The sequence below is a fragment of the Biomphalaria glabrata genome, chromosome 4 (assembly GCF_947242115.1).
Source record: "Biomphalaria glabrata chromosome 4, xgBioGlab47.1, whole genome shotgun sequence".
In the NCBI taxonomy this organism is placed as follows: domain Eukaryota; kingdom Metazoa; phylum Mollusca; class Gastropoda; family Planorbidae; genus Biomphalaria; species Biomphalaria glabrata.
The window spans coordinates 20,759,016-20,831,104 of NC_074714.1; the positions used below are offsets into that span (position 1 = coordinate 20,759,016).

The 72,089-nt window shown below is 36.4% G+C and overlaps 4 protein-coding genes across 13 annotated transcripts; 2 read left to right on the forward strand and 2 right to left on the reverse strand.

Annotated features, from left to right (window-relative positions):
- Positions 1–13,733: 13,733 nt before the first annotated feature.
- On the reverse strand, positions 13,734–18,380 carry LOC129925923 (uncharacterized). The gene is made up of 3 exons (XM_056027512.1): positions 17,553–18,380; positions 14,262–17,357; positions 13,734–13,784 (listed from the first exon to the last, which is right to left on the reverse strand). Exons 1-3 carry the CDS (start codon positions 18,378–18,380, stop codon positions 13,734–13,736), a joined length of 3,975 nt encoding a protein of 1,324 aa, XP_055883487.1.
- Positions 18,381–20,447: 2,067 nt separating this feature from the next.
- On the forward strand, positions 20,448–39,867 carry LOC106075699 (twinfilin-2-like). Of its 2 annotated transcripts, none has more exons than XM_056026088.1 (10): positions 20,448–20,602; positions 22,117–22,194; positions 22,301–22,351; positions 22,632–22,759; positions 23,454–23,549; positions 24,311–24,415; positions 27,690–27,815; positions 28,851–29,001; positions 33,324–33,442; positions 37,435–39,867. In XM_056026088.1, the coding sequence occupies exons 1-10, from the start codon at positions 20,578–20,580 to the stop codon at positions 37,579–37,581; spliced, it is 1,026 nt and encodes a 341-aa protein (XP_055882063.1). In that variant the 5' UTR covers positions 20,448–20,577; the 3' UTR covers positions 37,582–39,867. The 2 variants fall into 2 exon arrangements, with proteins under 2 accessions (XP_055882063.1, XP_055882062.1); XM_056026087.1 differs by lacking the exon at positions 20,448–20,602 and adding an exon at positions 21,814–22,003.
- A 6,505-nt stretch (positions 39,868–46,372) lies between these two features.
- Positions 46,373–61,328, forward strand: LOC106061288 (uncharacterized). 5 transcript variants are annotated; one of them, XM_013219360.2, is made up of 9 exons: positions 46,373–46,511; positions 47,449–47,607; positions 53,803–53,953; positions 55,047–55,182; positions 56,911–57,016; positions 58,263–58,381; positions 59,463–59,632; positions 59,843–59,990; positions 60,888–61,328. In XM_013219360.2, exons 2-8 carry the CDS (start codon positions 47,511–47,513, stop codon positions 59,976–59,978), a joined length of 915 nt encoding a protein of 304 aa, XP_013074814.2. In that variant the 5' UTR covers positions 46,373–46,511; positions 47,449–47,510; the 3' UTR covers positions 59,979–59,990; positions 60,888–61,328. The 5 variants fall into 5 exon arrangements, with proteins under 5 accessions (XP_013074814.2, XP_013074813.2, XP_013074817.2 ...); XM_013219359.2 differs by having other exon boundaries at positions 46,374–46,511; positions 47,444–47,607; XM_013219363.2 differs by having other exon boundaries at positions 46,383–46,511; positions 47,464–47,607.
- Positions 61,329–64,858: 3,530 nt separating this feature from the next.
- On the reverse strand, positions 64,859–70,658 carry LOC129925896 (kunitz-type serine protease inhibitor 2-like). Of its 5 annotated transcripts, XR_008777668.1 has the most exons (4): positions 70,247–70,658; positions 69,829–69,887; positions 67,602–67,691; positions 64,859–65,103 (listed from the first exon to the last, which is right to left on the reverse strand). XR_008777668.1 is itself a non-coding variant. In XM_056027373.1 (3 exons), exons 1-3 carry the CDS (start codon positions 70,281–70,283, stop codon positions 64,937–64,939), a joined length of 294 nt encoding a protein of 97 aa, XP_055883348.1. In that variant the 5' UTR covers positions 70,284–70,438; the 3' UTR covers positions 64,859–64,936. The 5 variants fall into 5 exon arrangements, 2 of the variants coding, with proteins under 2 accessions (XP_055883348.1, XP_055883349.1); XR_008777667.1 differs by lacking the exon at positions 69,829–69,887 and having other exon boundaries at positions 67,602–67,711; positions 70,247–70,577; XR_008777669.1 differs by lacking the exons at positions 69,829–69,887; positions 70,247–70,658 and adding an exon at positions 69,405–69,429.
- Between the last annotated feature and the right edge of the window lie 1,431 nt (positions 70,659–72,089).

Genomic DNA, 72,089 nt, shown 5'->3' on the forward strand with positions numbered 1-72,089 from the left:
TTCCAGACAGACAGAGTGAATTGATAGAACCTTTGTACCAGACAGACAGAGTGAATTGATAGAACCTTTGTACCAGACAGACAAAGTGAGTTAATAGAAGCTTTGTACCAGACAGACACAGAGAGTTGATAGAAGCTTTGTACCAGACAGACATAGTGAGTTGATAGAAGCTCTGTACCAGACAGACACAGTGAGTTGATATAAGCTTTGTACCAGACAGACAAAGTGAGTTGATAGAAGCTTTGTACCAGACAGACAGAGTGAGTTGATAGAAGCTTTGTACCAGACAGACAGAATGAGTTGATAGAAGCTTTGTACCAGACAGACAGAGTGAGTTGATAGAAGCTTAGTACCAGACAGACAGAGTGAGTTGATAGAAGCTTTGTACCAGACATACAGAGTGAGTTGATAGAAGCTTTGTACCAGACGGACAGAGTGAGTTGATAGAAGCTTTGTACCAGACAGAGTGAGTTGATAGAAGCTTCGTACCAGACAGACAGAGAGTTGATATAAGCTTTGTACCAGACAGACACAGTGAGTTGATAGGAGCTTTGTACCAGACGGACAGAGTGAGTTGATAGAAGCTTTGTACCAGACAGAGTGAGTTGATAGAAGCTTTGTACCAGTGAGACAGAGAGTTGATAGAAGCTTTGTACCAGACAGAGTGAGTTGATAGAAGCGTTGTACCAGACAGACAGAGTGAGTTGATAGAACCTTTGTACCAGACAGACAGAGTGAGTTGATAGAAGCTTTGTACAAGACAGACAGAGTGAGTTGATAGAAGCTATGTCAGAATGAGAGACTGAGAAAGGCTCACGAATGGCAGAAAGCAAGAGAGAAAGGAGACCGTTAGAGAGAAAGAAAAAGGAAGAAAGAGAAAGAATTATAGATAATGAGTGAGAAGAGAGTGAAGCTGTAAAAAAAAAGTTTTTTGACCTTTTCTACGCCCCTTCCCCAAGACCTGACTTTTGTTGGAGGCAGTCCGTTATCCCTCTACTGATTAGAACAGAAAATATCTGAAATAATGTTTTAGGTGTTGCGATAATACACTGAAGATCACCTGACCGTATCTGAAACCCCTATTTTGAAAAGAGTGTCGTGCTGAGATGTATTCCATGAAGATATAGGGCAGTGCGTTGAATGTCTCCTTGTTCCAGTGCCAGGTATAGCCCGTACCCGAACACGCACCAGCTCTTCCTCTCTCTACTTCTTGTCCTGTAGCGTGCAATAATTGACATTCTGACAAAATGTCGATCATTGGCGTATTTAGATTTATATGATGCCCAGAGCCGGTCAGTGGCGTAGCTAGGTTATGTGATGCCCAGTGCCGGCCAGTGCGGCAACTTATCGTGATGTCCCCACGCGAACAAACAAACCAAAAGAAAGAAAACAGCAAAAGGAAGTTTTTCTTTCCAAACTAATTCATTGTTAAAGTAGTGCTAGTTCGTAAAATTCAATAAAAAGACACTAAAAATAAGTCTTACTTGCTTTTTTGCAGTCTAACTAAGTCTAATTGTATCGAAATCTTTGTTTTTCATCAGCTCGTGTTGAATGGACTAAGTAGCCAAATTAGTGAATCTCACATTTTTCATCGTGGATTGCAATTAATATTTGATCAACTTACGCCTTACGCATATAGCCACACTTACCGCAACTGTCAGAAATATGTAAATAGTGACAATATGTTTTGAAAAACAACAAGTACCACGTTTCTCAGAAAGGAGTGGACGTTGCCTTAAGAGATTCAAAGAAAGCTAGTAAATGTGACTCAGCTTACATTTATTTTAACAAAGAATATATGAGATTAAGAAAGTTAAAAAAAAAATTAACATTTCACTTTACATTTACATTGGTTTTTATTTGTTCATGTGTGTACAATGTGTCGTTTTTAATGAAATAGTTTGTCCTCAGTTTGATGCCCCTCACCACTTATTCCCCCTTGTGGCCCGCACCACCCGAGCATTGCTAGCTAAGCCTCTGATGTGAATCAATTGTTTCTTCTTCCTGTGTTTCGTAGTTGTCCCTGAATCGCCTAAAGTATTCGCCAATCGGGCAATGATCGATTCAGAACTGGGCTAGGACCAGGGGCGGACTGGGTATCTAAATCGGCCCGGGCATTACCATATAAACCGGCCCACAAATGGCATGTCATATATATTCGGTGTGGGGGGGGGGTTCACCCTACTTCACAATTTATATATATATATATATATATATATATTAGTGTGTGTGTAGGTTCTATATGTAATTAATCTTCATTACATTCTGATCTTTCATTCTTTCAAAGGTTTTTCTACCCTAGAATACTCTCTTCCTATAATTAGTAAAAAGGCAGTACACACCGTCAAAGGGCAGCTAGCTAGTCCGGGGGGGGGGGCGCTGTGAGCTCACCCCAGTGGGGTCCGGGGCTTCGCCCCGGAACCAAGCATTATTTCCGTTGTTTTAAGCTTTAAAAAATGGATATTCTGAGGTATCTACAGTGCAATTAGCCTGCTACTCTTCCGCTAAAAAAAAATCAAAAACCAAATCTGCTATTTAATGGAGTCCATCGACTGGTAGAAAATGGTAAAAATGCTTTAGTTTTTGTATTGGAGGGGGAAGGGAAACCAGAAAACCCCTTTTGGCTAAGCTCATAAAATTTGGAAACTGTAGTTTTCTTACGTTGGCTGCACTGGGGCAGTAAGTAAAGTTTCCTTTTCAGACAATGAGGTCTGAGGCAAGTGATGGTTTGAAGACCCTCCCCTCCCGGCTACGCCCATGTGTTATATTATAGGTGTAAGCCTAATTCTCTACAAAATAACGCATCAAAAACTGAATGTATACATTCGTAGGATTACATTATGTATTCTATTTATACATGTATGTAGTCTGAAAACTATAAACAATACAATAGCCGCCTAACGAGTTTGAAGCTTTTTGGTATTACATATAGATTACAGACGTTTCTTCAAAAAATAACATTGTTACGTCTTACGCATTTCATGTGTCAATCTAGTCATGCATGTTGATCTGTGATTTAAAATATGCTAAATCATTGGTTTTCCTGGCTGACTCAGGCAACCCATTACATTAAAAGATAAGAGAAAGAAGAACGGTTAGAGAGACACTTACTTAATGTGAAAAGCTCTTGCTTCCTCCTAGTACATTCTCAAAAACGCGATTTGTATAGGAATATACCATGACCCATTATTTAAAATATAAATCTCCTTTCATTAAATATCGGATGTGACAGCGCTATAAGTCCAAGATTACTCAAATAGAGGAACTAGCAAAGGAGGGAGACATGAGAGGAATGTATATGAAAATTAAAGATGAAAAGAACGGATTTCAAGCTAGATCACACATGTGTGAGAACAAAGATGGTCAGCTTATTACAGAAAACAGCAGGGTCATTGAGAGATGGGCTGAATACTTTGAAGAGATCCTAAATACCACTGAAGATGGAGACAATGGAGAATATGAACTGCCACATGGGGGACCAGATCCCTTAGTGAACCCTCCAACACTCATTGAAACATCAGAAATAATTAGGACCATGAAGAATCACAAAGCACCAGGAGAGGACAAAATCACAGCAGAACTAATTAAATATGGAGGGAAAGACTTACATTCCCAAATACACAGACTAATATCAAGAATTTGGGAAGAAGAAGTAATACCAACAGAATGGGAAATGGCTCTTATAACCCCAATACACAAAAAAGGATCCAAGTTAAAGTGCTGTAATTACAGAGGAATCTCTCTACTAAGTGTGACTTATAAGATACTGTCTAGGCTTATAACTAAGAGACTTGGAAAATATTCAGAAGAAATCTTAGGTGACTACCAATGTGGTTTCAGACCCAACAAATCCACAACTAACCACATCTTCACACTAAGATGTATACTAGAAAAATGCCATGAATACAACATACCAATCCACCAACTCTTTATAGACTATAAAATGGCTTATGACAGTATCAGAAGGAAATACCTATATGACACTCTACAGGATTTTGGAATACCCAACAAGCTGACAAGACTTATACATATGACATTAAACAACTCAAAAAAGCAAAGTCATAATACAAGAACACTCACGGGAATTTAGGATTAAACGAGGATTAAGACAAGGAGACGCACTTTTCTGCATGCTTTTCAATTTAATACTGGAGAGAGTTATAAGAAATATACACATAAACACAAGGGGAACTATTACTAACTACTTCAGGAGAGAAAACACGGGTCCACAACCAACAGGGACGATATACAGCCAACCTCTACAATACCTTGCTTATGCCGATGACATTGCCTTATTGGGTAAAGAAACCTCTGACATCGCTAGAGCCTTCATACAACTAGAAGAAGCATCTCGACCAGCAGGACTTGAGGTCAATGACAGTAAAACCAAGTACATCACAATGACAAGAGACAATCAAACTGAGGGACAAAATATCAAAATCTAAGACCACGCATTTGAAAACGTCCAAACTTTCAAATATCTAGGAAGTACTATTAATTTCAAAAATGGCCTACTAACAGAAATAAAGGAAAGAATAGCAGCAGGCAACAGGGCATTTTATAGCACCCACCATTTTCTTAAGAGCAAAACGATTTCAAGGAAAACCAAGAAAATAATATACAAAACCATAATAAGACCAGCAGCAATGTATGGAAGTGAGACCTGGACACTGACAAAGACATCTGAAAATTTACTTAACACTTGGGAAAGAAAAATTCTTAGGAAAATCTATGGTGCCATACAGGATGAAACAGGGTGGAGGACACGCACTAACCATGAGTTATATCAATTATATGAAGACCCACCAATAGTGAACGAAATAAAAAAGAACAGACTACGTTGGGCAGGTCACCTTGAAAGAATGTCAGATAACAGAGGGGCGAAAATCGTATACAGGCAAAAACCAAAAGGCAGGCGACCCAAAGGCAGACCCCGAATGCGATGGATAGATGACGTGGAAGCAGATCTGAAGCAGCCTGGGGTTAGGGCGTGGAGACGAAAGGCCCAGGAGAGATCTGAATGGAAGGATGTGTTAAAGCAGGCCAGAGCCCTCCATGGGCTGTAGCGCCACTGGGATGGATGGATGGACAGCGCTATATAAATTATATAAATCATACTAAGCATAAGTTTGCCATTAATTATAATACAATAAAAATTGATTGAGATCTAGATTTATTTTTTAATTAAATTTCTTTTTTTGTAAGCCTTAAGTGTAGTATTTTTAGATCTACGTTATTAAAAATAAACAAAAAGAAACTTACTATTTCTTTTAAAATCGCCAAAAAGTAAAGCTTTATACCCATATTGAGCTGGGAATATATTGGGTGGTAACCCGGTGGTTTGCAATTTCGTGTATGAGTTAAAGTTAATTTCTAATAAGTATTGTTAAAGAGCTAATTGTCGCGCCTATCTTTTTTTTTTCTGCGTTATATCAATGTTTTCTAACTTAACCTCTCTCAATCACTGGCGGATCCAGGGGGGGGGGCGGTAGGGGCGATCGCCCCCCCCCCCCACTCGGCCGACCCCACCCCCCAAAGGGGGGGGGGCGGACGAATTTTAGTATAGAATTCACACAATTTGTATACGAATTTATTACTTATGTTAATAATATATACTAATTATTTATATTTCAACCTATTTATAGATTATTTCGCCCCCCCCTTTCTAGTATTTTGGCCGATTTGGTAGGGTCGGAAGGGGGCGATGGCATCAATACGCCCCCCTCCCCACCATAAACTTTCGAGTGGGGGGGGGCGGTCCAATTTATTTGTAGAAATGACTATATGATTAAAACTTGTTATTGGTATTTTAACCGGTCTTTATATTATGTCGTTCACCTGTTGGCCGATTGGAAGGGGAGGAGCGAATACCTCTACAGCCCTTCCCATCTAAACCCTTTGTGTGTGGGGGCGGCGGTCCTACTTTTATGGAGAAATCATAGTATGTGAACAAAATTAGTCGAATATCTATATAATATAAACAGGTGGAAGTGCGATACATGCAATCACCTTCCCCTTATCGGACAAACCAATACTTTTTCTTTTTGTATTATAGTAAGAAATTACAAAATTAAAAAAATCTGTCACTAATATAATTTATATATGCTATAAAGTAAATTCTTACATCGAGTCGCCCAACCCCTATTCTTTAATGCAAAATGCAATCATTAGCAGGAATTATAAAAAGGATCGAGTATTAATCGTTTTCATTTTACAGCCCTTCCCCTTTCCAGACAGAAAGACTGCTTTGGAAAAGTTATATTTCAAACGAAATTTTTCAATATAACAGTCACGGTTGAGATGAGTTCAAAAGCCAGATGATCTTTTCCTAGTCGACTTTTTCCAACCTTTACTCTATCTCATATTTTTCTAGTTAAATAAATTTAGGACTATAACTCACAATTTATTCTTAAATTTTATTGAATATTATTAATCGAATTTTTTTTCGGCGGCGATCCTTAAAGCCTTAATCTAAATATGTGGGGTATCTTATCTTTTCAAAGAACAAATCGGTTGTATTTGCAATGTATTAGAATATTTTTCCACATTATTCAAAAGGTCCTTTATAATAGAATGAATAATGAGCTGTAGGTCAGGAGAATGCGTTACTGCAGTGAAGAATGCCAGAAAACGCTTTTAGCGTCCAGACTTCGCCCCTAACCTCACTGATGAATAATAAGCTGTAGATGTCAGGAGAATGCGTTTCTGCAGTGAAAAATGCAAGAAAACGCTTTTGGCGTCGGGGCTTCGCCCGAACCCCACTGATAAATAAATGAGCTGTAGATGTCAGGAGAATGCTTTTCTGCAGTGAAAAATGCAAGAAAACGCTTTTGGCGTCGGGGCTTCGCCCCGAACCCCACTAATAAGTAATGAGCTGTAGATGTCACGAGAATGCGTTTCAGCCGTGAAAAGTGCAAGAAAACGCTTTTAGCCTCGAGGCTTCGCCCCTAACCTCACTGATGAATAATAAGCTGTAGATGTCAGGAGAATGCGTTTCTGCAGTGAAAAATGCTAGAAAACGCTTTTGGCGTAGGGGCTTCGCCCCGAACCCCACTAATAAGTAATGAGCTGTAGATGTCAGGAGAATGCTTTTCAGCCGTGAAAATTGCAAGAAAACGCTTTTGGCGTCGGGGCTTCGCACGAACCCCACTGATAAATAAATGAGCTGTAGGGCTCTCCCAGTCCCCCAAGCTTGCAAGAGAAAGGCTTCAACATGACTTTTTTTTTTTCTATTTTTTTTTTCGCCGAAGATTGAGAAACAGTCTTATTTTATTTTTATATATCGAATATATATATATATATATATATATATATATATATATATATATATATATATATATATATATATATATATATATATATATATATGCTGTATGCACGTTTATGCATAGGGTTAGGGTTTACTGGGCGTTAGGGTTAGGGTTTGGAAAAAAATCGCCCCCCCCCCACTCCAAAGTTCTGGATCCGCCAGTGCTCTCAATCCCTCTTTTTGGTGAAATTTCATTGGAACCATTAAAAGACGGGGGAGTGCCATCAAAGGCCCATGCCGACCAGCAAAATTATTAGGCCAAAGACAGCCTCGAAGACATCAAAGCAGTCCATGCAGCTCGTGAATAGCAGAAAGTACGGTCCAACGTTTTGCAAATGATAATACGTACAGTGTACAGTGTATAGTGTATTTTTTTTTATATTCTTGTTGAATTTCCAACAAAATTAATTGTAATAAGAATTTAAAAAAACAACAACAAGAAAACGTTTTCGGGCATTTGTGTCTTGCTGCTGTCAATTTTTTTTTTAAAGTTGTCTACATTGATTTTTTTTTTCTTTGGTCGCGACCAGACCGGCCCATTTGGTACCGGCCCACCTGGCATTTGTCCGTTTGCCCATATAGCCAGTCCGCCCCTGGCTAGGACACCACGTGTCTTTACGGTCTGATCTCTTCATCTGCCTCCATAACACTCTGCCCTAATCTTACTAGTCCCAGCTATCTAACCAAAGTGGCTCGAACAATTTCATAGGAGAGCGATACATCACATATAGGTGCCAGAAGGCAAGCGGGGGAGGAGGGGGAGAATAAGAAAATCCCCCCCGGGCCCCCACTTGCAGGGGCCCGGAAATGAGTGTTTTTTACATTAAAAATTAAATATTACGCAAAATGCAGGGGCCTCCAAAGAGGTCAAGCCCCCCGGGCCCCCAAACAATTGAAAATTCCTAGCTATGCCCCTGGCAAGCGGCTTTAGCTAAAATTTCGGCTCACTTGTTTCCAACCAGACCGCGATGGGCGGTCACACAATGCATAAAAACATTAATACTATTTCTACTTAGGCGCTCCACGCACCACAGGAACATCTTCAGACTTCTGATCTCTGCATCTTGTCTTTAAAAGGCCTCTTGAGATTAAGTCCATAACCTTTGACAAAGTCTAGTAGGGAATCGACGCCATTGACCGTTGGAAAGGATTTCACGTAAAGTCCTTGGCCAGAAAGATGCGCCACTTGATGAGCAATACATACAGATAGAGTAGCAAAGTTATTTCATAAAGCAAGCATGAACACGGCTAGAATGTGGTCAGGTACCATCATGACCCGGGTACGCTATTCTGCCTCAACATGGCACTTGGGTGTAAACGATCACTTGAGGAAATGATTAGGCTAAATGAATAGTAAAACAAAACTCCTGTGGGAGTGTCTAAGGGAATGCGAGAGTTTCCCATTGCACAGTGCGGAGTTGAAAGAGAGCTTCCACGTCCCAGTCGATAATCCATGCGCCGTTCCTCAAGGGACCGTTACACTAATGGCGAGTCCTGCAAAAGTAGCTTGGTAAAACATAGGAAAATGGCGGGGGTTCCCGGTGTGCTCGGCCTCGGCAATGTATTCTATTCCATGCGCCAGGAGTACTAGATTCATTGGAAATAGCAATGTCTTACATAGGCATTGACTTGGACCTCTTCCAGACAGAACGGTTTGTTCAAGCAGGCGTACACGCCTAGAGTTCGAACTTCGAAGAGCCTTCGGCTCAACTCTTTTGACAATCACACGGTACCATCATGATGAAATACACCAAGATGAGGTACTATCATAATGAGCTAAGGCAATGATGATGTAACACCGTTATAATGAGGTACCACTATTATGATGATCTACTATTATTATGGTTAAGTGGCACCACTATAATGAAGTACCATCACTATAATGAAGTACCACCACTATAATGAAGTACCACCATTATGATGATGTACCAACGTTATGGTGAAGTACCACCTTTTTATTAAATTGTCCTACTGCAAGCTATTTGCTGTCATTATTTCATTATTTTAACATCAACAATAACAAAAGTTTCATTAGAAGCAATGTTATCATTCTTAAATTATAACACACGTGAATAGAACACTAATTGTACATTGATAAAACGTAATATGTTTTATGCCCATACATTTCTTCACTCTATCTGCCCATCAAATTAAAGAGTACAGCTTGTTGATAACTGAAGAAAAACGAAACTTTCTTGTACTTAACTATTTTTTTGTACGAAGTCACGGGTGCAAAGCATTCATCATTCATCCCATCGTTCATCATTAAAGCAGGCAAAATTATACAAGCTTCCAGATGCATGATATAAAAAATGTTCAATAAATATATCAGAAGGAAATTAAGCAGTTTAGAGAATATGAATGTACCCACTGACCTCAAATAAATTTATTAGACATGACGTAAGGCTCGGTAAATGATTTATGAAAATGGACAGTAATTAACAATCATAGAAACTCGCTACTGAACAAACAAATTAAAATATTTTGAAAAAACTATTTTAAAAAACTCCTTGTTGTTACCGGTTGTTGACTTGTTGCACCAAACTGCTGTTATATAACAAAGCCGATGTAGGTGTAAAATATTTTAACTAATAAACTTGAAAAACTTGAATAACTTCCTTGTGAACAATACCAAATAAAACGTCGTTTTTTTTTATAATATAGACAGAATCAAGTTAATATGAGATGAAATATAAATGTAGCAGACTTTAGTAATAATGTACCTTACTACAATAGCACAAAATAGAAAACACCAAACTGTGGGAGATGAGTGGACAGAAAAATTTAGAGGTGCGGATCTTAGAGAGGAAGTGGAGATGGATTGGACACACCCTTAGAAAAGATACCAACAACAAAGCTAGGCAGACCTTAGTGTGAGCTTGCGCTCCCAGAGCTAGTTTTATATGTATTTTTGTTGTATAGGTTAGATCTATTTTATTTTTATAGTGTTAGTGTCAGATTTTATAATTGTACTTCCGCATATTTATATAGGTTAGTGCGGGATAGCATAAAAAGGGATGTACTACATGCTGTCTTAAAACAGTTGAGTGTACATTTGACCAGTGGTCAGTACCATATCTGTCTGTGTGACAGCTGAAGATCTTTGTGGTCTGTCGTCTAATTATTTTATTATTCTGTACCTGGGAAGGCCTGTAAGTTTGCTATTGTTGCTGCTGCTTTTAGCTGCTGCAATTACTCTGCTGAAATAGCTGCTGCTTATAACTGCTGTTGTAGATCTATTCTAATTCTAGGGAAGCTAGTGTTATTTTGTTTCTGTAGTGTTGCCTTATTAGTGGTTTAGTTATAAGTTATAGTCTGTTTCTTGCTTTAGCTAGTTAGTAATTAGTTTAGTCTAATTAGTAAGGTACTAAGACTAAGGTGTTCTTGTTTTAGTGTTAGAGTTATGGGTTGGTTATAGTAGTAGAATATTGTAGATCTAGACTAGTTTATTGTAGTGTGTTTATTGTAGATCTAGGTCTAGTGTAGTAGTTTTAGTGATTTAGTTAGGTAGTTGGTTTGAATAGTTTGATCAGTTTGTGTTAGTTGGTTTAGTTTGGTTAATTGTTAGTGTTTGTAATAGCAAGGTATAGTTCAATTAGGGACGGATTAGTAATAGTAGTGGTTAGTGTATATATTATATTTTATTATTGATTCATTCTTGTATATTATATGTAAATAAAGTTTCGTTTTGTTTATTTTTTTCCTAAACTAAAGTTTCGTTACCTTGCTTTCATTTAGTTTAGGTTAGTATAGTTTAGTATGTCTGGTTACTTAGGCGACTCTAGCCCCTTGGTCGTAGACTGAGGTGTCACAGATTGAGCCCACCCAGTAGCGCAAACATCTGCCTACTGTTGGTAAATTTTAATGTTGAGCAGAGAATAGGTCACCCCACTCGCGCCTGCCTGACCTGCTCACATTAGAGTGGAACCCCCAGGAAACAAGACGTAGAGGAAGACCAAAAAGAACATGGCGACGCAGTATAATAGATGAAGCCGAGAGGACAGGAAAGAGCTGGGAAGCCATTAAAAAACTAGCAAGAGACTGTGGAGAGTGGCGTCTTTTTACTGAGGCCCTATGTTCCACGAGGAACGCAAAGGAAAGATGATGATGACAATTATTGACAATAACACAAACTTTCAGTCTCACATTCTTGAGTCTAAAATGTTTGTAAAATGTTTGACATGTTTCGGATGTTCCTTTAGAGTTGAAAATAATTACTTCCTAGTCCAAACCTCCCGCAGGACGACGGGGGATGGGAGCGGGCAGGGTTTGAACCCGGGACCATCGATAAATCTGAACGACAGTCCAGCGCGCAAACCGCACGACCAGGCAGCCAGTCGTCTGTTTTAACTAAGACCGAATGATGACAATGCCACCTATGTTGCATCATTCACAAAAAAATCGCTAACCTCTTCCAACCGTCACCATAGAAACACACACACACACACTCCATAACACTCCTTTACGAAGCTGATGGATTTTTGTAAAGTTTTGCTCTTAATATGACAACATCTTATCTTATCGTATATAGGCCTAATACAGACGTTACTTCAAAAAAGAAGATGATTACGTCCTATGCGTCATGCATTCAGTCAAGCACATAAACCAATAACCTAAATTTTGCCAAGTCATTGGTTTTGCTCTATTATTACTAGGAAAGAATGAGCATTTGTACAAATGTGTCCTTTCCAAACCCTTCAGGATAGAAGACTTAAAAGTAAAGTAGCAATTATACATAAAACATTAATCCATAGCTAAAAGTCTTCAAATACAAAAAAACAAATATAATAAAATACTCAGAAAGACACAAAGATAAACACGTTCCAAATAATAGGACAAATGTGTACAAAAGCTCATTCTTTCCAGAGTAATAATAGAGCATGGAATTTAACTCATTGATTAACATTTTCACTATACGTTGACTAGAAACACGCTTAGAGTAGGCTATGACGTATTTCATCAGATTATAAGATGTCGCCCAAACATATAGTTCCACGCAGCTGATTGGCCTTATATATCCATAGCAACGGCAAGTGCCGATACATTTTGGAGTCAGCGGCATCGCAGGCTCTGGCAGTGTGTAGCACTGGGTGCTGCAAACTGCCTAAAGGTAGCAGGCTCCTGATTTTTCCTCAGGGTTGACTCCCGAAGTCTTTCCCATGATAGGGTATAGCTGCAAGGCAGCAGAAGGAAGAGGTTTGAAACAATAATTAAGTAACTGATTAATTTTGTGTGCTTCATGAAGTGGCAAAAGGGCTTTACTAACACTAACAACTTATCAGAGTTTAAACCTCTGATGAAGATGCATGATTAGATTGACACGTGGAATGATGGATAGGCCTATAGGGCACTATAAAGGCCTGCGCCTGTAAAGTCTGTAATTAATATAATAAGAAGGTATTGACGTTCGAAGGTATCTAGACTAATTTAGACCTATGTCAAGAAACTGTATATGGACTTATCAGCTCTTGATGGCAAGATGTCTAGGATGATTCTCGCCGTGTCTAGCCAACCAGTTATAATGATTGAAACTAATACAAAAGGTGACGATGAAACGAATAACACAACAATGTCTAATGTGACAAATTAGGACCTCCGAACACAATAGGGTCATTAAAACAGGTGTTTAATTATTGATATATTAACCACCAAAATAGGAGATAATTGAGATAATAATGTGGTTAATTTGGTTGATTAATTAAGATAAAACAATGTAATGAATAGAAACACATAAGAAATGAATAATAGAAATGAATAATGGTACAAAAGATTCGGAGTTATCTAATCATGAAAGGCTAAAACAACATAGTTACATATAAATTGATGCTGGGTACAAATAGCAAGCCACACTGGACAGTTTCTCTCTCTCTCTTGTTTTAGCCCGGATCCTGGAGCCCACGTCACAGTCCGTATAGTCTTGATGTTATATGTACTTGTAAAACTCTACCGTCTCTGACCGTCACCGTGTGTCCTTAAGAAAAGCACTGATACTGTTCCTGTATCTAACAACTACAACACAAGTCGTATATACCAATACGACATCGACTCCTACAACATCGGTCTGGTCCAGCACCTAGCCGTGTTTGAGTCGTCTCCCCCTTATCTCAAACTGTTTCTGACTTTATAGTCCTTAAGCTATGTCTAATTTATTCTCTAATTATTGTCTTGTCACCCGGACTACGCTAGTATCACGTTTTCCCTACATAAATCTAAAGATCCGCGATGTGTCCTGCCGGTATCACTGACCGTGGTATTTCGAGCCCTAGTGTTCGCGAGTTTATTGTTCCTCTCGAGTCTTCGTAGTGTTGGTGTCAACTGATGTCTCTGTCTGGGTGTCTATACATCACTGTCATAGTCTGCTCCAGGTCCAGCACATGAGAGATCGTACTATATTATTTGTATCAACAACAAAAACCAAACAAAATCACACAGCTGTGACATCATCCCTCTCCCTCTTGACTGTTTTAGGGATTCTCTAAAACAGTCACACAAAAAGACATAAAAATCAAAGTAAAATGTGAAAAAAAAATATTTAAAGAAATTGATATAATCAAAACAAGGCACAATAGCTTAAAGTACATAGTAATAAACAAAACAAAAACAATCAATACAAATTGTAAATGTGTAACATTGTGTAAGGGATAACAAAATATGTGTTAACGTAGAAAGGTGAAAATTAGAATAAAACCATAATCGCTTCAATAGCGGATGAACTAGGACACTGTTAGATACAAAAGGCTTAGAGTAGACGAGATAAGACATCAGCTCCAACATTATTTACACCTTTGATATGGTGCACAGTGAAGTTGAAGTCCTGTAGAAGTAGTGCCCAACGACAAATTCGAGAGTTGCCAAAGGCAGTACTCTTGAGATAGGAAAGCGGTCTGTGATCACACTGAATAGTGAAATGCGTACCGAGAAGATACCGAGACAGTCGTTGCACACTCCATACTATAGCTAGACACTCTTTTTCAATAGTGCTGTACCGTTGTTCCCTAGGCATTAACTTCCTACTAAGGAATCGAACCGGATGGAGAAGACCATCTATCTCTTGCATTAGACAACAAGAGATACCTATGTTAGAAGCATCTGTCTGTAATATAAAAGGCTCGGAAGGATCGGGAAGTTTGAGAATGGGATCATTTGTCAAACAATTTTGTATTCCTCTTAGTGCATTCTCACACTCAGCAGTCCACACAACTTTCATGGGCATTCCCTTTTTAAGAAGCTCCGTTAAAGGAAAAACTAAACTAGCAAATGATGGTATAAATTTGCTGTAGTAATTAGCTAGGCCCATCAAGCTACGGACTTCTTTCTTTGTATGGGGGACCCGTAGGTGAAGGATTTTGTCAATATTCCCTGGTTCAGGTTGCAATTTACCGTTGCCAACAATATGCCCCAAAAATGTAATACTTGTGTAAGCAATCTCCAATTTGCTGGGCTTAACTGTAAACCCCACCTCCCGTAATCTAGACAACAATGCAGTCAGTGAAGTTAGATGGGAAACCCAATCATTACTAAAAACACAAATGTCATCAAAGTAAAAAATGACATCAGACAGGCCTTTCAAAACATTTCTAATGGTACGGTTGAAAAAGCTAGGGCTATTCAAAAGACCAAAGGGGAGATACTTAAATTGAAAGTGACCCATAGGAACTCTAAAAGCAGTGTATTTTCGACTAGAAGGTTCTAAAGGGAGTTGCCAGAATCCTTTTGTTAAATCCAACTTTGTAAAATATTGAGCAGAGTTCAGTTGGGTAAACAAATCCTCCTGATCTGGTATAACCTCTGCATCAAACTTAGTTATCATGTTTAATTTCCGAAAGTCAACACAAGTCCTAATTGAGTCATCTTTCTTTTTGACAAGGACAACTGGGCTTGCGTATGGGGAGTCAGACTCCTCTATAATGTCAAGTCGAAGCATGTTTTCAATCTCTTTGTTTAGGACATCTCTCATGTGGAGAGGAACAGCATATGGTTTAAGGGTGACTGGTTTATCTGATGTAAGCTCTATTTTAAATTCTGGCACCTTTGCTTTTCCGGGTATATCAGTAATGATACTGGAGAATTCAGTAAGAATGTCATGGAGCTGGGCAGTTTGCGTTGTGCTCAAATTGGGGTTGATGTTTAAGGAAGTTAGGGAAGATTGGCCACTAGAAGTAAGAGTTGGTAAAGGTGGTATTTGGCTGTCAGTATCGATCGTGTCATGGTCTGTATCAGTAACAAAAGAAGCGGCGCATGCAGCGATAAGGGTGAGGCCTTCACCACTGTTACGTGTAGTATCTGGTTTATTGTCTTCTCTAACGTGATACTTCAGTAATCTATTGACATGATATGTCTTAAGTTTACCTCCTTTCTTAATAATAACATTAACTTCAGATATTTTTTTCTGTACTGTATAGGGCCCGTCCCAATGAAGCGCTAGTTTGTTTTTCTTGTGTGGTTTAAGAAGGAGGACCAAGTCTCCTTCCTGAATATCCTTATCTATTGCATTCTTGTCATAATAAATCTTATGCTTGGACATACTAGCCACATCATTTTCGTGAGCCAATTTGCTAGCGTAGCCTAACCTGTGTTTAAGATCCAACAGATATTCATAAACAGTTTTGGTCTCAATTTCTATAAATTCTTCCGTAAATAAGTGTTTAAGGATAGACATGGGCCCCCTAACTTTTCTACCATAAACTAATTCATATGGAGAGAACTTAGTAGATTCATTTGGAACTTCACGGTATGCAAAGAGAACCGCATGAATATATCTATCCCAGTTTTTTGGTTCTTCAGTCGCGACTTTTCGAAGCATATGCTCTAAAGAGCCATTAAATCTTTCAACTAAGCCATTGGAGATAGGGTGATATGGTGTTGTCTTCATTGGTGTGATGTTAAAGAATCTGAGTATTTGGTGGTAAAGATCAGATTTAAATTGAGGCCCATTGTCCGACAAAATTTTTTCTGGGAATCCTATTCTGGAAAAGATTGTACTAAGAGCTTCAATTACAGTATGAGTTTCTATGTTTGGCAATGGTATAGCCTCAGGCCATCGTGTAGCCGTATCTATGAGGGTAAGTATGTATCTATTTTTATTGTCAGTCAATTGTAAAGGACCAATGATATCGATAGCTACTTTGCAGAATGGCGTCGAAATTCTATCCGTTTCCCCCAAAATAGCCTTACCACTTTGACCTGGGTGTTTAGCTTTCTGACAAATAAAACATGTTTTAATATATGATTTAATGTCTCTATTGGCTCCAGGCCAGTAGAACTGTGAATATACCCTATCTTTAGTGCGGCGGACAGACATATGACCTGCAAGAGAGGATGAGTGTGCGGTGCTTAGGACTAGCTGTCTATGAGACATAGGGACGACTAATTGTTGTACAATATTGTAAGGATCCTTTTTTTCACGAAACTGTTTGTAAAGTAAATTGTTCTTGATAATGAAAGAAATAAAGCCCTTTTGTTTATCTTGTACGGTGCCGGCCCGAGCTCGTTGCCATAGATCTGTCAAAGTTGTGTCTGTTAATTGTTCTTTCTGAAACTCCTTGTAATTGGGGATTGAACTAATGTTATCTATAACATTATCATATGGGAGCTTCGGGGTTTCAGCTATCCGACTAGTCATAGCTCTAGTGACAGCACCAGCAGGATGAAAGCTCTTTGCATTATTTACGTTACCAACAATAAGGTCGGCGACAGGGTCATCGAACACAGCAGCGACAAAATAACCCTTCAAGAAAGGTGTGTCTATATGAATTCTAGCTAGTGGGTAGTCTTTAATTTGACCATCAATAAGTTTCAACGTGTATGTCCCATTTAAAATATTGTGAGCAGAAATTAGATTTCGACGGACACCAATAATACTGCATCCTGAATCTCTGAGAACTGTAACCTTTTTCCCATTTAGAAGGCCTTCATGAATAAACAAAGTCCCTACAGATCTACCACTACTGTCTTGGTTATCAAGTAAATCAAACGAATGTGACTGGCATGCAGCTAAAGGATTTGGGGGCTGAAGTTCTTCTTTGCAGTTGTCACACAGTTTAGAATGCTGGTTAGAAGGAAATGAACCTTGTAGTCAGAACGATTGCTTATTCGGATCCATGTTGTTTGGGAATTTATCGCTAACATAATGCCTCCTTCCTCTGTTTTGAGTGTCTCTGCGTGTCCTATAATTATCCACGTAGTCAGGTCCGATAGGACAGGAACGAGCGTAGTGACCGACTCTATGACATTTAAAACATACATTACTACGTTGTGAAGAGTCACTTGAGTATGATACATTAGAAGCTGCTGCTACAAATGGTTGATTGTTACGAATTTTGCTAACCCTAGAACCTTTTGATGCTATCTTAAAATGATCTATGATAGCAAGAGTTTCATCTGGTGTTTTCGGTTGTTTCATTAGAACTTCACGCAAAAGTTCGCTGGAAACCTCGTTATAAATTCTGCCCTTTAATATTAAATCTCTAAGTCCTTCATAGGTTTGTGGGGTGTCGGATGCTTTTACCCAGCTGTCAAGAGACCTTCTAAGTTTCATATAGTATTCCCTAAAGTCATCCCCAACAGGTGTAATGGTGTCCCACTTATTTCTATATGTTTCTTCGGTGTACTCCGCGAAGTGAAGGAGGTCAGTCTTTACTTTTTCATAGTCAGTATTATTGATAAGCTCATGCATTATCATATACTTCCGCAATTTGTCTGTCAATTTGTAGGCTAAGTGAAGAGGCCATGATTCCTTAGGAATCTTATTTTTGGTCGCTGTCGTTTCAAACATTATCAAGTAGTAGTCAAGATCTTCATCCTCTCCTAAACATTTAAAACTTTTGTCTAGCTGTGGGTCTCCTTTAAGGGTAGGGTCAGACGATAAGCGTTGAGGACCGGCACTCTGTGTTTTATCGATATCTTCACGGTCAAGACGTTTTTCTTCCATTTCTTTGTTGATGTAGAGCTGTACAAGGTCAAGATCTAATCGACGCTGTGTTTCAATAAACTTTCCAACATCTTTAATGTTCAACTCTGCTGCCTTTTGTTGTAATTGTTCAATTGTGTGGGGAATAAATTTATCGGCCATAATAGTGGTAAAATTATTTTTGCCGTGGATATACAATGTAACTGAGATATCCACGTAATAATAAGTTAACTAAAGGTAGGATGTAACAGAAAACTAGTGCAAGACAATAGGACAAAAGTACCACCAGAAAAAAAAAAAAAATTCAAATGTGATTACAAGCGGGGCAATCTTGTGGAACAAATTTAAAGTGGATTATCCCCCTTGTAAACTCCGCACCCCTCTCGTAAAAAAAAACTAAGGATGCTATACACAACAAAATAGAGTGGCTATTACACTCATACACACGCACACACACACACAGAGGAAAACAAACTTATCCTTCTGCCGGTGTAGTGGAAACTTGAGCCCCGCAGCTCGACACAATGGACACGCCGGTGACGGTCTCGGTGCTGTCAGCTTGTACTCCTTGTCTTGGTGGCGAACAATAATTGCATTCGTTGCTTGGCTTGGAACAGAAAGGGTAGCTAACTCATGCAAAAGATGTAAAGATGAGCGTGAAATCCTATTTAAAGAAACTAGAAAATAAAAGCCGACAACTAAACGAGGAAACACCAAGAAACTTTGAAAAAGTCAGAGACAGAAATACTAATTATAAAAATAATAATAATAATAACAATAATAGTTATAATAAAAATAATGCTCTAAATAACAGAAGCAAAGTTAAGGAAAACCAGCAAAAAAAAATGTGGTAAAATGTTTAGAATGATACTGTATTATAGAACTGTTATCTACATACTGTAGATAATACAAATGAAAAACAAAGCAAACTGGAAATTATATATTTTTCTGAAATACTAAGTACTGTTTACAACGATCCCCCGAGGTTTCAGTAGCCCACAAAAAAAAAAATTACCTTAGTATAATAGCAATTTAATTGCTTTGGACAGGCCCCCACTGTCAAGAAACTGTATATCGACTTATCAGCTCTTGATGGCAAGATGTCTAGGATGATTCTCGCCGTGTCTAGCCAACCAGTTATAATGATTGAAACTAATACAAAAGGTGACGATGAAACGAATAACACAACAATGTCTAATGTGACAAATTAGGACCTCCGAACACAATAGGGTCATTAAAACAGGTGTTTAATTATTGATATGTTAACCACCAAAATAGGAGATAATTGAGATAATAATGTGGTTAATTTGGTTGATTAATTAAGATAAAACAATGTAATGAATAGAAACACATAAGAAATGAATAATAGAAATGAATAATGGTACAAAAGATTCGGAGTTATCTAATCATGAAAGGCTAAAACAACATAGTTACATATAAATTGATGCTGGGTACAAATAGCAAGCCACACTGGACAGTTTCTCTCTCTCTTGTTTTAGCCCGGATCCTGGAGCCCACGTCACAGTCCGTATAGTCTTGATGTTATATGTACTTGTAAAACTCTACCGTCTCTGACCGTCACCGTGTGTCCTTAAGAAAAGCACTGATACTGTTCCTGTATCTAACAACTACAACACAAGTCGTATATACCAATACGACATCGACTCCTACAACATCGGTCTGGTCCAGCACCTAGCCGTGTTTGAGTCGTCTCCCCCTTATCTCAAACTGTTTCTGACTTTATAGTCCTTAAGCTATGTCTAATTTATTCTCTAATTATTGTCTTGTCACCCGGACTACGCTAGTATCACGTTTTCCCTACATAAATCTAAAGATCCGCGATGTGTCCTGCCGGTATCACTGACCGTGGTATTTCGAGCCCTAGTGTTCGCGAGTTTATTGTTCCTCTCGAGTCTTCGTAGTGTTGGTGTCAACTGATGTCTCTGTCTGGGTGTCTATACATCACTGTCATAGTCTGCTCCAGGTCCAGCACATGAGAGATCGTACTATATTATTTGTATCAACAACAAAAACCAAACAAAATCACACAGCTGTGACAACCTACATATATTAATTTATTCTAGAAAACGTTAGCTGGATTACTATTAGTAGACCTATTATTATTATAATTATAATTATTACTACTACTACCACTACGGGCCACTACTTCTACTACTATTACTAATACAATATAGGTAAGTGATTTCACTTTGGGTAGTCATGCGTGAAAGGCGGAAATTGTTTACTTCCCTTCAAGGGAGGCTACTTGAACTAAAAAGTATTAGCCTGCGAAACGAAAGATTACGCTACTTCCTTCTCAATTAAATCTAAATTAATTGTTTTTCTGATTTTTCTTACGATGTCCCATCAAACAGGAATAACAGGTAAATTTTAACATTGTTATGCATTTCGTTAAAATCCTAGACTTTAACACATTAAATCGTACCTTTACTTTTTTCAATTCAGGACACTGATGAAGTGTGAAGTTGAATGCAACTTTGAACTTAGTCTGAAACTTTGATTACTGTGTGTGAAAGTGGGCGTTCTAATGGATAAATAGTAACAAGTTCTATTCAATTTCAGTCACTACCTACTACAGTAACAGTACTAGTCTAGTACTAGATCTAGCTAGATCTAGATCTACTATCTAGTAGTACAGGAACTACTGTCTACTCACTACTGTCACTAGTGACAAGATATAGACTCTAGACTAGATTACTGATAGTAGATTTAGATCTAGATATATCTAGATCTAGAATCTAGTAGATTATATTAAATTCTAGATCTAGATCTTGACATCTTGTAAATACTAAAACTAAAATAGATCTAGATCTACTAATCATCTAGTAGATCTAAATCTAGGACTAGAGTAGATGACGTCGCTGCATGATCATGATATCAATATTCAATATTATCAAATAAATATAAGATTAGATTGATTAGATAGATCTAAGATCTAGATCTAGAATGTAGACTAGATCTACTGAGAATCTACTCTGAGTCTGAACTCATTGAACTCTGCCAGTCTCATCAGTCTGAGTCTCTGAGTGGATCAGGTTCTCTTAAATTTATTAATTTAAATTTTAAAAAGTCTTTTAAAATTTTCTAGATTAATATCTTTATCTAGACTACATTATTTATATAGAATCTAGATCTAATCATCTATAGTCTAGTCTTATACTTATAGTGTCTATTAGATACTGATCTATATCTATACTATTTAAATAAACTTTAAAATTTAAATTAAATTTTAATTAAATTAAGTTGGCCTACTACTACTACATTCTAGATTGTAGATCTAGATCTTGCAACCTACTGTGATTGTAGACTCTAGTCTTGTACAGTACAGTTTATATCGCACTCTTCTGTTGTTCTTTTCCCAAGTCCAATGATGTTTGTTGTTGAAATGGAGTCTATTCAGCTCGGTGTGAGCTCTTCAACTTTTCCTTCATCTCATAATGACCTCACATTCCATATTATATTCCAATAGTGGTTTTATTTCTGGCATTTATTTACATTTTTATATGGACCAGTAATATAATTTTCACATCCACCTCCATCATAGTCATGATGGCAGGCGCACCCCTTGGACACCTTGGTAACCCGGGCAATGGTTGAGCTGGTACATCATCTTGAGATTCTTCCACCAGCTGAAGCAGTTTACCATGGAATATCGCTTGGAGCCACATGTGAGAGATTTAGGGGATTATTTAATGTAGATCTAGTTCTAAGAAAAAGTAGACAAAAGAACCATAATGGTGAGAGTAGCAAACACAAATTTTCTGGTAAGTGAGAACTATAGGTTCAAAACAAAAGGTAACTTAAATTTGTTGTATTTCCTAATAAATTATAAAGACTCTCTTTTTAATTGTATGCTCTTGATTTTTTCTTTCTTCAGCAAATGATGAGCTCAGAAGTTTTTTGGCTCAGTCAAAAGATGGACATGTACGACTGATCAAAGTTACTATTGATAATGGTAACCTATTTTTTAGTACTAGATCTAATTGATATCTTACATTATTATATTAATTGCAATAAAACATATTTCTGTTAATTAAATTATTTTTTAAAATTAATGTTAGAACAACTGACGTTTTCTACATCAAGAGAACCCATATCAACCTGGGAGAATGATATCCTTTTTCAAAAAATTTTGTATCATTCTGTTAACTATTTTTAAAAATAGTTTTCTATTGAAGCACAAAACAAAACCCCAAATTAACCCAGTGAATTGCTGTGGTTTCATAATTATTTCTACTTCAGAATATTTATAAAGTAAATAATGCCTTGAAATAGATCTAGACTAACAATAATCAATCTGTGTTTAGCAATATTTTACCAATTGTTTTTGTTAAGATCTATTTCATGCTTTTAGCTTTCTCAATACGCTATGATCCTTAACTCTGCCTGTACATTATGATGAGCTGGTACTTCCACTGTTGGAGGACAAGATGCCTTGTTACATTCTGTACAGACTTGATACTAAAAATAGCATGGGCTATGAATGGCTGTTTATTGCCTGGTCACCTGATTTTGCACCAGTTAGTAATCTTTAGGGTCATTTTGAATTCTTTCTTTTTTAATTGTTGTTTTATGTATGCTAGTATCTTCTACAATTAGTTCTTATATTATGGTTTATAATTCACTAATTGCTCATGGATCTCATAACTCCTATGGAGATGTTTTCCTAACTGAATATTAAATACATATTAAAATTACAACATAAATATTTTTAGCTATAAGAGTAGTATAATTCATTACTTTAAAAGATTTTTTTTTTGCCATTATTTACATATAAGCATTTTATTTAGTATAAAGCAATGTTTCCCAAACTGTGTTCTGAGGAACCTTAGTGTTCCCAGAGGTCTGAATAGGTGTTCCATGAACTACTGGTATAATAAACTAGTAGGCCACCACGTGAATTAATCTCTCTAAAAAAATATATGCAAAGTGTTCCGCTAAATGCTCAGAATGTGCCAAGCGTTCTGTTAAGGGAACTGTTTTTGAAACACTTGTATAAAGAAACACAAAAGACTATTAATTACACATAGTTTCTAATTTAATGGGAAAAAAATAAATAGTTTTATCTCAAATTGTTTTCAGTTTATTAGCAATATGTAAACAGTTTCTACTTAAATACATTTATTGACAATTTAGGTATTTTATTTCTTTGGTTTGTTTTAACTAAAAGTAAGCCATTATTCTTCAAAGTATTAAGAAACTGCTGTGTTGTAGGTCAGGCAGAAAATGTTGTATGCTGCAACCAGAGCCACAATGAAATCAGAATTTGGTGGAGGACAAATTAAAGATGAACTTTTTGGCACTGTTCAGGTAATCATATTAAGTATATAAAAAAAAAAAGTTTCCCTTTCAGACCTTGTGGTCTATAGGGCAGATGATGTAAAGGTCATCTGATTCTGTGGCCTACGGTTAACGAGGGTGTCATGTGGCCAGCACAATGACCAACCGCCTTTATTTTTCCTAAACTAATGTCAGGTACCCATTAGAGCTGGGCGCCCAAGGATCCCGAAATAAAAATCCCAGCCTTCACCAGGATTCGAACCCAGAACCCTTAGTTTGGAAGCCAAACACTTTACCGCTCAGCCATCGCGCCTCCTAAAGTAAAGTTCCCCTTTCAGACCTTGTGGTTTATAGGGCAGATGATGTAAAGGTCATCTGATTCTGTGGCCTACGGTTAACGTGGGTGTCATGTGACCAGCAGGACGACCAACGGTCTTTACTTTTCCCCAACTAATGTCAGGTACCCATTAGAGCTGGGTGGACTCAAGGGCGCCCGAAAATCCCGAAATAAAAATCCCAGTCTTCACCAGGATTCGAACCCGGGACCTTCAGTACGGAAGCCAAGCGCTTTATAGCTCAGCCACCGCACCCTCATATTAAGTATATACTTTAACTTAAATATCTATTGTTCATGTACATGTCAACTGTTCTTTTATATCACATGGCAATATGATTGATTATCATAAAATAATACTTACTATGTACTATGCAAGACCATTATTTCCCATATATTTAAAGTTGATATTTATTATTTAAAATTTGCTGATTTCACTTATCAACCTGTGCTACAGAGTGACGTCTCTCTGCGAGGCTACCACAAGCATGTTCAGGCTGCTCTAGCTCCAGCACCACTGACTATGGCAGAGGAGGAACTTCAGTTCATTAAGCAAAATGAGGTATTGTTACATAAAGATTCTGAAATAATTATTTCATTTTAACTAAGAAAATATCCCATTTAAGATATGTCTTAAATCCATCATGACTTCAGTTCTACATCATGTGCTCTAACATATTATGTTTTGTGAATTCTATCTAAATTTTTAATTTATCTATTAGCCTACCTATATCTGCTTTCTGATATTAAGCTTCTTTTTTAATAGATGTTAAAGTTATCAGATATTGTTGATAAGCATTCATTATTAGACTAGGTAATGTTCTCTCCAAAAGAAAAAATAAATGTTCATGTCATTTTTTTTCTTTACCATAATTAAACCCTTGGTGTCACAACGTGTGTTGTGGTGCCGGGGATTTCACTTGAATTAAAATAGTTGAATAAATGACGATCTAGGATTCACAATAAAAGATTCTTTGTTAAAACACAACTCTGGAACTTTATTTAAATATAAAACGTAAGTACAGCTTATGTACAAGTTACAGATCAACAAGCACAAAAAAATATTACAAAGGCTTTAAATCAGAGCTCTTAGAAAACGCGACTGTCTACTAGGAAATTCTTTCATCGACTCCTTCTTTCTACTCTCGTCAATTCTCTGGCGCTCAAATGTCTTTTTTTTATTTTCAAATCAACCAATAGATTTGCAACATCGTAATTACGTCTCGGGTAAAACCTGAGGCGCTGTCAAGGATCTAGATTTGTGGGGTAATTCCTGAGGCTCAGTCAAGGGTTTATATTTCTATTTACATATAAGCTTTTAAATGTGAAATATACAAATAAATCTATAATGGCATCTGTGACACTTGGTATAACTAATCTTTAAAATTGTGTAGAGATTAACATTGCAATAAAATTAAGTCATTTAAAATTCTTCATATGCTGTAATAGTATTGCCTCGAGACTTGAGACAGTGCCATTAGCCATGATATTTTATTTGAAAAAAATGTTTTGTTTTCTGTCATTCAGATCAAACTTTGTAGAAACACTGCAAAGTATATATATATATTCAGAAACTTAGTGTTGATACTTGGTCATTGGTTTATAGCTCCAAACAGCAAGTAAAAAATGTTTGTAAAATGTTTCACATTTTGCTGATGTTCCTTCAGAGTTGAAGATAATTTATTTCCCAGTCCAAACTTCCAGCAGGACGTCAGGGGATAGGAGCGAGCAGGGTTCGAACCCTGTCAATAAGTCCGAATGACAGTCCAGCTCGCAAAACACGTAATCAGGCAGCCATCTATGACAGACCACCGTGTGGTTTCATAAGAATCTTTTCAGCGTACACAACCAAACCATCTTCCTACCTTTACTCATGGTTACATCAGAAACACACATTCCATAACATTTAGTAATAACTATTAAACACTATAGCTTTAGGATTTTACAACATGCTTGGTTTTGAGAAGATTTGAGAAGATTTTTGTTCTTCTTCTTTAATCTTTTTTATTGTGAGTTCTGGTTTTGGAACAAAGGGATTTGGAATCATGGAACAATATCATTCAGGATTTCTATCACTCTTCTAATGGGTTCCTTGCTTGTAGATAGAGATGTTAATGCTTCCGTATTTCGAGCTAAAAAAAAAAATTTTTTTTCTAATTAAGAAAGAAAGAAATTAGCTTATTTTTCTCACTTGTATTTAGAGGGAAGCTGCAATGGCTATGGTAAGAAGATTGAGAGAATGATGTCCATTGTTTTTATATTTAGTTGTGTACAGCTGCCTGAACTGTTCTACTAAATCTAATCTTAGTTTAGACAAGAGATGCATTTAAGTACTTGGAGACTGGAGTCTTCAATGGGTATTGATTCCTAGAATTTTAAAAATTGATTTAAGTTTTAGATAAATACAAATAGTGTACTGTAATGAAATGGTATACCATGAAATAATTTTTTAAACAATTCGTTCCCTTAAAAATTTATGAAGAAAACAGTTAATGGGCTCAGGGTAATTCTTTTTCTTATTCATATTTTGGGGCTGGCTCAGAAACTTTTTCCCTCATGTTTTAGAAGACTGAATCTGTACTCAATTGTAAATATGAAAGATCTAGAGTTTCTTCTTGTGCTATTTTTTTTTCCTAACATATTGAGTGAAGAATTGTTTATTTTGTTATAATTTAAGTCTTGAATTAGTATTTGCTAAACCACCCAGTTTATTATTAAATTCTTGTGCATTCAACCTGAAAGTATCATTTCTTACTAATGTTATTTGTTCAATATATTTTTGTTCGTAATTAATAGCAATTCAGGAAAATATTACTTGTGATTAAAATTTTAAATCATCGTAAAAACTTCTCATTGATGAGCTTATACAAACATTTATTGTAAGTTATACAACAGTCATTTATTGAGGTTGCATTTTTTTCTTAATTTAATTTTATTGAATTTTCAACTAGCCTGGTTTTAAATCTTTTTTGTTTTCTGTGACTCCATAATAGAAAAGTTGCATATTTTCTTTGCATCACGGTTGTTGACCAATGTCAAAAATATGCCTCTGGCATTATAATAGTATAACATTTTGGTTGTAGTGCTAGTTAGGAGGCCACTGACAACTTGATCAAGTTTGTCCAAAGCTGCAGTACGTGGCTACTAACCTTGGGGATAGAGGCATGTGGAAGATCATCTAGATGTTTTTTTTCCTTTAAAGAACAACTTAATATATCAGTGTCTATTCAAATACATGTGAACATTTTTTAACTCTTAAATTTTATCTATCATCATTTTTTGTTTGTCTGTAGCATATATATTCCATTTTGTTATATATATTTTTAAAAAAAGTAAATTTACTATTATCAAATTGAAAATTTAAGTGGTAGCCAGCCAGATTATTTTTTTACTTAGCTACTGGTTGTAGTATACTGACCCAAGCAAAGATGTTATCTATTGTTGGTGATTGACAATTATACAAATCATACTATGATATAACTAATAGTAGAAGAAATTCAAATGTGACGATGTATATTTTGTTAGTAAAGTAGTTGTGTGTGGAGCTAGTGTAGTCTAAACTAACTCAATAATATTTTTTTGCTGTTTTTGCTGATTTATTGTTGTTGTTGTTTTTAAGCTATAATCACATAATATGCAATTTAAAAAATAAGCACTAACTATTAAATCTAGAAGTGAAACTCCTACATTTTAATGATAAGATTGAAATGAGTGAAAACATCCGTTCGTAATTCTGTAGAATTTTATGTTTTTTTATGAACCTTACACTTTTTTTTATAACTAACATTAGTGAAGTTAATCTTATTTTGATTGTTACAAATATTTGTGCTTGGTAGGTGAATGCACATATAAATGTTGAAACAAAATCCCAAACTATGCAAGGTGTGGCATTCCCCTTGACAGCAGAGGCAGCAGAAGCAGTCATAGCATTTAGAGATGGTACCTACAACTATGTTCAGTTGGTAAGTGTGTTATGTTCGTACTTTACTGTTACACTTTGTATACTCTTAATCTGCATCAATATAATCAATATTTTGGAAGGGTGTGTAGTGAAGAAGAGATAGTAAACTTTCAGAAAGCACAAGAATAACATTGCTGCATAACAAATCAAACAAGAACATACCACTAAACATACCAGAAAAATGTTACTTCAACTTCGTTTAAATTTGTTTCAACTCAAGAATACAGCCATGAGCTTTATTGCAAATGAATATTCACATTTAACTGGTAAAAATAATGCTATAGCTAAAAATTCATAATCTCAGAGACATTCTGGACAGAAAACTGAAAAAGTAGCCATCATGCTTATAGCAATAATTCATTACAAAATCAACTTACAATTACAAAAACATAACCTTATTAAAAAATTAGACATTTAAAGGCATGTTTCTTATTCCTTAAGCTAGGATAATTTCAGATCTTTTTACATTAGATCATCAAATCAACTAGGAAAACTCATGACTTTGATGAGTTACAATGTCTTAATTTGCACATGACTATACCCACATTGTAACAATCATTTTGAAGACACCTTGGCATTGATAGAGTTACATTTGCTAGTATTGTAAACAAAAATTCACTACATTCAATTTGTGTTGTAACAAAAAAAAATCATTCAGCTTGTAGTACATTACTTACAAGAACATTCTACTTACGGAAGAAGTAGCAGTTTTAAAGTGTATTAAAAGATGAAACGATTTAGAGGATGATTGTTTCTAAAAAAAAAATTTCTCTTCTCTAGTCAGTAAAATTCAAATAACTCAACTTAAGGTTTAGAAAATTATTGGCAAAGAATTTCAAAGTGTACAAACTAGTTGCTGAGATATTTTTTTAAATTAATGGTCTCTTTAGTGTAAATGTGTGTGTGAATGTAATTATTAGTTGTACTCTGTAATAAGGTCTCCTTTTTGGTCATAACAGTTAACGTCATAATTTACAGTGAGTGGAAAAACAACATTTCTTTGGTGTTTATTTAAGCATATTTTTTTAAAATCCAGAGTCTAGATTTAACAAAGGAAGTGGTCAACGTAGCTGAAACTGATAACATCCGGGTCGCCAATTTAATTTCACATGTACCTAAAGACAACGCCCGCTACCATCTATTCAAGTTCAGTCACACCCATGAAGGAGATTCTATAGACAGTATTTGTAAGTAACATTATCTTGTGACATTAACTCTTTGGCTCCGCAACAACGCACTGGGCGTTGATTTTAAAAAAGGGGGGAAAAGTCGGACCAACGCTGGGGGCATCAGCTATTTAAAATTTATTTTTTTGTTTCTATTTCTCCAATTCATGTTTTTTATTGCTTAATTTTTTATCTAGAATAGTTTCCCTTTGCTAAACATCCGGAATTTCCTTCATTTAACGTGTTTTTATTTTGTACGAAGTTTGTAAAGAGATGTCATTTATTTTTTCTGTGTGCGTGTTTTTTTTTTATCATGGAGCTTCAACCAAGGCCATATAAACTTTGTAGATCTAAATATTTCTTTTATAAAGAAGTATAATAATTCAGATGACAGTGATTTTGTTTCATCTGATGGTGATATTGATAAATCTAATTATATTGTTACGAATCTCACTATCCAGGCTCTCTGCAAACTGCACCATACACCACCAACTTAAAGAACTTGACAAGTCAGGGCTCCAAAATAACGTAAAGGTTTAATAGTTGAATAAGTAACAGCCAATACTGTACAATTGGCAGCATGTAGAACAGTACAAATAGCTCTGCGATAACAAATATCTCTCCGCCGTATCAAGTCTTGCACTGGCCTCTCCGTCTCGTTCCGGGCTTGCACTGGGTTCAACAGTTCGGGACTGACTTCACACACTTGGGCTCGTTGTGTCGGACTCAATCACAGACCAAGATCAAGACGCCGTTCGTCTCAACTGTACTTGACAGTACTCCGCACTGAACCGTCGTAATGCTCTGTACAGAACCACACCGTTGAACTGTGCTGTAGCCGACCGTGTTCTGAACTCCTGTCGTGAACCCGCTTTCTGAACCTTCTGTCGTGAACCTTGCTGTATTGAGCCCCTTTTCTCAACCGTCTTGACTGCGTCGCCTCCGCTTTTATATAGGGTCCCTACTGGCCTTCTCGAACCGGACAGAACGCCGCTCGACGTTTCTAGGTGGTCAGATGACTACAACTGTCGTGACGCTCCTGAGCTCTGTTCACGACGTCGATCCTTCCCGGACCGCCGTCGATCCTTCCCGAACCGCCGTGTTGACACTCGTCTCAGCTGACCGCTCGTCTAGCGCTGGCCTGGGGCGATTTGCGTCGGCTGACTACACACACACCACTACCCCCATCTGTGCCACCACCAGGTTTATAACAATATAGTCTAGATCTAGTAAATTAATTTATAGATCTAGAATCTAGGCCTAGGTCTAGTAATGATGAAGTTTATCAGCTGATGAAGCAGCTCCACCCCCAGCTAATGTTCAATGTAGATCTAGAACTAGTTTAGCTGTCTCTACATCATCTAGATCTAAATCTAATCAGATAGAGGTAGATCTCTAGATCTATCATCTAGGCACTGAAACAGATCAATTTCAGATTTGTTCCATCAAGAAATTGGGTTGTCACCCTAGACTTAGTCAGCACTGCATCTATTGAGCTGGAATGTTGTTTTTTTTCATTGACAATCACATTGTTGATAGTCTTGTCAGCAAAATAAATAGCTATGCTGACCATAGGATTAAATTGAACATCCCTGCTAGAATAAGATCCATTTTCAGAGAATGGAGACCTATAACTATAAAGAAAGACAGAGTATGTAAACACTGTATGTCAGGGAGAACGGTTTATGTTTGCGCTGGATGGGAGTCGAACCCACACTTCATATTGACTGCTTCCATGAATATCGCAACTAAAAGGAATATTTATATACTAAGTACATGAAGAACTTAAGAAGAAAATATTATAAATATATATATGCTGTACAGTTGGACTTGTTTTAGGGTAAACTTTTTTTGTTCCAAGAGTGTTGCTTTTTTTATAGGCGTTTTCATTAAAGTAGTGACATTGGATTATTAGTTCCAGTTTATTATTTTTTGCATCTATTGCTGTTTCTTCTATGGTGTTCTGTAAACAAATGGATAAAAATGAGAAAAAAACTTCTTTGAATTCAATTTGAACAATAAATTTCTTGTAACATGCACTTGGATGGATATTTTCAATGTCAGTTGGTGAGTTTTTCATTTTTAATTTTTATATTCAAAACCTAAAATTACCTAAACAACATGATTTGCAAACTAGAAAACATAAGAAATGGAAAGAGCATCCATTTCTCTTTAATTCTATATCAAATTTATTATTTTCCAATAATAAATTAAAAAGTTATACAAGTTATATCGAAGCAAAGTAGGGCACTCTGAAATGGCGGAAAAATTAATTCCGTCCAAAAGTGGAAAATAATTCCAAAGTAATTCCGGAGCCAAAGAGTTAATTTGTCTCTAGACATGTTCATCCTTTTAGATTGTATTAAACTGTATTAAGCTATCTAATTAAAAGACTAAGTCTACTAGGGGTTTCAATGTATACTTCTTATTGTTATGTCTAGATAGCAAGGATTTGCTTAATACTGTTATGACTTTGCCATGCGCACCGCCATCCAAGATAGTGCAGAAAGAAGGTGCGCACTATCTGTGACAAAACAAGTCGGATGTTGACATTAGGACTAACGATTTCCGCCCAAGTAGAGAGCCAATATGGAGATGCTGTGCTCAAGGCAGATGCCCCTTTGTGTTTGTCATGTCTCCGTGTAAATAAACGTCTATGTCCTCGTTGAGTTGCCTCCCTTCAGTTATTACATAGGTGTCAGAAGTGTGATTATAGGCGACTCAACGAGAGGAGGTAGGATTTATAATGGCATCTTTGAAACAACTAGACCAGCTTTTATTTAAAGAGCTAAGACAGGAACTTCGTTACAGACGCCTAAAGCTTAGTGGTAGCAAGGAGGTGCTTACAGCTCGTCTCCGGCAAGCCCTAATTAATGAGGACGAAGATCCGGAGACCTACCTATTTGAAATTGAACCGGAGATTTATGAGCTTATTGGCAAGATAAATGAAGGTATTGATGCAATGTGTGAACAAATGAACAGTATGGGGAACAAGGTAGATAAGATGGTGTCTCAGCTGAAAGAAGGAGTAGACTCGTTGGTAAAGGAGCAGTTCCCTGCAGACTCGTTGGTCAAGAAGTTGCGTGGTCAAGACTGTGGTTGCACAAACAGTGGTGACGGAGACGCTGGGGATTTGAGCGCCGTCTGTGTCTGTGTTGTGGGCAAGTCTTGTGGTTGTGACTTTCAAGATGAGAAACGTGATGGCGATTGCTGTGATGATCTCAACTGGATGTACCGAGTCGAACGGAAGGAGACAAATGAAGAAACTGAAGTCTGTTATGTGCCTGAAGCGTTTGTTCCTGTTGTACCTGTTACCAGTACCTCAATGAGCCGGACAGATCAAGACAACGTTGGGTCTGCTTTCAAGCCTGTTGCTATGGACCTTAAAGACCTCTGCCTATCTGTCGGTGCTCACGAGGGAAATTCGAAGCTTGACAACTGCATCCAGAAGTTTACCATGAATTGTACGTGCGGCGCATCACACATAGAATTTAGATGCCAAGAAAACCACCAACAGGGCATATGTACTTCTACCATCATCATCGACATTGGCATAGACGAATGTCAATCGGACTACTATAAATCTGAGCCGTCAAGAGGAAGACATTTTCCACTTGAAACTGAAGAGACCTGTATTCTTGACGTGAAACTGTTGTCTGAGGATGACTGCGGTGCATTGGACTTTGTTTGCAACATGGCTGCATGTGAACCTGCAGCTCCCTTGAGAGGCGTTTGTCGGAAAGGTCTGCTGAGACAGCGTGTCCAATCAACGGCTGTGCTGAAGAAAACAGTGCTCGACAATATCTCTTTGTGTGTCAAACGGCCACGTTATCGTGGCAACAACAACCTGGTCAACTGGAGAAAGAGAAAGCGGCACTGGAGGAAAACAATGCGGATGGCTTCGTGGGGAACACGCTCCCTGCCGCCTGTGGCTCCCACTGATCGACCTCCACCTGAACTGTCAAACCTCAGCTGCACTGTTTCTTTTCGGGACGAAAAGTGCTAAGACGGGGGCTATATTATGACTTTGCCATGCGCACCGCCATCCAAGATAGTGCAGAAAGAAGGTGCGCACTATCTGTGACAAAACATTAGGACTAACAATTTCTGCCCAAGTGGAGAGCCAATATGGAGATGCTGTGCTCAAGGCAGATGCCCCTTTGTGTTTGTCATGTCTCCGTGTAAATAAACGTCTATGTCCTCGTTGAGTTGCCTCCCTTCAGTTATTACAATACTTTAAAAAATAAATATTTTTTATACATTTTCATAACTATTAGTCATATTTGTTTGGTCCCTGTTTGTCATATTTATAATACTGTACTTGTGTTTGGCTCTTGTTCTAGTGTTTATCTATTCCATGCCTGGCTACAAGTGCTCAATAAAAGAAAGAATGTTGTACTCCAGCTGTAAGTCTCCACTATGTGAACAACTGACATCTAATGGTATAGAGATAGAGAAAAAGGTAAGTCTATGTACCTACATGCAAGAAAATGTTCTACCATGAAAGACTTTACAAATGTCTGAGTACTATGGTTACCAAACAGTTAGCACTGAGCACCAATTAAAGGGAACAAAATTCAGCTTCTGTGCTATGAGATTTGTAATTAAAGGAAGAGCTTAGATCACCTTGTTTAACATGTTTTGTATTTTTATTTTTGCCAGAACACAACTCTCATAAAGTACAAAAAAAAAGTAAAGTCCGCCTTTCAGACCATGTGGTCTATAGAGCAGATGATGATATAAAGGTCATCTGGTTCTGTGGCCCAGGGCACGACATAGCCTAAAGTGTACCGATGTGCCAAAAAACTCATAACTCATTCTGTGGCCCACGGTTAACGAGGGTGTCATGTGGCCAGCTCAACGACCAACTGCCTTTACTTTTTTTCCAACTAATGCGTGGATGCAAGATCGCCGGCTATAGCCGGCATGCCGGCAAAATCGAAGTTTAAAAAAAAAGCTTGCCGGCAAACGCCAGTCCGACTGATTGCCGATTCAGTATCGGACTTTTTTTTTTTTTTCACATTCACGTTTTGTACTTTCAAACTAAAACTTAATAAGTCGAATTCAAAGAAAGACAGGAAGTTACAATTCTTAAGTTACAGCGCATGCGCTATTTCCGAACTTTCGCTTTGTATCAAAAACGTAAACAAAAGTTAGAAACAAATCCGTATGGCCCCGGCCTGAGACGCCTAAGTTAGATCTAGCAAGTAGATCTATTTATCTAGATCTAGATCTAATTCTAATAAGTTTGATCTGCCGGCATAAAAATTGAAACCAGACCTAAAGGCTAGATCTAGTCTAGAGATCTAGATTCTAGATCTATTTCTACATTTTAAAATGATCTTTGAAGTTGAACGTATTTACCCGAAAATGCGAAATTACCGTACCGGATCATCACCGTATTAATAATGATAGTAACGATAGTTATAAAACTTATATAATAATATAGATCTAGTCAATTCTAGTCTTGCCTTTTTTAAAATAAGTTTTTTATTATTAGATCTAGTCCTCGAATCTAGATTTAATTATATCCAGGCCCAGGGACTAGACCTAGCCAGGCTAGATCTAGATAATTGGAATAATTATTCCAATTATCTAGAATCTTACACTTACAATCTACCACTAGCCTGACTAGGTCTAGTCCCTGGGCAGAAGCAGCATAGATCAAAAGTAGATCGTATCTATTAGTATTATTTTATAATCTATTATCAGATATAATATTCTACTAGTAAAGTCTAGATCTAATTAAATCTAGATTCTAGATCTAATAATAAAAAAAACTTATTTAAAAAAGGCAAGACTTAGGGATGTTACAATATCCGGTGACACGCCCCTTTTATTAAGTCAAAAAACTGTTTCGACTTTTTTCTGACATTTTTTTACATACCTTAAAGGTGCACTTTTTTAACCTATTAATTGAATACTTCTCTGTAAAAGAGTTATAGTTTTTGATTGACCAATAAAAATGGCTTCCGGGAATGAAATTACGCTTTCCCACGTGGAGTAGAAGGTTTCGTTTTATTAGACTTAAATAAAGGTTCGATTTCCCTTGTGTATAGTTTAAAAAGCTCAACATTCCCACGCCTTTTGACTCTCCAGTATTGTAGAGCATTTTTCTGGCTAAATTTCAGTGCTTTACTTTTCACATAAGACTGTGCACTTTGGATGCTATTAATTTTTTAATATTTAGCTGTTGAATCTAATGCTGGAGGCCATTATTAACCATTGTAATTTTAGCCATCTTGTTTACATGCCAAGATAATAGTGATTGGTCAGATTGGTCATGTGACATCAAATAATTTTCTGATAGGTTGAATTATTATAGCAGTTTAAAAAAAACTTAGACTGAAATGATGTCAAAATGGCTGACATTGATTTATTTCTGCAGTTACACATTTTGAAATAGATGTAGATTTAGATCTAATGAGTATATAATATGCAGCTTAGTGTTCAGATATTTAAATAACAATAAACTTTCATTTGAAACATGTTTTTGGACTAGTTGATTAATATATAAGAAATGGCAAGCATATTTATTCAACACATTCAAATCTCCTCACATCGTGCCCATTGATTGCTATGATAAGGACAAGCACACATAGAAAATTTATTTTCTTTCAACCAGGAATCATACATACATAATTCATATAAATTTAGAAGGCTCTTTCAAATCTACAACATATCAGATAACAAGATTCTTAAAAAAAAAATTCTGAAAAAAATTGTAACATCCCTACAAGACTCTAGTCTAGATTTAGATTTTAGATCTAGTAATCTAGTAGATGATTCTAGCTAGGGCTAGTAGGGCAGGGCTCACTTCTATGATCTAGCATTACTAGATTAGTGTATATAGATCTAACTTCAAGATCTGAAACTAAATCTAGAGTATATAATTAAAATAATTTGGATTTAGGTCTAGTCTATACCTAAATCTAGAGAAAATCTAATATCTAGTTAAATAGTAGCTCTAGTGACACTCTATTCCTAGACAAGTTAAAGTCTAGACTTAGACTCAGAGAATATTGTATGTCTAGATCTGTAATACTTAATTAACTTAATACTTACTAGTTTCTTTATTAGACCTAGATATAGATAGATGTAAATTGATGGATCTACTTTGTTACTATTATCATAGAATTAAAATAACATCTTGACTAGATCTAGATATCTAGTATAAAAATCAGTCTAAGACTAAGTAATCTAAGCTACTATTAGTTAGAAGATCCAGTTAACTAGTTCTATATTTGGTAAGATCTACTGACTACTCTGTCAGCCAATAAATATTTAGATCTATTAGATCTTTTATTTGAAATAGAGTTAACTTTTAACATAGGTGCTACAAAGTTTGATTTATACTAATATAGTAGTAGTAGGTAGGCCTATCTATGTGCATATTATATATAAAAAAAAATGAAATGTTTAAACATACATGTAGATTATAGTAATTTAAGTAAAAGCTTAGAATTTATAGTTTGTATTTAAAGACATATATATTTATATATATATATATAGCGGTAAATGTTTTATTTATGTCGAGAAGTATAAGAGGCATCATGCTTGCAGGTTTTTTGGGATTGCCGACCCCCCCTTGCAGGCAAAACGGGGTTCTGTTGCTTGCATCCATGAACTAATGTCAGGTACCTATTAGAGCCTGGTGGATTCAGAGGCTCCTAAAGATCCCAAAATGAAAAATCCCAGTCTTCACCAGGATTCGAACCCGGGACCCCTGGTCGGAAGCCAAGCGCTTTACCGCCCAGCCGCCGTGCCATATAACTCCTCAATTTAATGAATGAAGAAAATAAATTATTATTAGTACCGGTAAAATAAAAAAAAAGCTACACAATTTCTACATTAACCACTGCAGTATCACAGTCTAAACATTGTATCATTGTATGCTATGAGGCTCATCATCTGCTCCATTGCCTACTTTTAGCTCACTATTTCATCAGTCTAAAAATTAAAATGCAAAATTTGACACATAAATGTGACAAAACATTCTATAAAAATTTCATAAAGATCACTATATTAGTACTTGTTTTAATTAAAACTACTTTTTTTGTCATATTGATACAATTTTGCAAAAAATTGGCATTCATTTTTGTTTATTCTTTTAGAAGTTATCCATAGATCTAGATCTTTATATTAAGGTTTAAGTATTTGTAGTATGACTGGATATCTAAGTTGTTAGGTGTCTTGCTAATAATGCCAATGTCTAAATTTTGCTCCACTTATCGGACAATTTTATTTTTCAAGAGCAAATAAAATACTTTTTTTTTTTCTTTTAAACATAATTGAATTTTTTTTAATTTATTTATTTTTTTTTTTTGTTTCAATTTTGTTTTTGATAACTGCATGATTGAAAATTTCTTTTCATATCTTTTAAAATGATTAAAAACTCCATGAAAATTTTACATTTCAATTAAATCCTTGTTTTTAACTAATATCTCATGACAGATTGAAATAGATGATCCTTCAGAATTAACAGAAGAGTTCATATATGATGAAATTCATCCTAAAAAAAATGCTGCCAGACAAGCTTTCGCCAAGCCCAAAGGTCCTGCCGGTAGAGGGCCCAAAAGAATGACCAGAAACACAGAGTAGATGCTATTTAAAAATAATTTATGTGTTCCCCTTTTCACTCTATTTTAACCACTAAAGTTTACTTCTTCTATAGTGAACAACAGATATAGGGTACCACAGTGTTTCAATACATTACATATATTTTTCTACTATCAGTTTGATTACTCAGCGGGACTTTTATAACATTGTGGGCCTTGTTTTAAAAGTTTGTTTTTTTGTTAACCTTCTGACCAGACTTCATGATTGTTTAGCACTACAGTTTAGAACATTAGTGTAAATGTTCAATGAACAATGTCGTGCCTTAAATGAAGAAAAAAAACTATTTGTTACAATGATAAGAAAAAAATGCAATAAAGTTAAACTGTTTTATAATGCCAATTATCTAGAGTAACATTTTATTAATATTAAAAGACACATTAAATTACAAGATATTTATATGCTAGATTTCTTTATTTTTATAAAACTTTTTGCTTTATTATAAATAATTAGAAATCTTTAAGTAGTTATGCCTGTTAATGTTTGAAAAGATATAACTGTCTTTACGGATATGACATACATGTGGTTTGTGTTGGATCTCAAATATCTTTGTCCTAAGTTGCTCTCTATTGTACATTCATTGTAAGTCTTTTTGGTTAATGGAATGATGCAGAAGTAGGCAAGCAGATTTTTAGCATTTTTTAGACACATTTTTTTCATTATAATTTTTCTCATAAATCTAAAAATATTTAAATTCAGATACTTTTTCCATAATTAAGAAATTTGATTTTTTTCTAGCAAATGTACATATCATTTTTTTGAACTGTCAAGTTTGTATTTGTAATTTTTCAGAGCTAGTAATGAATATCAAATTTGTTTGAATGAATAATTGAATTGTGTTCTTTGTTTTGTTCACCATATTTTCGCGCATATATTCACACATACGTATACCCCTCGTAAATTACAAAATAAGTAAAAACTAAAAACTAAATCATACAACCTTTACCCTTATAAACTTGGCATATGCAAAGCACGACTAGCTGCTAACTACTGGTACATAAAGTTGTTGCTCGAACTTTGTAGCTTTAAGAGTGCATCATATGGAATTAAATTATATTAATTATGAATTGTTTTCCGAGGTTTTTTTTATGAGATCATACAGTGACATGTAGGAGGTATAAAGACCCACCCGTGTGTCCATAGTTTCCATTATGCTATGTTTATGTGTAAAATAAATTTTCTAAACCCAGCATCTTTGTATACCCCACCATTCTTATATAACCTGAGGGTTATGTGTGTGAAAATATGGTAGTCTGTTGAAAAATGTGTAGTGATGTTATTTATTTTTTTGGTGGTGTTTTTTCTGTTGTAGGATGTAAGGGGTCAGACACTGTAATTAACATTTTAAGCAACAGAGCTGTGATTACGTTTATATGTGCACTTGTTACTTTGAGCATTTCTAAGCATAGAATTGGCCTGTGAAAAAAAACTATTTATTGAGTCCTGAAAATTATCACATCATATTTCAGACAGAAAGCACTTTCATATCTGTGATAGGTGTAACCTGTAAAAATGGTGGCTATGTTGGTCTACTGTGGTGTATTGTAACTAGTTTTATCCTATGAACATAAAAGAAAATTATAGTAACTTTTATATGGTTACATGCCAGATGTCAAAGTAAAGATGCCATCAACATTGTCTTTCTTTGATTCTAAAAATCAGGGAGTATAACAGATGTGTATGAGGTAACATCATTGTGATAAGTTACTGGCTTTCATTTAACAATTGTATCAATCTATTCAAATATTTTACATTACTCAATTACAATAAACAAAGAAAACCTCCTCAGAATGGGGTTAGAGAAAGATAACATATGCATTGTGTGTCTCACTAGGAAATAATTTTTTGCTAATGTGTGGTACATAGTAACACAGCTGTTAGATAATTTAAGAAATAGAAATTTAAGCTTATTGTTTCTTATGTGCAATGATGTTCACTTGTTGTCATACAATCTTAATTTTCTAGAGTTTCATTTCTGTGTTCGTAACATTCCTTCTAGACTTTAGCAGTTTCATTGTTTTATGCTGCATCCAGGGTTTTTGTTTTCTTTCTTCATATTTTCAATGCTAGACTTGTGCTAAACTTTTTAAAGTAGATGACAGTATTAATGTTTCTGACAGAGAACATTTATGAAGAAAATATCAATGAAAAAGAAGAGATGCTCTACCTGATTGTAAAATTGATATTAAGTATTATTGGAAAATACATGAAGGTAAATACAAATATTAACAAACTGTAAAAAGAATAAAATATTTTTTTCACCCCTTTCAATATTTTTTTATATATTTTATCTTGAAATCTTTTCAAAAAATTATGGTACAATTTTAATATTTTTGAAACAAAATATGAATTTGTGTTTAATAGTCAGTGTTTCTCTGTTTGAAGCTTATGTCAGTGCACTAAGAGTAGTCAGTAGACTAATGAGTAGTCAGTGCACTAAGAGTAGTCAGTAGACTAATGAGTAGTCAGTGGACTAATGAATAGTCAGTGGACTGAGTAGTCAGTGCACTAAGAGTAGTCAATGGACTAAGAGTAGTCAATGGACTAATGAGTAGTCAGTGGACTAATGAGTAGTCAGTGCACAACTTCAACTCCTGCAGTCACATTGATTTGTACAGATATTTCCATTGAACAAAAATCACACTTCTAATTTGATGAAATACATGACTGAAACAAAAACTAAAACACACTTCTGGCACCAGTATTATTATATTCCATTCATGCCTATTTACTTTTCAAAGCTACATCCAACATTTTAAGTCTCCATTTTTATTCACTTTAAATGCATATTTAATAAATTGTATTTAAATGTTTTCTTTCCACCATTTTGCTGTAACTGGCAATGTAGACTTGATATCATCTTGAACCTGTATTCAGCAAAACAATAAACATTTAGTATACAGAGACTAATGGATAGGCCAGTAACTAAGTCTCCAACCAAAAAAATTAGCTTGAGTCCTTGTTGGTCTATGATGCTCATACGCCTTGTTCATGTTTCACTGAGTCAAACGTGTACTAGGAAGAATAAATGAGAATGATCTTGCCAATTATGTCAAATATTTTTCTGAAAACTAAACTAAAGGTCAAAGTTTATTTTGTTAAGACTGCATTATAATTCAACATATTACACTTGTGACTTTTTAAAAATGTGCACTAGAAAACAAAACAGTTGATGCATTGCTATAGAAATGCACAGAATTAATTTTACTCTTCAATCTGCAAAAGGTTATCAGTGTTGGAGTGTTCCAAACTTGTTGTTACTGCATATCCTAGGCAAGTGTTCATAGCTTTGGTTTGGAATCTATGCAAAGAAAACTAAACTCTGTGATATGTAGGCCTAACTAATTCTTCTGTCTTTGTTACAAAAAAACAACAACTAAGCTTTCTTGCATTATTTAGTTTTTATATTAACAGTAGATCATATGTAAGTAAAACTGAATTTTTTACATCAAATGTTAAAATGCAGAAATCAAATGACCTGTGGATTAAATGTCATATCTTTTTGGAAGGTGGAAATTCAACTGTTTAAAAATTCTATTACCGGGTATTTAGAAAGTCCTTCTGACTTCCCCCCAAACCAGTCCCATTAAATAAAGACACTGCAGATTATCTTACTTATTGAAAAGAATTACTTTTACTGTTGCCTTTTTGTAGGTGTGAGAATATCTTCAATGTTGTAAGCCATAACTAATGCAAGATACCATTCAAGCAATTCTGTATCAATAAGTCTACTGATTAAATTCAACTGCTTACATGATTGTTGTTATTTTTAAGTCTGATTGAAGCTACAAAATAATGAATACAGAGTACATAGTTCCAAACTGAGCATTATTTGGAATCTGGATTCCTCATTGTGCAATCCAAATGATAAGGAAAGGCCCATCAGCGAAATGGCATATAAAGCGAACACCTCCCCGTAATTTTTATCCATTCTTATTTATTTCAAAAGTAATTGCAGAACTAATAAAATGGTATTACAAAGACTCCATTTTTCTATATTTTCCACCTATTCATTTTCGTTTTCCCTCATAAAATAAAGCATAGCTGAAGGTCAAAGTTGACACGCATGGAAATTTCATTCTCAAAACGTTTCCGGATAAACGAGAATAGGTCCGAACTTAAGGCGATTTTAAAGCACCAATGGACATCGGCCGACAAAAAATCGCCTATTATGCTTCAAAATAGATGAGGAAATAGTTAGCTAGAATAGCAAAGGCTATTCATTCCGTTCGAAAAAAAAATATTATGGAGTGTTCGCTCAAAATGACCTTTTAACTGAAAACCTATTCAGCGAAACCCCTATTATAAGCTTAAAAAGCCATTAATAATAATTTAGTTACTGCCCAGTGTTTTATCGCCCAGTTTTTCTTTTTGTCTTATCTATTGTTATTGTTTGTAAACTGAAATATTAAAATAATAGGCCTATTTTTTAACTTAACCCAATGTCTTCAATTTCGAAGGATGAGTGCAGTAGCCTACATGTTTCACATGACTACGCCCAGTTGCGACCAGCATATTTTCCCGCATTTTCTTTCCGTCTAAAATGTTTGACTCGCGCCTCTCTCCAACAGTCATATGCTGGCAGTTACTTTCCTCTATGCCAGTGAGGGTGAAGTGACGCATCATTTGATCTTAACAGCGCTTAGGCCTATACGATTTATACGGGGGGGGGGGACCTCTGTTTTACCATCCACCTTTTTTTTTAACTGGCTGGTTAACCTCTTGTTACTAATTAATGATATTAATATGTGTATAGATGTTTAAAAGAAGATCAGAATTCATTTTCACTGGGTTCCCCCACCATTCTGAGATTAGTATTTCAGAAGATTTCCAAGAGTTTTCCAGGAGAAAATATTCGATTTCAGGAGCGAAAAAAACGCTAACTATATATTTAGTAATAAATATAAGAATTACCATATAATATACATGTATAAAATTACATCTCTCCTGAGCCTTTCGTCTCCATGCCCGAAACATATATCATCAATCCATCGCATTTGGGATCTGCCTTTGGGTCAATCAGCGCGTGTGTGTGTGTGGGGGGGGGAGGTCGAGTTGATGTTGATTAAATTAAGTGTTAGGGTTAGGGTTGTGTTCTTAAAAAAAATAGTCACAGTAACGAGAGTTTATGAAATGGGGAGTAAAATGACGTGGACTAGCCTCTAGGGAGGAGGCGAAATAGAATTTTGTAGTTTCTTTCTTTCTTTAAAAGAAAAATATTTGATCGCAAGTTTCGTAGGCTATATAGACATCAGTTCCAAGCAGAGAAAGGAGATGTGGAGCACGAGAAAAGTGAAAACAAATTTAGGCCTAATGTCACAAGGAGGACAATAGTTGTAATGCTTCATGGAAGAAGTTAGATGATAGAATTAATTGAAGCATAATTTCCTATATTTTAACATGCTATTCCGCGAAAATTGCGTTCGCTGATTAGGTCCGACCCCTACCGCAAGTTGACTTGAATTATAAATTTAATAGCTGATATGGAAAAAAGATTCAAATTTAGTTTTATCGCCCAATAGCTGAGGAGTCCGCAGATGTTTTCATTTTTTTAATAAGTTTAACCATTGCGGAGTTATAAATTCTAAACTAAAAACTGGCACAAAAGCGTTCGCCATTGATCCTTTCCCATAAATGTATTTGTATAATACCACTGAATGACTCATTGATCACGAGATCTCTTAAATGACGTAAGTATCAGCATCAAATTTCGTATACAGGTTCCTTTTACCTCCTATGTGCTCACTAAAAATTGTTTTTGACAGATTCTCACCCTGACGACCGCCATTCGCGAAAAACCGGAAGTTCAACCTTTGTCAATATTTCATTTTCGGTATTTCACCCAAAAGGCCGCAGTCTTTAGGGAAAGCATAGATAGAAATATCTCTCAAATTTCGTATTTTTAAAGCTTTTTTTTTCTTTTTTCCTAAGTCTACTTATTTTTTTCACACACAATATAGTTATGCTTGCCCTGGATGTGGCAAAATATGTAGGTCACAGCTGTGGCTGCGTATATTCGGACTCGAATACAGGCTTTCATTATTATTACATCATTTCAACTTCCTCTTAGACACGGTCTAAATAAAAAAAACAAAACCAATCCTAATAGCCTTCTTTTTTTAGAGAGAGAGAGAACAAGAAATGGTACTTTGTAACACAGTAAAAAAAAACAAAAAAAAAAACACTAAATTCTAATAGTATTAATAGTATCTAGATCTGTTGTCATTTCGCTACATTCAAATCAAATGGAGTGAGATAAACGATTACAGTTAATAAAACCAAATTGATATTTCTTTTTATTTAGAAAACAAAATACCAAAATTAATGTAGAAAAGGGAACATGAATGGATCCGTCAGAAAAAGCATTTTTTCCCTATATGCCTGAAACTGATAGTGTGAAGAAAGGTATTCGGTGTCTAATACTGTAGGCGTACATTTCGTGCATTAAGATCGAAGGTTGCAAAAAAAAAAAAGAAAACTAAAGGAGGGAAGGTCACGGTCGAAATATAATATAGAGTGAATTGAGAAGCCGAAAAAAAGTCATATATGAGTGCGTGTATGTGTCGGGGGTGCATAATGGAGCAGGTGTTTACAAATCAAGTCAAAAGTCTATGTCGGAGATTTTACGATGCGCAAGTTAAAAGAAAAAAAAAAGGGAAAGGGGGGGGGGGGTCCAGAGAGAGACATAGGCCTACAGACAGAAAAGGAAATAGAGAGCGGACTACACTAATTCACGGAGTAAATATGTTAGGTTGATAGTTAAAACGTGGCCCATTTATTACAATTCAAAAAAAAAAAAAGAAATGTGTGTTCTGACCATAATTATCAATTTAAAGCCTAGGAACAAATCAGTCGGTGTACTAAAGGCATCAATACTGAAATACATAATAATATATTTTAAATACTAACACATATTGTGATACACCAGTAAAACACTCAGAGGCAAAACTATAACAATGTATCTCCACTATTCTCCACATACAATCTCGGCTCGTAAAAAAATGTTTACGTTGCTCCTATTCAACTAAATAAGGCGTGTCGCGGTCATTTCACCCACAATTACATATCTGTAATGGTGTAATTTTCTTTTTAATATAAGCATAGTGTCACGACCATCAATGGTGCTTGATGTCACGATCTCTAATATGCCGAGGATTTAGAAATCGTCAGTTGATAAGATGATCATTTAGAAGTTGCCAGTTGATAAGAAGATCATCTAGAAGTTACTAGTTGATAAGAGGATCATCCAGAAGTCGCTAGTCAATAAGACGATCTAAGTATGTTATTATTAAATTCAATGAAGAAACTTCTCTTCGTCTAAAACAAATACTTTAATTCAAAACTTGGAAAAGCTATTCACAAATAATTACAATGGTTAAATGTACTTGAATAGAACAGAATATGTATATTTCTACTGAATAAATGATCTACACAATAATATAATTATGTCTTCTTCCTTTGAGTTCTAACACGAGACTGGCGGTCCTTCAGAGCTTTGGGCGTTTTGCCATGTGACTAATATCTCTTTGCTGCTTGGTTAATCAATCTGACCAATAAATACAGCTCAACGTACAATAATTAATATTTATAACCAATCACATTCACTCCAAAACATAAGTTTGTTGCGTGATGGAAATTCCCGAGCTAACTGACAAAGCGTACGTGACACATAGGTATATTTATTATGCATATCGATATTTTGGACATTTTCTTATAGTGTTCATCCGAGACCAATCATCACAGAAGGCCTGAACACGGACCTGCAACGTCACAACCTGTGGGCAGTTTAGACCAATAGCGCGTTGCCACGTCACATGTATGTAGTTATCTTCGTTCTAGATGATGTATCTGATGTCAATATTATCCTGCGCATACTGCATCGAAGTTTATTCTTCTCAAGCTGCTGCAAAGTAGAGACTGGGTAGAATATAACTTACGGAGATTTTTTTTATTCCCGTTTAAACGTTTAAGATATTAATAGTGGTACAGGACTCTCTTCGGTAGATTTGTATGTATATCTCTCTATCGATATCTCTACATATGTATGTAAGTATGTCTTTTGTTTGTTACTATTAACCGAGTCCATGTCACAACATGATCGTATGCCAGAACGGTTATTCCACTTCGAATGTGTACATGGTCACAGACAGCGCGATAAACGAGATAAATGTGCTTCAGCGTTGTTCCCTCCAAATTCGTGTAATAAATACCTGGACATTATCGGTGGTGTTGCGCGAACAAACAAATGAAGCAGGAATGAACTCTCAGCTGGTCAGCATAAGAACAAAGATACTCTCAACATCTATCATAAGGAATATGTAAACTACACCCATAACTAAGAAATGATATGCCTTGATTGTCATAGGGCTGTGACTTTCTCTGTTACGAAACAGAGGGTAGCCAACAGCAAAAAAAAAAAGGTTGTCCAAAAAAATTTAGATTCAAAACAGGCATTACTGCATATCTTTGTCCAGAGCGATTTTTAAGGCCATTTTTCACAGCCATCTTTGAGCTCATGGGATATGAGATTTGGCCACAAAAGTAAAGTAAAGTTCCTCTTTCAGACCTTGCAATCTATGGGACCGATGATGTAAAGGTCACAACGACCAACCGCCTTTACTTTCCCCAACTAAAGTAAAGTACCCATTAGAGTTGGGTGGACTTAGCCACCGCATCCCCTCGGTCACTAGAAAGTGGGGAAACTCGCACGAGAAAACATTGTCTGACACAGCTGAGCACCTTTGATAAATGCGTCAATATTACCGGAAATAGGCTAATTCAGTCCAGCCACTTCACTTCCTTCAAGCGAATACATTTCTGGTGCGGGGGATGCTGTCGGCTGCCGATAGAACTCAACCAAGGCATCTAGAGATAGCGAATTCACGTGCCCGGGTACTAAGGATAGTGTCACAAAGGTTTAAGAGTTGTTTTTTGAAGAGTGTTTATTGCGTAGAAAGTCCATAATTAAATAATTTATAGTAATTATTAAGCGTATTTACGTATTAAAAACAAATATATGTCTTCATCTTCTAAAAAATTTGGAAATTAATTGTATCTTATAAATTTTAAATGAGAACGTGGCTTCAAAAGGAGAAAATATTTATTTAGGTCCTACGCGTATTCATGTTTCAATCTAGGTTAATTACAGACTTAAACTCTGCAAGGCCATAGGTTTTCCTGGTTGATTCAGGCACCCGTTCCATGCTCTAAATGCACAAAGGAAGTAGGAGCACTTGTATGTATTTATCCCAGTATGTAAAATAAGAAACGTGACTCTATCTTTGTGTCTCGGTAGTTTATTAGGTTTTGTTGTCGTATTTAATAATAATGGTCGTTGATTACAAGTCAATTAGGTGATCTTACACAAATGTTTCTTTACCTCTCCCTCTCCTAACTGACGACACAAACGCTGATTTGACCCCATTAAATTAACTTAAATTTTGGTTTTACAAACTTTAATTTGTGTTATATAAACAGAGCATGCATTCTTCTATAATTATATACATAATATAACATTTCCAGATTAAATACAAAAGTTATTGAAGTTTAATTATACCAGGGTAGTGAAACAAATGAGCGAAAAGAATAATTCCATCGAAACCTGGAAACTAAAAATAAAAAGCGATGTACGGAGTTATCCTTGAATCAAAAGTTGCTGAAAAGAAATAGTTGATCTAAAATGTTTAAGATTGGAAAGAAAAAAAAAGTTCCGCTAGACAAATCATGACGCGCCTAGGTGGAGGGAAGTAGGCGCCTTGCAACATAATCGACTCTATATGTTTTTTTAATAATAGAGTTTTAATACATCTCCGCCAACGCGATTCTTAACCTGTATTTTTCACGCCATAATAGTCAGGGTTCTTTTAGTGTGGCAGCCTCCTTTAGTTGTCAAAACTTTATCCCAAGAAGCCAAGATGAAAACAGAAACGGAGACGACATTAAATATCACCGAGAGTGAGCCGGCGCACGCATCGCAAATGAAAAAGGGGAAATTCGCTCCTCACATTCAAGGTAAACATTACGTCATGATTTTTTGTTTTAGTTTGTGGTGAAAAAGAAAAAGAGATGAGATAGGAAAAGAGTTTTGAAATTGAAATTATACGTAGATAAAGAAGCGTAGCTAGGAATTTACCATCATTTGGGGGTCGGGAGGGGGCTTGAACTCTTTGGGGGCCCTTGCGTTTTGCGTACTATTTAATTTTAATGTAGAAAATACTCATTTGGGGGCCCCTCTTGAGTGGGGGCCCAGGGGATTTTCAAATTCTCCCCACTTCTCACACCCTAGCTACGCTACTGCGTAGATATAAATATGTGAAGTATAGTTTTGACCTTAACAAAAGACACCCTTGCATAGAAAGCCCATTTACTTGCTGGTAATGCGAAGGACCGGTTTACCCTCTCCACACACAACCTCAACCAAGCTAAGCTACCAGGGGCGGACTGGCTATATGGGCAAACGGGCAAATGCCCGGTGGGCCGGTACCAAATGGGCCGGTCTGGTCCCGACCAAAGAAAAAAAATAATTTCAATGCAGACAACTTAAAAAAAAAAAAAAGTGACAGCAGCAAGACACAAAGGCCTGAACACGTTTTCTTGTTGTTGTTGTTTAAATTCTTATTACAATTAATTTTGTTTGAAATTCAACAAGAATATAAAAAAAAAAAATACACTATACACTGTACGTATTATCATTTGCAAAACGTTAGACCGTACTTTCTGCTATGCACGAGCGGCATGGACCTCTTTGATGCCTTCGAGGTTGTGTTTGGCCTAATCATTTTGCTAGTCGGCATGGACCTTTTTTTTTTTGCTCCTTCCCGCCCGCGACTTCCCCGGGACTCCCTAGCTGCCCTTTGGCGGTGTGTACTGTCTTTCCACTAATTATAGGAAGAGAGTATTCTAGGGTAGAAAAAACGTTTGAAAGAATGAAAGATCAGAATGCAATGAGGATTGATTACATATACACACACACTAATATAAATATAAATAAATAAATAAATAAATATATATATATATATTGTTACGTATTTCTGAATCTTCTGGCTAGATGTATTAGTTGGCACACAAATGAAAACACTGCAAAGAACTTGACTACTAAACTTTCAGTTTCATATAACTTTAATGACTATTAACTCTAACATTACTGTAACATGTAGCGTAGAAGACTGTACAATATCTGTCAGTTTACAGTTAGCTATACTTCGTTGCACTGCATCTCTTCACTTCGTTGCAATTCCTCTCTTCTCAACTTGCATCGAGCCGTATTCCACAGAACAGACCAACGACACACTTCCCAGTGTCGCTCCAGGTCTCCCAAAGCTGAACCAAGTCGTACTCAAGTCTACCGAATCAGAGCCGCACACGTCTTACATCGACTGTATCGACTGTAACGGCTCAAGTCCACTGTAGTTCGCTGTATAGACTTTAACGACAGTAGTCCACTCCAGTTAACTCTACCCTAGTTAACTTGCATCGAGTCGTACACATTTCTCTTCCACAGAGCCGCACACGTCTTACTTAGTCTGTATCGACTGTAACGGCTCACTCACGATTCCATACGACTGACTTTCACATTAACTCTCTGGCTTATATAGAGTCCCTAATCGCTTGTCCAAAGTTGCACAAACACGGCTAGTATCCTCTGAAATAACACGTGAGGAAACGTCACATCCTGTCTCTATTTATACACGTAGATTCCAGAAAACACTCGATGCAGTGTCATCAAGTCGGGGTCACACGTAGTGACCTTTATCTGTCACTGTTCATTAGTAACTGTCCCCCTACTTAGATCTGTTCGTCCCCTGGAACAACACGTGTGGACACGTCACATCCTGTCTTTGTTTGCACATGTAGATTCCAGGGAACACTAGTTGCTGTGTCATCTCGCCGGGGTCATACGTTGACCTCTACCTATCACTGTTCATTTGTAACACTGCCCCCTTCTTAGATCTGTTCGTCCCGAACAGATTCTACTTCATCACGATACTGATGAAATCGATCGACGATCAATTAGGAAGCTTTGGTGGTTGCCCCCTTCTCAGAGATGTTCTTTCAATCTGGCAGTTGTCCATCTTCTTTCCATAGAAGAATGGGAGCCAAATCCTCATTTTTCAGCAGTTCCTCACAAATGTTTTCATCAATCTTGGTATGGAAACATCGACCTTCAGATGACGACATTGGGCACTCTTGTCGAGAAAATTCATCAGCATTCTAACGAGTTCATGCTTCACTGGCTGAGTTTTACATTTTCAAGCATCTTTTTACAGATGGGTTAGGGCTTTTTCCAGAGCTTCTTCAGAGATGACCAGGTTCATTACAGTACAGCAATATTCACATGTTCTTCTTACAACAGCAACTGACTTTGGGTTTGTACGATGCCTGTTGGGTTGATCTTCTTGTACAGTTCTGTCACAGATGGTTACTCACTACAGTTCTGACATCTTAAACTACTTCTTTTCTGTCCTTCTTGCTTCTGACTTAATTAGCGTTCTTCTAAAACCTCTGTTATACTTCATCAACCTATTCTCATGAGGAATGTTCTTAGATTATTCATTAGTGGCTTCACACTTTCAACTGATTCGTAAGGCTTTCTTCTTTGGTGTGATGGTTCCGGACAGAATCTTTCTAAAAACATGGGCTGTGGAGTTTCATCAGTGCAGGTGGGGGTCTATCAGTGGTAGAAGTGGTGGGCTTGTTTTCTAACAACATGGGCTATGGAGTTTCATAAATGCAGGTGGGGGTCTATCAGTGGGAGAAGGGGTGGGTTTGTATCTTGATCTTGTTGGAGCCATCCACGTTGCACTCTGCATATGTCGCTTTCTCCGCCTCCTCAATTTGATATTTCTTTGGTTGCGTTGATGTTGTTGTCGTTGTCTTGCTTTCTTGTCGATCCATGCTGATGGCAGCGACTTAGCAGATAGGAAGGCATTGCATTTCATAGCTGTAGTCATCAAGACTGTTGATCTAACAAGTTGCTTCAGCATTATTCTTCGATGGGTGCTTTGCGAATGAGCTGCAAGTCCACTTGAAGGCAAGGTGTCAAACACGTCATCACCTTCATCCGAGTCTGGAGCACTCGCCTGTGGGGCAGGTTGATAACATTCAACGTGCAAAGGTCCATCAACTTCAGCATCAGATTCTATTGTGTTTCCTTGACTTTGACCAGGACTTCTCGCGCTGATCTTGACAGCTGGACAAGCTTCTGTTAAGTCCAGACCTTGCTGGTGTATTTCTTGACATTCACAGTCTTCTTGTAAAGCTACGTACGTACAGTTCTTGTCAAACGCATGGGTGCAATAATCAAGCTTCGAGTTCCTCTCGTAGACACTGGCAGATAGAAGACAGAAGTCTTTAAGGCCCACAGCAACAGGCTTGGACGCAGACCCAACGTTGTCTTGATCTGTTTGGCTGGTTGAGGTACTCATATCAGGTTTATCTGTAGCTAAAGCTTCGGTCAAACTATAGGTCTCTTTTATTGTTTCTTCAGCGGTCTCATTCTGCTTCTCGTTGAAATAGTAACAGCTACCGTCTCTTTTTATTTCTTGTGGGCCACATTCGTTTGGTTTACTATCACAGTCACAGACAGCACAACCATCACCAGCATCCCTATCGTAATTGTCTGCATCGCCACATCCTTGGTTGGACAATTGTTCGCTAATCATCAATGGTGTAGTTCTTTCATCTGTCGACTCAATCTGATACTGCTGAGTGTTCAGTAGCTGGTTCATCATGATTCTCGTTTGATCTTTTATTGTATCTGTTTGTTCTTCAGTCTTGTTGGGCGTGGTAGCTATTTGTTCATTCTCATTCATGGCTTTGGTCAAATGGTTAAATGAAGAAAATCTGGTGTTGATTTCTGATTCTATCTTCTTAATGCTTTCTTTCACCGAGTTCATTTTGTATTGCAAAGTTCTCAGGAGCTCCGTCATATTAGGTTTGATTTCAAATTGGCAGGTGTCCGGGTTCTCATCTTCCTCCAACAGGGCTTGTCTGAGACGTGCTGTTAGCGTTTCCTTATTTCCGTTAAGCCGTAGACCTCTTTCTCGAAGCTCTTGTCTAAGTTCTTTCATGTCAAGTTCATTAAGAAGTTTGATGGAACACATTCTAGCCAGAAAGATCCCACTTCTGACACCAATTGTTACGTATTTCTGAATCTTCTGGCTAGATGTATTAGTTGGCACACAAATGAAAACACTGCAAAGAACTTGACTACTAAACTTTCAGTTTCATATAACTTTAATGACTATTAACTCTAACATTACTGTAACATGTAGCGTAGAAGACTGTACAATATCTGTCAGTTTACAGTTAGCTATACTTCGTTGCACTGCATCTCTTCACTTCGTTGCAATTCCTCTCTTCTCAACTTGCATCGAGCCGTATTCCACAGAACAGACCAACGACACACTTCCCAGTGTCGCTCCAGGTCTCCCAAAGCTGAACCAAGTCGTACTCAAGTCTACCGAATCAGAGCCGCACACGTCTTACATCGACTGTATCGACTGTAACGGCTCAAGTCCACTGTAGTTCGCTGTATAGACTTTAACGACAGTAGTCCACTCCAGTTAACTCTACCCTAGTTAACTTGCATCGAGTCGTACACATTTCTCTTCCACAGAGCCGCACACGTCTTACTTAGTCTGTATCGACTGTAACGGCTCACTAACGATTCCATACGACTGACTTTCACATTAACTCTCTGGCTTATATAGAGTCCCTAATCGCTTGTCCAAAGTTGCACAAACACGGCTAGTATCCTCTGAAATAACACGTGAGGAAACGTCACATCCTGTCTCTATTTATACACGTAGATTCCAGAAAACACTCGATGCAGTGTCATCAAGTCGGGGTCACACGTAGTGACCTTTATCTGTCACTGTTCATTAGTAACTGTCCCCCTACTTAGATCTGTTCGTCCCCTGGAACAACACGTGTGGACACGTCACATCCTGTCTTTGTTTGCACATGTAGATTCCAGGGAACACTAGTTGCTGTGTCATCTCGCCGGGGTCATACGTTGACCTCTACCTATCACTGTTCATTTGTAACAATATATATATATATATATATATATATATATATATATATATATATATATATATATATATATATATATATATACATATATATATATATATATATATATATATATATATATATATATATATATAGGCCCTATATATATATAAATTGCTCAGTGGGGTAAAAGTCCCTCCCCCCCCTAAGGAAAATATATGACATGCCATTTGTAGGCCGGTTTATATGGTAATGCCCGGGCCGATTTTGATACCCAGTCCGCCCCTGCAAGCTACTAAGGCATTGTTTCTAATACTTTTACTAATGACGTCTTAACTAGCTGGAGTCTAAGAAAGAGCTACAGCCTACCACAGTGGGGCCTAGGAGGGTTTTAAGATTGTAATGAAAAAGTCTAGTCACATAAAGACACTTTTTCACGTTTTTCTTGCATATTTATTAACAAAATATTTTGGAATCCAAATGTACGTAATGAATGTGCAATCAATCTAATCCATCACCTTTATCGGAAACAGTGTTCCGTAGTTATTTTAAAGTGTTTCTTAGATATTTTAAAATGTTTTATATATATTTTAAAATGTTTCATAGATATTTTAAATGGTTTCTTAGATATTTTTAAATGGTTCATTGATATTTTAAATTATTTCTTAGATATCTTAAAATGTTTCATAGATATTTTTAAATGTTTCAAAGATATTTTAATATGTTTCAAAGATATTTTGAAATGTTTCATAGGTATTTTAAAATGTTTCATAGATATTTTAAAGTGTTTCGTGGATATTTTAAAGTGTTTCGTAGATATTTTAAAGGATTTGTATAGGTCTACCAGAAAAAAGTAATGAAGAAACAGTAGCTTCCCCCACCCCCACCCCCTCCATCCAGCGAGAGAGTATTCGGAATGGCTGAAAGCCAGAGCCAGGCGTTTCCCTGCATTCCAAGCAACATGATTTCATTATCCCGGCATTTACAATGCACTTTTTTCCTTAGAAAAAGATCACATGTCCAAAACAAATTGGGGTCGGTACGGCCGATGCTGAAGTGTTCTCTTGCAATCACAGCTGAGAAGTGAGCCTGCTATTCATCCTGGTAACAAACAAAAATAAATACCCAACTACTCAAGTTTTATCTTCATACTTTTGGTGCTTTCTTTAAGATTACTATTTGTCTCATCAGCTCTTCTCTATGGCCCTGACGACATCCTGTGCAGGACTCTTCCTTACATGGGACTGACCGCTGAGAGTTTTGTCACTGGCAACAGTCTTAAGAAAGCGTTCATTGACAAGTCCGAACAGCAAACGCACACTCCCAAAAAATTCAATTATGTGTAAGTGGCTTCTACCACGTCTCAGGTTTTGTTTTTTTCTGGGTATTTGTGATCGTCGTTATTTAAAATGTATTTCCTACCATTGTTTTCTGAACTTTTAAGTATATAGGGCCTATTAGTGATTGTTTATTTATTATTTATTGATTCAATATTTTGTTTTTTGTTCTTTACTAATTAACGCAAACATTTTAATGTGTTAATATGCATGAAGAAAACAGACACACTTCTATTACACTCTAACCTCGACTGTCTTCTCTGCGCCATTAAATCTGTCTTTCATACACTACTTTTTTTTCAATTCTACTGTCTGTCGTTTCTTCTGTCCCGTCTGGTTTTGTTTTATGAAAGGCCGCAAAATTGTATAGACAGCATCAGGATTTGAGCCCAAACTTAGACACAGTACAAGTCAACCAATCATATAGGTCCTAGATCAGTAATCACAGAATTGATGCAATGAAGAGGCGTATTTAAGGTGGGGGGGGGGGCAAAGAGGCGCCGAAAAAATAAAATTATTGTAGATATTTTAATTAGGTAATACATTCTAAGATTATTTGTATTATATTATTATTAAATACTTTTTATTTATAAGCCTATATTTCTAAGTGAGGTTCATGGAAACTGGAGGGTGGGGCGCCTATAACGTACCTTGACCCGGGCGCACGTTTTGCTCACTACGCCTCTGATGCATTGTGTTTGTCCTCTCTAGTACACTTGAATCAAAGTGTGCTTATTTTGTTCAAATTCTCTATTTATTTACTTCTTGCCGAGTCTGAAAAGGAGGAGAACATTGAACACAATAGTTCCGTGGAGGGTACTTTTTTAATTCATAGATTTTCATGGCCGAACCTAAAGTCTCTCTATAACCAACTGATAGGGAGAGTTCTCTACTTGTCCCTATTCTTCAGTAAGCATGCACGCAACTCATTAAAAGTAGAACTAACACAATCATTTGTTTTAAAACATGATCTTCTTTCTAGTATCTGATGGTAAAAGTGACTTGAGTGATGTGTTGTTTATGTAAAAGCAACACAGATAATGTTTAGTTAATGAGATTGATGTTGTAACATCCCATTCTTTCTCTGACAAACAACAGTGTGGATAATATGATACGATCGAAGAAAAAAACTAAGAGAGAAGATAGAGGAAGTATTGACGGATCAATCCACAAGTATCAAAGATTTGACGAGATCATCGAAGGAAATAAGTTTGGCAAGATCCAGTTCAGAGAAGTAAAACAAATGTTTTGTTAGTTTTTTTTTTGTTATTTTTTGTTTCTTTGTTGTTCCTTTTTTTATTAAGCTGTTGTGCGATTAATGATCTAGTGAATAGTAAACTGCTTTAGTTAGGCATCATACATTTTCTCAATAATATGAGCTAGTCAAGGAATTATAGAAACATAATTAAAAAGTCTAGAGTAAACAAGCAAAATAAAAAAAAACATACTTTAAAAAAAACAAAAGCTTATATTAAGTATAGCTGTATCAATAATTACATTTGGAAGTGGGGGGGGGGGGGTTTCGCTCCCAACAGTTAAAGTGCCACTGGACGCTTCGGCAAACGAATGATCTTCATTGAATCCTAGAGGTCAGGTTTAAGGAAAAGAAGATAAAGAACAGAACGTCTGCCAAACAAGAAGTCAAAGGAAGAGAAGAGAGATAAAACATTGCAGGATTTTAAAAGAGAACAAATATGTAGCAAAGCTTCAAGATACTGAAAGTTGTCACTTGAAGCAAGTATCATTTATACTCCCGAAAAAAAATATTGCCTAAATAGAAGGTAAAAAAAAATCGAAAGGGTAAAAAAAAATTGATGTCAGTGTTTCTTTGGGGATCTCCGAATATCTTTTCACAAAGCTTTTATCAATTCACTCTGTCTGTCTGATCAAAAGTTTGTACACGCTATTTCTCCGACACCCAATCTAGGATCAAGTTGCAATTTGGAACAATTATTTTTTGTACCTGGCAAAACAAGAAATTATTTAAAAAATAACCAATTAGTTTAATGACTATTGGTAATTAATTATTTTGTTTGACAATGAACAAGGGAATGAAGTAGTATGCGTTGGTATAAGTTAAATGAATTCAATGTAATCACATGACTGATGCGAACTGATTGATACAATTACATAATTATAAGTTGTTTTTTTATCATTTTTTATGTTTTTCTTGATTCATTCTTTGCGTCTAAAAAAAAAATAAAGAAAAGCCACTCTTTAATCATGTGTCTTTTAATGTAGGTATCATATTCTTTTTTTTTATGTTTATTCAAATTTGACAAAGTATCAATGATAAGATACTCATTTTGCTTTGAAAACTCTCTACTCTTTTTGTTTTGAAAACTCTCTACTCTCTTTTGTTTTGAAAACTTTCTACTCTTTTTGCTTTGAAAACTTTCTACTCTCTTTGTTTTGAAAACTCTCTACTCTTTTTGTTTTGAAAACTCTCTACTCTCTTTGCTTTGAAAACTCTCTACTCTTTTTGTTTTGAAAACTCTCTACTCTCTTTTGTTTTGAAAACTCTCTACTCTTTTTGCTTTGAAAACTTTCTACTCTCTTTGTTTTGAAAACTCTCTACTCTTTTTGTTTTGAAAATTCTCTACTCTCTTTGTTTTGAAAACTTTCTATTCTCTTTGTTTTGAAAACTTTCTACTCTCTTTGTTTTGAAAATCTCTACTCTCTTTGTTTTGAAAACTTTCTATTCTCTTTGTTTTGAAAACTTTCTACTCTTTTTGTTTTGAAAACTCTCTACTCTCTTTGTTTTGAAAACTTTCTACTCTCTTTGTTTTGAAAACTTTCTATTCTCTTTGTTTTAAAAACTTTCTACTCTTTTTGTTTTGAAAACTCTCTACTCTCTTTGTTTTGAAAACTTTCTATTCTCTTTGTTTTGAAAACTCTCTACTCTCTTTGTTTTGAAAACTCTCTAGTTCTCTAATGAATGATTTTTGGGTCGTTTCTTCAGGTCGGCGCCAAATGTGAAGTTATTCCCAAATGGGTGTTGACCAGGCTTGAGACTGCTTGCAGATCTTTTCGATATGAACTGCCCTTCAACAAAAGATTACTAGAACGTAAGATGAACGTACAAACTCTCTCTATAATTTATTTTTTAAAACTTTAGCTTCACATGTCCCTTGGTCTTTTAGGCCATTGGGGCCTCACACATGATCTGTCGACGTCTTTATTTCTCGGCCTTTTACCAGGACTAGAGTCCCTTCCATAGACAGGTCGGTCCATTCATTTGGCCTAATGTCTTCGAATCGCTTCCTTTGGCTACCTCTACTTCCTGTTACTGTTCCATGCAGAAAAGTCTGAAAATTTCTTTCTATGGCCGTACAGTCGTAACGTGAATTCTATGCCAGTAAGTCATCAAGGGTTCCGATCGCTACTGTGTGATCCTGTTTCATATTTCCATCTTTGTATGTGATGCCTAGAGTCCTTCTGTAACATTTCAATTATAAAACCTGGGTCTTAGTGTATACATCTATAGTTAAACTATCACCGTTATAAAATTTATAAAATTGAACTATTTTCTTCATAAAATGACATCAACTGAACAACAAGCCAACCTAAACCTTGAACACATGTGTTGAGTGTAAGCATGTATACATGTGTGTGTGTGAACATTTGTGTTGAGTGTAAGCATGTATACATGTGTGTGTGTAAACATTTGTGTTGAGTGTAAGCATGTATACATGTGTGGGTGTGAACATTTGTGTTGAGTGTAAGCATGTATACATGTGTGTGTATGTGTGTGCTTATGTGTATCTGTCTATGCATACTTACGCGTATGTTTGCTGTTCATTTTGTTTTGTTATTTTGTCATCAAAAGTAGGTCAGCCTCATCCAAGCAATTTTTGTTTTTGTTAAATAATAATATTAAAATCAACTTTGCTAGGTTGAAGAAAATAGATCCAACCTAACAAGCGACGCTTTGCAAAAGTTTCAAATTTTAAGATTTTCACAAGCTTGAAACTCGATCCTATTCGGAAGCAACATCAACGGGTTCGAATCTCGATGAAGACCGGATCTTAAATTTCCAGATTTTTTTTGTCAGGCAAACTCTATCTAATGGGTACTTCACATTGCGTAAAGTACAGGTGATTGGTCGCTTGTGCTGGCCACGTGACATTTTTAGAATTACAAAAAAAAAAAAGTAATAATAATAATAATAAAATGAAAAAAATTAGAGACCACCATCAGCTTAACAAAGGAGGAGACGTTTAAAAAAAAACAACAACCTACAAACTTTTTAGATGTTAACATGGACACAAACATTTGTAGATATCATCGACTACTTCTGACTTCTGCTTGCAGACATGACGCCGCTTCAATACCTGGCCACGTACACGCGCCTGAACAAAGAACAGCGCAGACGTTACACTGAGATCTTTAAGAAGTACAAGGTCAAACCAAATGATTATCTGGAAGTGAAGGTATTACATACGTGCCAGAAGTGTGTTCAGAGGTAGACAGACATAAACCTCTTATAGGCCTTTTTTTGTACCGAATTAGTAAGTAAAATGTGTTCATATTGAACCACTGTCCCTTCAAGTTAAATTCTATGAATCAAGGCCCTGTTGTGAAGGTAATGTAAAGGTATTCAAATGGTAAGCGAATGTAATTAAATGTATTCAAATGGTAAGTGAAGGTGATGTAAAGGTATTCAAATGGCAAGTGAAAATAATGTAGCATAAAGGTATTCAACTGGTAAGTAAAGGTAATGTAAAGGTATTCAAATGGTAAGCGAAGGTAATGTAAAGGTATTCAAATGGTAAGTGAAGGTAATGTCAGTTAACGTCGTGTCATTTTTTTGATCACAGGCAGGTGATGTAAGACAATCAAGAGTTATTCTATTAGACCAGGGGTAGGGAAGACAATGCAAGACTAAATTTGTTTAAATCACTGAAGGCAACCCACTTTTACGAGCCCGTTTTCTTCTGAGGTACACGCACTACAGAGCTTTAGAAAGGGGGGGGGCGTTTTTTTTTTAAACCTAACCCTAATCCCACATAAAGCATATCCATATGTATAGAATACACTTCTAATGTAAATCTATATAATATGTTTATATATGCATATGAAATTTGTAATAATCTTTATCTTTCTTCGGCGGGAAAAAATATCGTTGTATTGTATCGTTATGCATGCCATTAGTTTAAATTTTTTATATTATTAAATCTAATACGGTGCTAAATTTCTACACATTATTTTGAAAAAAAAAGTAAATACTTTTTTTATCTGTTTTATTTCGTTTTTTTTTTCGGGAGGGCATCATGAGGAGCTGCCGCACTGAGGATCAAATTAATCTTACACCCATGAGCTATAAAGGGGGAATAACCCTTGAGGGATTATGGGCACGACATGGCCCAAATTGTGCCGATGTGCCAAAACCCCAAAATATCATATCTTTAAACCTAACACAAAAAAAAAAATCAGATACAGTAGAATAGCACAAGTACAACTTGAGTCTACTGTTTACCTTGTTCATCTTCAATATTTGTCTCCCCCCCCCAGAGCTTGCATCCAGCACTGAACTCCCTCCTGGGAGGTTACTTCAGCGAGGACAACTATGACATCCTGAGCACCTGTCTGTTCATTCCAGAAGACGTCAACCTGGATTGCAACACCTTTGTGGGGATCTGTGCTTTTGTTGACAGACTTTTCTGGACAGCGTATCTGGAGTAGTAAGTACACAAAGCAATATAGCAGACCTACTCCATGTTAATTTACGTTTTACGAGCCTCGTTTTAAATAAGTCCATAGTATTGTGGTAAGCTCTCGTGTTTATTCATATATATGTCTCTTACTTCAATGCAACCCAAAGCATCCAGAAGAAAGAGGTCACTTTGTTATTTGCTATGATACTAAATAACGTGACTTTTTTTTTATTCCAGTGAGGACGATACTTTTTCATTCTGGGCGCCCAACAGATCGGCTCTAGAGTACGCTGATTTTGAAAACCTCAGGAGAAAACTAAGTGATGTACAGCTATCGAAGGAACTGACTGTCCTGCTTCAATCTCTAGCCTGAAGCCCGGGCCAGGTAGGACTTCAGTTATGTTTTAAAATGTATGAAAGGGTACGATAACTACAGAACTTTATACGATTTCAATATTGAATTTTAAAAAACATTTGTAAGTAAAATAAAAATTATGTCTTTCTAATGACTTTTGGAGGAATTTTTTCAAGTAAGGTAGGCTTAAAAGCAAACATAAAATGTCAATGCTTCAGTTACTAATAAGTCGAATGCCTGGTCATTAGCTATGTTCAGAACGATGTCGCCCACACAACAGCTCCACCCTCTCCACGCAGGGGTGATGTGTCCAATGGAACAACAAGTGCCGATACAGTTTGGGATAAGTGGCGTCGCAGGCTCTACCAGTATGTGGTACTGTTAGTTGGAACCTGCCTAAGGGTCACCAGCCAATGATTTTTCCTTTGAGTTGACACCCCAAGCCTTTCCAATGTTTTGTTTGGGTATAACTTAAAGGCAACAGAGGTTCGAGAACTTCGAGTCCTTCTCCTAGGTGGGTAGCCAGCCAATGCTAACGAGCCCCGCCTGCCTGAAGCTTACTTGTGTAGGCGCCAGTTAATTACCTTTGGCCCTTCTCCTGTTAGTGGTAACAGTTCTGCCAAACTCAATATCTGAGCCTCACGTTAAGGCCAAGAGTTGGACTGGTTGTTAGAGGCTGTTTGAGACGCATGTCATTGGAAGCAATTTGCATAGGTCGAGTAGTGCATATATCCATGACCTATTCCAGCAATAACAACCTTACGGCACCAATATAAAATGTAGCCTGATTTTAGTTTGTACTAATGCTTTTTTTTAATTAACACCGTATAGGTTTAGATTTTATTTAGTCATAGAACTAAAGCTAGCTTCTCATACATCTAGATTTACTTTCTCATAGATCTAGGTTTAATTTATCTTTCAATTTAGGTTGAAACTGTTACAATGTAATTTGCTATATTATGGATCCTGTGGCCACAGATCTATACAAGCCGGACACATCCTAAGGGCGAGTTGAGTGTAATAATTACATCTCCGCCATTTCACGTCTGACAACAATAATGAATCTTTTAGATCCAGGATGGATATGCCAGATCTATGAAGAATGTTACTTCTTTAGTTCAAAAAATGTAGGTCAAATGTTTTTGAAAAGCTCTTCTTATCTCAAATACGTCTTAGCATGACAAGCTACGTCCAACGTAAAGAAAGAAAATACTTGTTAAGCTTAGACATGTAGAAGAAGTATTTTTAAGCAGCCAAAAACTTTGACATTGCATTTTAAACATAAGAAGAAATAGTCGAATGAAAACTCTGTATATTGAAATATAAAAAAAAACCAGTATCAATAAATAAGATGTGTACAGAAATTTTAAAAAATGTTTTTTCTTATTTCTAGTTGAATTTATTTCAATTTGGTATATTTTTTTCTTGTTATAATATTTATTTTAAAATAAGAAATAATTACGTAACAATAATTAATTAAGTTAATTTTTGATTCATTCATGTTTTGTTAGGTATAACAAATAATTGTGTAAAGTTTCAAATTGATCCGAGAACAGGTGTGGGAGAAATAACGTGTACGGAAAGTGTACCAGACAGAAAGAGTGAGTTTATATACGCTTTGTACAAATAAAATTGTACCACACAGAAAGAGTGAGTTGATATAAGCTTTGTCAAAATAAAACGTAGCAACCTTATCAAACAAGGAAAATAAAGACTACTTCTTGAGAGATGTGGATGTATATGTGGTGTTATTCCCCCTATTATATTTTGTACACGTTTTCTGATCAAGTTAACATTTTCCATAATTATTCATAGTGAAGACCAATAGCTCCCTGCCCACAGGTTACGACGTCGAAGGTCAGTTGTGAGGGCCCTCTATGACGATTGGTCTCGCGCCAACTGACACGGTGACATAGGCCATCGTAATATCAAGCGTGAAGAGAAAAGGCTATTCGACAAAGGCTGTTTGAACACTCTCTAGGCAAAATGACCGTTATATGATCATCTCTAAAGAACTGTCTTTTCGTTAAAAGTCTAATTTTAAATTATTGTTACGTATTTCTGAATCTTCTGGCTAGATGTACTAGTAGGCACACAAATAAAAACACTGTAACGAACTTGACGACTAAACTTTCAGTTTCATATAACTTTAATGACTATTAACTCTAACAATTCGTCACTGTAACATGTAGCGTAGAAGACTGTACAATATCTGTCAGTTTACAGTTAGCTATACTTCGTTGCAATTCCTCTCTTCTCAACTTGCATCGAGCCGTATGCCACAGAACAGACCAACGACACACTTCCCAGTGTCGCTCCAGGTCTCCCAAAGCTGAACCAAGTCGTACTCAAGTCTACCGAATCAGAGCCGCACACGTCTTACATCGACTGTATCGACTGTAACGGCTCAAGTCCACTGTAGTTCGCTGTATAGACTTTAACGACAGTAGTCCACTCCAGTTAACTCTACCCTAGTTAACTTGCATCGAGTCGTACACATTTCTCTTCCACTAGAACCGCACACGTCTTACATCGTCTGTATCGACTGTAACGGCTCACTCACGACTGACTTTCACATCAACTCTCTGGCTTATATAGAGTCTCTAATCGCTCCTCCAAAGTTGCACAAACACTGCTAGTATCATCTGGAACAACACGTGAGGAAACGTCACATCCTGTCTTTGTTTATACATGTACATTCCAGAGAACACCCGCTGCAGTGTCATCTTGCCAGGGTCACAAGTTGTGACCTCTATCTGTCACTGGACATTGCTAGTACCTTCTGGAATAACACGTAAGGAGGACACGTCACATCCTGTCTTTGTTTAATCATGTACATTCCAGAGAACACTCGCTGCTGTGTCATCTCGCTGGGGTCATACGTTGACCTCTACCTATCACTGTTCATTTGTAACATTATTATGAACACTTAACGTTCCTATGTGAATTGTATTTGTCAGTCTAGGCGTACATGTAATTAGAGACACAAACTCTGCTAAGTCACTGGTATTCCAGGCTGATTCAGCCAACCCCTTCCAAGCTCTTTTGGGGGTAGGGAAAGAAGAACTACTTGTACAAATTCGCCATAGCATGTGGAATAAGAATAGTGCCCTTATCTTTGTGTCTTTCTGAGTATTTGATTAGGTTGTGTGTTTGTATTTGTCTGTTATGGTCCAGTGGTTTATGTACAATTGCTCGAAACAACACTAAGATTTTATTTAGCTGAAACTTTTGTTACACCAGCTCACGGAAACATATTTGATTCTCGCTATGGATCATTTGTCACACTTGAACAGCTGCTCGGGCAATTATTAACAAGTATGTCATGGTTTGCGTCAACAAAACAATCAATCTGATGATGTATCCTGTCGTGCATTTATGATAAGTCAGTAAAATTAGTAAACACTTCCTCTATCCTACAGATGTAAATGACTAGCATATAGTGTAATAACTGAAGGGAGGCAACTCAACGAGGCAACGGTGTTTATTTACATAAGAATATCAAGGACATCACACATATACATATAACGTCTGCCATGAGCACAGTCTCTTCATCAGCTCTAGACTTGGGTGGAACTTCGTTCTCTTCTCTCTAATGTCAACATCCGTCTCAGTCTAGTCTCTAATAGTGCGCACCTTCTCAGTCTAGTCTCTAATAGTGCGCACCTTCTCAGTCTAGTCTCTAACAGTGCGCACCTTCTCAGTCTATAACAGTGCGCACCTTCTCCGTCTAGTCTCTAACAGTGCGCACCTTCTCAGGCTAGTCTCTAACAGTGCGCACCTTCTCAGTCTAGTCTCTAATAGTGCGCACCTTCTCAGTCTAGTCTCTAATAGTGCGCACCTTCTCAGTCTGGTCTCTAATAGTGCGCACCTTCTCAGTCTAGTCTCTAATAGTGCGCACCTTCTCAGTCTAGTCTCTAATAGTGCGCACCTTCTCAGTCTAGTCTCTAATAGTGCGCACCTTCTGCACTGTCTTGGATGGCGGTGTGCATGGTAAAGTTATAACACTATTATTGACAGAAACGAATTTTAGGACTGGTTCAGAACGAACTAAATCACATCACCACAGGTCTATCTCTTAAGTCACAGTATTAGATCATTTCTCACAGTACTCTATCCTGTGATCACAGTACTCTACCATTTCATCATAGTAGTCTTTCTTATCATCACACGCTGTATACTTTCATGTTCATCACAGTTATATACTTTTATCAAAATACTATCTACTTGTATCACAGTACTCTATCCTGTGATCACAGTACCCTACCATTTCATCATAGTGGTCTTTCTTATCATCACACGTTGTATACTTTCATCACAGTTATATACTGTTATAACCCCGCCATGCAGACCACCATCCAAGAGTGTGCAAAAGGTGCGCACTAGTAGTGACTAGGACGGATGTAGACATTTAGAGAAGAAGAGAACAATTCCCGCCCAAGTCTAGAGCTGATAAAGAGGCTGTGCTCAAGGCAGATCTTGTTCTACATGTATGTGATGTCCTCGTATAAATTAACATCTATATCTCGTTGAGTTGCCTCCCTTCAATTATTACAATACTTTTATCAAAATACTCTCTACTTGTATCACAGTACTCTATCATTTCATCCCAGTATTCCCCCTTTCTGTCTTAGCACCACTTACTATGGAAAGCCTTTATATTTCATAAGAAAATGAAGATCAATTTTTGAAATTTTACAGAAACTATTATTTGTTTGGTAGAGATTCTGTGTGTCTATGATATTTCTTGTAGGTTGAGCAGATTGTTGGGACAGCTAAACTATCAACTAATTTGCCACAAAAATCAGCAAGTTACCAGCAATCTACCCTATTCATTCAATGCTAAGTGACAAATGACTTTTAAATCAAATATGAAAAGAAAGACAAAAGAGAAGAAATCATGTCTCGTTATGTTTTATTTGATTATTTTCTAAAATGTTAAAATGTTTCCCAAATTGAATGGAAATGGTTGACATTTATAAACATGTATCTTCGCAGAGACTTTGATCCGAGAATCTATTGGAGTTTCCTCTGCATCCACCATAGAAAAACTCTTTGCAGGAGTTGTCGCTTTTGTTAAAATAGAAGCTTGGAATCAATGCTTTGCACGGCCCGACTTCTGGAGCTAGTTCACAAAAGTCAGCTGTTTAAAGTAAGCAAAATAATTTTCTTTTAAAAACAATATATGCAATTAAACACTAAATAAAGTGTAAATAATATTCATTTACAGATTTAAATATTTGTAATTTCACGGAGTTTCCTATCTTGCTGAAAGTAATTGGAATCTCAGGCTACATGCGACGATATTGTCTACATATGTTTCTATTGTTCATTACTAGAAACTTTCTGTGTTGAAATGTTTTTTAAAGGTATTATTTTATAATTCGAGAATGGGACAAACAAAAGTGACAATTATATTGTGGTCTTTCATTATTTGCGTAGATAGAGTTGATGTAGGTTTACTTAGGAGACTGTTGTTTTTCAGCGTCCAATGTTCATTTTATACAATATTAAAATTAATTATTAAGTTCTGGCGAAATTTTCTTTTTTTTTACATGAGATACGAAGGAGAAAGATACAATTACTATTTCAATAACTATTGTTAAGCCAAAATTATAATTTCATCTGTCGCATAAACAATTATCTAAGACAAAAATACAATCTAGGGCCTATATCATAAGCCTATAACATTATATATATATATATATATTTATTCATTACCATACCATATATTTGTTCATTACCATACCATATATTTGTTCATTACCATACCATTCATTACCATACTATATATTTCCATACAAGCCCCGTAGAACTTGTAATATGGCCATAGAGTTTAAGTTTCCGTTTTTTTTTCTCCACTAGTTAGCAGGTCATGGTGGGGTCCAATGGCTGCAGTAACCCTGGCTCTAATCTCTTCTCGTTTGTGATGCTGTCTTTAAATGTGATACCTAGGATCCTTCTGTAGCATCTCAATTCAATTGCTCTGATTCTCCTCTCTAGCTCTGCAGTCAGCGTCCTAGACTCGCAAGCATATTAGAATGTGGCTATGACCAGGAAGCGCATCAATCTAATTTTGGTGCCGAGGGCTATGTCTTTGTCTTTCCATATTGTTTTAAGTTTTGCCAGTGCTGCTGTAGACTGTGCGATTCGGGCCAGTTGTTCGGGTTTGGCTCCCTCATCCGAGGTATTTATAACTAATGACACTTGCTAGTTTTTGCCCTCCAATGCTGATGCCCCTGTTGACTATTGATCATAATTTGAGTTTTTTTCGGCATTTATTTACATACCATATGCTGCGTATGTCCTGTTTATTCTTATGTCCCTGCTAGGCTATCTAAGTCATCCGCGAAGTGCAAGTTAGTAATTCTTCTTCCTCCAATACCTACAGTACCTTCATAACCGCCTAGAGCATCTTCCATTATACTTTCAAAGAAAATATTGAAAAGAGTTGGTGGGAGTAAGCAGCCTTTACTCCAACTGTGGTATTAAACCAGTCCCCAATGTTATTGTTGAAGTACACCGCACTAGTGGCCTCCTTGTAGAGGCTCTAGCTACTTTAATTATGTTTTTATTTATGTTGTACTTTTCCATCGTCGCCCAGAGTGCCCCACGCCATACTCTGTTGAAATCTTTCTTGAAATAAATATCCTTATTGCAACTATAAATAACACAGTTTCAAAGCAGGCACAAGATGAGCACAATCTCAGTTTTCTTATTGCGAGAAGTACCACCGACTGACTCAATCCTTTACTGATCATCACGAAGCCTCATAAACAGCTAAATGGATTGGCTTGAGATTTCGTACATGGGACAGTCTTACCGTTTGCTTTATGTCTATAGGTAAAGATGAAAACAAGACCATTGGCTCTGTACAAACAGCTTCGAAATTTAAGTTTTGGAATTTAAAAAAAAATATACGCAGATTTTATCAAAGAAACTTAATGTTTCTTTTTTTTTTTTAAATTGTTGTCAAAAATGTTTCTATCCACAGTGCTGAGGCTTGGTGGCTGAGTGCTTAATCGCTTGGCTTCCAAAACCTTGAGTTCAAATCCTGGTGAAGACAGGGGTTTTTAATTTCGGGATCTCTAGGGCACTTCTGAGTCCACCAGATTTAATGGGTACCTGACATTAGTTGGGAAAAAGTAAAGGCCGTTGGTCGTTATGATGTCCACAATGATACCCTCGTTAACCGTGGGCTAAATAAACAGATGACCTTCGACCTTCACATCATCCGCCTTATAGATCGCAAGATCTGAAAGGGGAACTTAAATTCTTTAAATCTGTTTATTATATTTCTCGCTTATGAAGGTCCCTCTAGTATAATGCAAATGAAGCTATTTATTTATAAGCTATCTTTCCCAGACTGTGTTCCGCGAAACCCCAGTGTTCCGCGAGGTCTGAATAAGTGTTCCGCGAGGTCTGAATAAGTGTTCCGCGAGGTCTGAATAAGTGTTCCGCGAGGTCTGAATAGGTGTTCCACGAACGACTGGAATAATTATCTAGTAGGCCACCACATGAGTTAATTTGTCTAAAAAATAAGGAAAGTGTTCCACTAAATACTCAGAATGTTGGAAGTGTTCTGTTAAGGAAAAAGTATAGTATAGACTTATAGAAATACAAAGTCGAATGAATACTTACGCCTTGAGTGTGCCAAGGGGGCAAGAACTTGTAGAATGATAAGAGCGATGAAAGGGGCGAGCATCTTGGGTTGTTGGTGTTTCAGTAAATCTAAATGATAAGTTTACAATCTAGAAAGTACAGTATAAAACATGGGCATTTAACTTGACGCTATTACGTTTTTACGTTCTAGCCGACCCATGGACCCGTGCTATTATGAACAGTGGCGTAGCTAAGGTGTGGGAAAGGGGGGGGGGTCAAAATGTGAAAATACCTTGGGTCCTCACTTAAGGGACCCCAAATGAGTGTCCGAACTTTTCAAAGATAAAATATTAAGCCAATGCCATGTTATCTTGTTATTTATGTTTGTATGTAAAGAAGTAGTGACCATGTTGCATGTATTTTGTTTTCTTATAAAATACAGACGTTACTTCAAAAAAGATGAGTATGTCCTAAGCGTCATGCATTTAGTCATACATGATAACAAATGACTTATATTCTGCCAAGTCATTGGTTCTCCTGACTGGCTCAGTCAACCCATTCCATGCTGTAATAGCACTAGGGAAGAAGGAGCATTTGTACACATTTTTTATTAGTATATGGAACGAGGAATATGCCTTTTTCTTTGTATCTTTCTGAGTATTCCACACATTAGTTTTATATATTTATTAAAAACATTATCTCATGTCGAATGTTAAAATGCAGGGGCTCCTAAAGAGGTCAGGGCCCCTAAAGAGGCCAAGCCCCCCGGGCCCCCAAATTCCTTGCTACGCCACTGATTATGAAGCTCACATAGTAAGAAAGTTTGAGACTTTTTTCCTGTCCAAACATTCAGTCATGTGACTCAGCAATATGAAATACGATAAGACTTAATAAACAGAGAGTTGACAGGTTGGAGTTAGAAACACTTTGAATACTTCAGATGAACGAGCACAGTAACCCAGTAGCACAGTAACCCACTTACTTGGAGCTGATAATTTGTTAGTGCTACAGCAACTTACTTTCTATTGGCATCTTTCTTAATCAATTGTATTGGTCAAAACATGTTTGTATGGTAGCATACTAGAACTAGAGAGTGATATCATTTTGAAAACCAGATAGGTCAGATAAAGCCATATGAAAGTTAGAATGTCAACATATGAGCTCATAACAAAACTATGAAAGTTAAAATGTGATCATATTAGCTCATTACGAAATGATGAATTCCACCAATGACCCTATAACCTAGTTGCAAAAGTTTCATGTATTGTCAACAACAAAATCCTCAGAAGATGTTGGGAATGGATCATTGTACTCTAGCAGCCATTGTACTCTACCCATTGTACTCTAGCAGCCATTGTACTCTAGCCATTGTACTCTAGCAGCCATTGTACTCTAGCCATTGTACTCTAGCAGCCATTGTACTCTAGCCATTGTACTCTAGCAGCCATTGTACTCTAGCCATTGTACTCTAGCAGCCATTGTACTCTAGCCATTGTACTCTAGCAGCCATTTTACTTTGATTCATTGATGGTCAAGGGATTGTATGTTTTTCTCTTTAGATAGGGTCTCAATAATCTTCTCTCTTTTTTCAAAACGAGGCTATTAGAAATGTTCTTGTATATTGTTGCTTAGACGCAGGTATTGAGTAGTTCTTACAAATTTCCAATTCTAGACTTGAATCAATGGACACACTATCCAATCGTATGTCTAGAGAATTGTTTAATCACGTGATACTGAGATCAAGTACCTAGTTATTTACCTTGAAAGTGTCTCCGGGCCATATGTCTCGCTAGTCGTTAGTTTCTAATTAATTAGTATAGCGTAATCAAAATACAAACTTACAATCCTATCAAAGTAGCAGAAACGAGTAGATCAGACAAGACGATAAGAACTGGTGAGGTCAAGGAAGAAACACAGACAAGTGACGAGGATCGGTCCGACTACATTTGGCATATTTGTCTTCTTCAGAAGGCGCGGTAGGGTGTCAAGGGGAGACAACTCAGTAAATTGTGTCAAACTTCGAAAGTATTCACTAATTACAGTTTCTCTATTTTTAAATTAATATTTTTTTAATGAAGTAAACTACTCCCACGTCAAAAATATTAATGAACGTCTTTCGTTAACAAGATTTAAAAATTTCACAGATTAATTCCCGCCTACAAAGAAATTTCCCGTTTCTTCCTATTGTTTTTTTACCACTAGATCGAAGCATTTATTATTACGGAAGAATTACAAAGAATTACAAAACATTTACCTGCGTACCTACCTAATTGTAAAACATGTTGTAAAGATAGATTCTCAGATTGATAGCAAAACCTTTAGACGCTACATATGGAATACAGTAATTCTTTCTTTTAAAATTCTTTATTTAACTGTGTAAACTTCAATTATCTTAAAAAAGAGTATAGGTTTTTAAACAAAAAATCTTTACATTTGGAAAATTAAAATAGCTAAACTGTAAAGGTGGGGAAATTAGACTGAGTGAGAGAGAGAGAGAGATTGAAAGAGTGTGTGTGAGAGAGAAACAGAATCAACTCTTTATACAAAGCAATTCATACTATTAAATTTTAAACTTAAAATGAAATCAAATAGCGTTGCTAAACACACACACAAAAGTAAGTTTTATTACATGATTTTTTGTTCTTTTTAAAATAAATTTCAAAAGAAAAAAATTTGGTTCCTACCTAGACGCAACGATAAACATGCAATGTAACTGCGCATGTAACACACGCATGTATCAGACGTACTCTCGAGCGTTTTGTTATTTTATATCTACTGAAGTTTGTTTTGTTTCACCTTCACCTGTCACCTTTGGCGGCTTGTTTAGTTAGCATGGCTGACTCTTTGTCAACAGTGCAACACCTGTGTAGATTCTCCACTGGCCATGGGCGAGTTGTGAGCTCATTGTAATACCAGTATGTTACACTCATCTTTATTGCCGTTTTCTCATTTCCCAGTTTTATTACTTTGTGAGATTGTAATCTGTTGTGAATTTTCCTGATGCATTATACATTCAGCTATTTATCTCGTTATTTAGTTTTTGCATTTTTTTTTTGTTGCTTTTTGGCCGATCTACATTCTTTAAGCTTAATCATAGGAAAAGAAGAAACGTCGATAAGGTGAATTTTGGGCGATGTAATGTAAGAAAATGATAAACGAAAAAAAAAAGAAAGATTGGGGGAAATTTTCAGGAGATTCTGAAAAATAGTAAACTTAACAGTGTCAAGGACTATGTATTAAATCATTATTGCCAACTTAATAATAAAAATTGCAAATGAAATTAGACTCTACAGTGCTAAAAACTGTACATAGGTTATCGTGTACCCTTTAAAATATACAGCTTAGCAGCACGGCTTGTATTCTGTACACCGGATACACCAAATACCTAACTATTTATAGCTTATGAAAATCTTCTATATTAATAAATAGCTCTTTGGTAAGTGCAGTAATTTAAATAAATAAATTAGACTTTAAATTTAGCCTTGAACACTCCTACCTGATATCATAGCATTACAAAAGAGTGTTATCTGGTGTGAGATTTAAACATGAACATCGTCAATAGGTCTTATCTAAAACTATATACATTCATAAACAGTTATATACTTACAACCTTATTGGTTTTTCCTTATAGGCCTACTAACACACAAAACATCCACCCATACAAACAATGTTAAACAAGTAACAAACAACAAACAATGTTAAACAAGTAACAACAAACAATAAAGAAAAATTAACTGTGTTTAGTAGCTACTTTCCTTGCATCATCTGCCCTATAGACCACAAGGTCTGAAAGGAGACCTTTTTTTTCCTAGTAGCTACTTTTATTGATGTCTGGGATTAAAAATGGAATGTGTATCACGAATGTATCATTTGTACGCTGTCAATCGGTTCTTTAGATTTGTTATTGACACGTCTGCAAGCATAGAGCCTCGTTTGAAAACCTGTTTGGGTTTCCAAGGCAACCACCAAAAACAAACTGCTTGCACGAGTTAGAAGAGACGTCAAAATAATAACTGGGCATGTAGGCCTCGCACGGACCTCCGTCTGGGAGCATAGTGCAGTAGTCAGCTGTGGAGAAAAAGTAGCATCATAATATAAAAAATAAATGGATGAACACTGAGTCTATAACTTCGCCATTTATTTACTTTTTTTTGTAATGTAAGAGACACAAAATAATTCTCCCCCCTCCGCTACATATATATATATATATATTATATTATGCCCAAGATTATATATGTCCAACATGCGATCGCAGCTGTGTATCAAGGATTGGCCTCTTTAGTCACACAAGAAGTTGCAAAGGGAAAAGATCGTCTCTCGAGACGTAAAATGCCACAGATATATATATATATATATATATATATATATATATATATATATATATATATATATTGTAATAACTTAAGTGAGACAACTCAACGAGGACATAGACGTTTATTTACATAGAGACATGACAAACACAAAGGGCATCTGCCTTGAGTACAGCATCTCCATATTGGCTCTCTACTTGGGCGGAAATCGTTAGTC

Bases quoted from the DNA above. Each gene is read 5' to 3' on its own strand.
- LOC106075699 (XM_056026087.1), top strand. From the start codon at position 21,829: ATGGTTGAGCTGGTACATCATCTTGAGATTCTTCCACCAGCTGAAGCA. The intron at 22,195-22,300 runs GTAACCTATTTT...AATTAATGTTAG, and splicing joins CAAAGTTACTATTGATAATG to AACAACTGACGTTTTCTACA. The intron at 22,760-23,453 runs GTTAGTAATCTT...GCTGTGTTGTAG, and splicing joins GGTCACCTGATTTTGCACCA to GTCAGGCAGAAAATGTTGTA.
- LOC129925896 (XM_056027373.1), bottom strand. From the start codon at position 70,283: ATGCGCAGTTACATTGCATGTTTATCGTTGCGTCTAG. The intron at 67,692-70,246 runs GTAGGAACCAAA...CTTATCATTTAG, and splicing joins ATGTTTATCGTTGCGTCTAG to ATTTACTGAAACACCAACAA. The intron at 65,104-67,601 runs GTAAGTATTCAT...TACTTTAAACAG, and splicing joins CCCCTTGGCACACTCAAGGC to CTGACTTTTGTGAACTAGCT.
- LOC129925923 (XM_056027512.1), bottom strand. From the start codon at position 18,380: ATGGCCGATAAATTTATTCCCCACACAATTGAACAATTACAACAAAAG. The intron at 17,358-17,552 runs GTATGTTTTAAA...CCTTCTAACCAG, and splicing joins ACTCTTCACAACGTAGTAAT to CATTCTAAACTGTGTGACAA. The intron at 13,785-14,261 runs GTATGGAGTGTG...TGACTGTTTTAG, and splicing joins AAAAAGAGTGTCTAGCTATA to AGAATCCCTAAAACAGTCAA.
- LOC106061288 (XM_013219359.2), top strand. From the start codon at position 46,426: ATGCTGTCGGCTGCCGATAGAACTCAACCAAGGCATCTAGAGATAGCG. The intron at 57,017-58,262 runs GTAAGATGAACG...TTCTGCTTGCAG, and splicing joins CAACAAAAGATTACTAGAAC to ACATGACGCCGCTTCAATAC. The intron at 59,633-59,842 runs GTAAGTACACAA...TTTTTATTCCAG, and splicing joins TGGACAGCGTATCTGGAGTA to TGAGGACGATACTTTTTCAT.